The 72,089-nt window shown below is 36.3% G+C and overlaps 4 protein-coding genes across 4 annotated transcripts; 1 reads left to right on the forward strand and 3 right to left on the reverse strand.

Annotated features, from left to right (window-relative positions):
- The first annotated feature begins 10,908 nt into the window (after positions 1–10,908).
- LOC142542092 (DNA-directed RNA polymerases II, IV and V subunit 3-like) lies at positions 10,909–14,522 on the forward strand. Its single transcript, XM_075648532.1, has 3 exons — positions 10,909–11,446; positions 13,091–13,328; positions 13,978–14,522. The coding sequence occupies exons 1-3, from the start codon at positions 10,998–11,000 to the stop codon at positions 14,248–14,250; spliced, it is 960 nt and encodes a 319-aa protein (XP_075504647.1). The 5' UTR covers positions 10,909–10,997; the 3' UTR covers positions 14,251–14,522.
- Positions 14,523–35,794: 21,272 nt separating this feature from the next.
- Positions 35,795–36,121, reverse strand: LOC142505417 (uncharacterized). The gene has a single exon (XM_075618398.1). The coding sequence runs from the start codon at positions 36,119–36,121 to the stop codon at positions 35,795–35,797; it is 327 nt and encodes a 108-aa protein (XP_075474513.1).
- An 18-nt stretch (positions 36,122–36,139) lies between these two features.
- Positions 36,140–38,568, reverse strand: LOC142505423 (uncharacterized). The gene is made up of 7 exons (XM_075618411.1): positions 38,455–38,568; positions 38,013–38,184; positions 37,650–37,852; positions 37,443–37,538; positions 37,194–37,304; positions 36,760–37,126; positions 36,140–36,633 (listed from the first exon to the last, which is right to left on the reverse strand). The coding sequence occupies exons 1-7, from the start codon at positions 38,566–38,568 to the stop codon at positions 36,140–36,142; spliced, it is 1,557 nt and encodes a 518-aa protein (XP_075474526.1).
- A 72-nt stretch (positions 38,569–38,640) lies between these two features.
- LOC142505433 (uncharacterized) lies at positions 38,641–41,742 on the reverse strand. Its single transcript, XM_075618419.1, has 4 exons — positions 41,692–41,742; positions 40,445–40,780; positions 39,472–40,344; positions 38,641–39,405 (listed from the first exon to the last, which is right to left on the reverse strand). Exons 1-4 carry the CDS (start codon positions 41,740–41,742, stop codon positions 38,641–38,643), a joined length of 2,025 nt encoding a protein of 674 aa, XP_075474534.1.
- Positions 41,743–72,089: the final 30,347 nt, after the last annotated feature.

Raw genomic sequence — 72,089 nt, forward strand, 5'->3', positions numbered from 1 at the left:
ATCAGAGCTTAAGATGGTGATAAATGACGATGAAGTTACTGGTTCTGCACAAACTGAAATCAGCTAGGCTGATTTCAGCACACCATCTGAAACTGAACCAACTGCTGATCAGCTGACCAACCAACTGAACTGAACCAGCTGCTGACCAACTGAAACTGAACCAAACCAGCTGAAGACCAGTTGAACCAGACCAGCTGAACTGAACCAGCTGAAACTGAACCAGACCAGCTGAAGACAAGTTGAACCAGTCCAACTGAACCAGTTGAACTGATTGACCAGTTGAGTTGACCAGTTGACCAGATTTGACCAGTCGAGAAAATGTCCAGCAAGACGAATTTGACCGTTGCAATTCCAGAAACAGTACAGAAACTTTCCAACGGTCATATTCTTGTGTCTAACGTATATATCAGTGTTGGAGCCTATAAATACAACATATTGAATATCAAACAATAGCTTTTGAAGATGATTCAAAGCATGGGCAGTTAGCATGAAGATATCAGCTAGTTGAGAGCACAAGCCCTTGTGTGAGGATACATTTAAGATATACACTGTAAATGATAAATTCCTCACACACAATCACTCACACATATACAAGAGAGTTGAACTTCAAAGATTAGTTGAGTGAGTCTTGCACAAAGACAATAACCTTGTGTATGTAGTCTTTGCATATGAGACATTAAACAATATGCCGATTGTGAGGTGCTGCCTACAATCTTGAGTGCTAGGAGTGCTAGTTGGGTGCTGCCCTTTCGGAAAGAGTTTGTACAAGTAGTTGTATAAATCAAAGTTTTCTAGTGGATCATTCCCAAGGGGAAGAAGGGATGACGTAGGAGTGTTTGAAATCTCCGAACATCCATAAACAAATTCGTGTCTATTTGTTTATTGCATTTGCTTATCATTTTCACTGTTTTTAAAGATGCATTGTTGAAGCATTTTATGTGTTCTTCAAATATCAAAATATTGTATACCAAGTGTTTGATAAAATGCTTCAACTGAATATTTTTACTCATTCAACTTGCATATATTTTAAATGGTTTACAAAATATTTAATCGGTTTCTACGAAGGATTATTTCGAGTATCTTCCGCTTGGTTTTTAATCAAACTCGATTTAATTCATCGGTGTTCAATATTTTAAGAACCGAGCTATTGTAGCTCAACGATTACCCCCCTAATCGATCCTATCAATTGGTATCAGAGCGGGTGTTCTTGAAAGAACATTGAAACTGATTTTGATGTTTAAAATTCGAAAATTTCAGATTTTTTACACATATATATGCAAAACTGAATTTTCGCGCAGCTTGTAGTGACCGTAGGAAAAATGGCATATCTCCTTGCTCGAGTGTCCAAATGACAAACCGTTTTTTTGCGTTGCAAACTAGACTCGAAGAGGTTTACAATGGTATAAAATTTGCAGCCTAAGTATGCTCGAGAAAATACAGTTTATTCGTTGAAGGCAAAACATATGTGCTGCAGCAGAAAATGAGCCATGGAGAAAATTGGTTAGTTATCCTTCTTCTTTTATAATTTTCAAAATTTCAAAAATATAGGAGGAGAACTCATTGTAATTTTAATGAAGTTATTATTTTTAAATATTGAGGGGGAGAAAATTTTGTTTAAAATGTTTTGAAAATATGACTTTTTGATTCACACAAAAGGGGGAGAAATATGTTAGTTGAGTTGATTGTTTATCTAAGTTTTGTGATCATCAAAAAGGGGGAGATTGTTGGAACTTTTCAAGTTCGCAATCTTGATTTTGATGTTAACAAAACTTGCTATTGTGTTTCTAACATATTTACTCAAGTGTGAAGTTGCAAACACAAGAAGCAAGCTGAAACTGAATTTTGCACAAACTGAATTTCTGGCGAGCTTTGGTATTTTGATGATATCTCTCAACTGGATTATCCAAATGAAAATCCGCCAACTCGACTAACTAGAAAACTCAATTTGGAACAAATCGTATTTCACGTCAGTTGGGCAAAATCGGATGTTATCATGGTCTAACTGATCGCTCAATTACCGAACTGATCACACGAAAACAACAATCAGTTGAGTTTGAGCAGCTGCGGTATTTTGGTCATATCTCTCAGCTCGTTTATCGAAATGAAGCAATTCAGTATGCGTTGGAAAGATAAGACGATTATCTACAAATCATCTTCAGAAGTCAAAGTCTGAATCAGAGCTTAAGATGCTGATAAATGACGATGAAGTTACTGGTTTTGCACAAACTGAAATCAGCTAGGCTGATTTCAGCACACCAGCTGAAACTGAACCAACTGCTTACCAGCTGACCAACCAACTGAACTGAACCAGCTGCTGACCAACTGAAACTGAACCAAACCAGCTGAAGACCAGTTGAACCAGACCAGCTGAACTGAACCAGCTGAAACTGAACCAGACTAGGTGAAGACAAGTTTAACCAGTCCAACTGAACCAGTTAAACTGAACCAGACCAACTGAACCAGTTGAACTGATTGACCAGTTGACCAGAGTTGACCAGTCGATAAAATGTCCAGCAAGACGAAGTTGACCGTTGCAATTCCAGAAACAGTACAGAAACTTTCCAACGGTCATATTCTTGTGTCTAACGTATATATCAGTGTTGGAACCTATAAATACAACATATTGAAGATCAAACAATAGCTTTTGAAGATGATTCAAAGCATGGGCAGTTAGCATGAAGATATCAGCTAGTTGAGAGCACAAGCCCTTGTGTGAGGATACATTTGAAATATACACTGTAAATGATAAATTCCTCACACACAATCACTCACACATATACAAGAGAGTTGAACTTCAAAGATTAGTTGAGTGAGTCTTGCACAAAGACAATAAACTTGTGTATGTAGTCTTTGCATATGAGACATTAAACAATATGCTGATTGTGAGGTGCTGCCTACAATCTTGAGTGCTAGGAGTTCTAGTTGGGTGCTGCCCTTTCGGAATGGGTTTGTACAAGTAGTTGTATAAATCAAAGTTTTCTAGTGGATCATTCCCAAGGGGAAGAAGGGGTGACGTAGGAGTGTTTGAAATCTCCGAACATCCATAAACAAATTCGTGTCTATTTGTTTATTGCATTTGCTTATCATTTTCACTGTTTTTAAAGATGCATTGTTGAAGCATTTTATGTGTTCTTCAAATATCAAAATATTGTATACCAAGTGTTTGATAAAATGCTTCAACTGAATATTTTTACTCATTCAACTTGCATATATTTTAAATGGTTTACAAAATATTTAATCGGTTTCTACGAAGGATTATTTCGAGTATCTTCCGCTTGGTTTTTAACCAAAATCGATTTAATTCATCGGTGTTCAATATTTCAAGAACCGAGCTATTGTAGCTCAACGATTACCCCCCTAATCGATCCTATCAAAGAGCCATGAGGAGCACTTTCAACATTTGAGTACAGCGTTGCAGATTTTATAGAGACACAAGTTGTTTGCAAAATTTAGTAATTGAGAATTCTAGTTGGAGAAAGTAGCGTTTTTGGGTCACGTAATATCTAGTAGGGGTATCGAGGTAGATCCAGCTAAGGTAGAAGCAGTTAAGGAATGAGTTGAACCGAAGAACGCTTCAGAGATCCGCAGTTTTCTGAGTTTAACAAGTTACTACCGTAAGTTTATTCAGGGGTTTTCGTCGATAGCAGTGCCACTCACTTCACTGACCAAGAAGAATGCTAAATTTGTGTGGAGTGATGAATGTCAGAAGAGCTTTGATACCTTGGAGCAAGCTCTTATTTCAGCGTCAGTGTTAGCCATGTCCTCAGGGCAAGGAGATTTTGTGTTATACACCGATGCATCTAAGCTCGGGTTAGGCGCAGTGTTGATGCAGCATGGTCGGGTTATAGCTTATGCTTCCAGGCAGTTAAAGGTGCATGAGAAGAACTACCCGACTCATGATCTTGAGTTAGCCGCCGTTGTCTTTGCCTCGAAGATTTGGAGACACTACTTGTACGGCGAGAAATGCCAGATATTCACCGATCACAAGAGTCTCAAGTATTTCTTCACGCAGAAAGAATTGAATATGAGACAGAGACGGTGGTTAGAATGGGTGAAAGACTATGATTGTGAAATTAGCTACCATCCCGGGGAAAGCTAATGTTGTGGCAGATGCCTTGAGCCGAAAGGTTGCAGTCAACGCACAGTTGTCAGTACAGATATCTCTTCAGTCAGAGATTCAGAGATTTGGGCTAGAGGTCTATCCCAAGGGCAGAGCTCCCAGACTATCTAATCTAACGGTCAAATCCGATTTACAAGACCGAATCCGTAGAGGACAGCCTTCAGATGAGCAGATGCAGCAATGGAGGCTAAAAGACGAAGCCAAGGGCAATGTACTCTACACAGTGTCTGATGGTATTGTGAGGTACAGCGGAAGGATGTGGGTGTCCAGTGTTGATTTGGTCAGAGAATATATCTTGTTAGAGGCACACGCATCTCCGTATTCTATTCACCCGGGTGGTACCAAGATGTACAAGGATCTGCAGATTTTGTATTGGTAGCCAGGTATGAAGAGAGACATCCGTCGGTTTGTGTCTAAATGTCTCACTTGTCAGTAGGTGAAGACAGAGCATCAGAGGCCAGCAGGGATGCTTAAGCCACTCCCTATCCCCAAGTGGAAATGGGAGAATATCACCATGGACTTCGTTGTTGGGTTGCCGAGGTCAGTCAGGAGATCCAATGCTAATTGGGTTATAGTGGATCACTTACCAAGTCAGCACACTTTTTGCCAGTGAAGGCGACTTTCTCCATGACGCAGTATGCAGAGCTCTATATCAGGGAGATAGTCCGTTTACACGGAATCCCAGTTTCTATTGTGTCCGACAGGGACCCGAGGTTTATGTAGTCCTTCTGGAAGAGCTTACATGCAGCCATGGGGACGAAGTTGCTTTTCAGTACAGCTTTTCACCCGCAGATTGATGGTCAGTCTGAGCGAGTGATTCAGGTTTTGGAAGATTTATTGCGAGCCTGTATAATCGATTTCCAAGGGAGTTGGGAATCAAAACTACCTCTAGTGGAGTTTACCTACAACAATAGTTTCCAAGCATCTATTGGTATGGCTCCCTACGAGGCATTGTATGGGAGGAAATGCAGATCGTCGATTCATTGAGATGAAGTCGGAGAGAGAGCAGAACTTGGTCCAGAAATAGTTTAGCAGACTGCAGATGTGGTGGTCAAGATTCGAGACAGGATGAAGATCGCCCAGAGTCGTCAAAAGAGTTATGCTGACAAGAGGAGGAGAGATTTCGAGTTTGCCGCAGGTGATCACGTTTTGTAAAGATAGCACCTATGAAGGGTTTTATGAGATTTGGGAAGAGAGACAAGCTGAGTCCGAGGTTTATTGGACCTTTCGAGATTCTGGACAGAGTTGGGACACTAGACTATCCTGTTGCCCTTCCGCCGAATCTGGCCTGGGTACACAATGTGTTCCATGTCTCGATGCTGAGGAAGTACCTAGCAAATCATTCGCATGTGTTGAGTTATGAACCGTTACAGCTTGCTCCAGACCTGTCTTATGAGAAAAGACCTGTCCAAATCCTAGACAGACAGGAGCGGAGACTTCGGAACAAGGTGACCAAGTTGGTCAAAGTCAGGTGGCTAAATCAATCTGTGGAGGAGGCCACTTAGGAGACCGAAGCAGATATGAGGAACCACTACCCAGAACTGTTTAGTAAGATTTGATTTCGAGGACAAAATTTATATAAGTGGGGGAGGAACTGTAGAGCCCAAAATCAGTACACGTAAAACAAATGCATTTATTTAATTGTTAAATCATTTATTTAAATTTAAAATGATTTTTCGTGATGCATGATTTATTAAATTGCATTATTTTAAATTATGTATGTTTATGTGATGCACGTTAAAATATTTTCTCGAGTTTCATGATTCAGGAGATTACTCGACGCGGGACCGAGAAATAGAGACCGGTGACGATTTTGGCAATTTTAAAATGTGGTATTTTTTGTTAAGTTGAGTTTGGGACATTTTAAATAAATTATTATGTTTTTAGCATTTTTCGAGTCTAATTGATTTATTTAGAGAGTTTAGAATTTTAAAACTTTTAAAGTTGGCTTTGTGCAATTTATTTTGTTAGAAAGGGGAATTTCACAAAATTAGTGTGTAGTTATTTTAATTGGGGAGTTTGGTTACATTAGTGTGGGTTAAACTTTTTATTAGTATTTTTATTGGTTAAATTAGCACTAATTTCTCCTAATTAAAACACTCACACACACTTACACATTTTTACACACACCAAAACACACAACACACCTACACATTTTATTTTCAGATTTTTGAGAGACAAAAACCTAGAGTTCTTGAGAGAAAAAGAGCCGCCCCTTCTCTTCATCTTCTCTAGCAATTTTCATGAGTTTTCTTCCAAGGAAAACGAGCCACTAATCGTTCGGGATCAAGCCTCGCACCGTCTCCGCTTCGGTATCGCCGTATCGTGAGTTTTAAATATCAAAATGCATGTACATTCTTTCGTTTCTGCATCGATCTTGTCATAGTATTTATGTTGATGTTTATTATGCGTAAAATTCATGTATAAGGTTCATAGTTTGAGCAGAAAATTGGTTGGATCAGTTTTGAAATAAATCTTAGATCTAGAATTTCGTTTTTCACAGTATTTTTAAAACTGCGATTTTTCGGTCGAGAATTTGGGAAAATTTTCAACATATGAAACGTAGAACTTTTTGATACCTTCTATTTAATATAAAATTCAAAATATTTGGATGAAAATGGAGTGAGTTATGACTGTTTTTGTGGGACTGCTCAAGCTGCGTTTTCTGAAAATTTTGTTATTGATGTATCTTTGAAGTTTATTTGTTGCAGGTTTCGTTGGGAAAGTTAGGTGACTGCTACTGCATTTAAGCATGGTGAGTATGATGTGGGGTTGATGTTTGGTGCTTTGTCTCGGGTCGATAGACACTTGGTTACATTAGAAGTCGTAGAGTATTTTGGTGCCAAAATTCATGTTTACGGATTATGTTGCGTAGTTGTTGTGCGTCATTGTTTTGGGGACATTTGTTTGAGTTGAATCCTTGTCATAGCGTCCTAAGATGATTCTCGTTGCATCGGTTCGAGTCGTTTAAGAGTGACTTATAAAATTGCATCAAAATGTGTTATTTTGGGTTGGTTGTGCGCAGGATTAGCGCCGCCGCGCTCGCCAGGGAGCGCCGCAGCGCCCGTTCTGCGCAAGCCAGGCGCTGCAGCGCTGCCCTTGTGGCGCCGCAGCGCTTGGCCTGCGGCATTGCTAGCACCGCGGTGCTAGTGCCTAGCGCCTAGCACTGTCCAGCGCCTAGGCGCTCGTCTATGACTTTTTAAAACACTATTTTAGGCTCATGTCTTCTGTGTTTTGGGAAATGTTCACACATCATGATAGAATTTGTTCCGGGAGTTGATGTCATGGCTTAGTACAATGATTAAAGGAGGTCAAGTCCCGAGCGATTTAGAACGTCATAAGAAAATTGCCATTTTGGGTGGTGAGCACGATCATTATGTCTAAGTATGGAAATTAAGTGCTTGAACTCTTGTTAGTATGTTGCAACAGCGGCCCCAAGCGAGACCCAACGAACCCCTCAATGCCAAATAAGTATGTTTGACGTGCAAAGAAAATAATTTCAAGTTTTTGAGGTATGCTAAATGTCTTGTGACCAATTATGTATGGGATTGGAAAGCGGTAAAGCATGACCAGGGACCAATCCACCCCGTTAAATCATGAACGGGTTTAGATCGGGATTGGAAAGCGTTAAAGCATGAACGTGGACCAATCCACCCGTTAAAGCATGAACGAGAATCTCATGTATGTAGCAGAGGATCTTCCCTGTCAGCCCAGTACTATGGTTTAGTCTGATCAGGAGATTTATGTATGAGTCACTTGCTTTGAAACATGCCTCTACGCAAAATGATGAAGTTTATGTATGTTCATGTATGTACAATTACGCAAGCACGTTTAAGAAAGTTTTATATTTATGGCACGTCTATGTATGTACGTATGCAAGTTCAAGTTTAAGTGCAAGTTTAAGTTTATGTATGTACGCTCTATTTTAAAGTTGCATGTGGTTTTATTACGTATTACTCGTTACTTCCAGTTTATACGTGTTGAGTCTTTAGACTCACTAGACTTGATCGATCCAGGTGAGGATGACTTGGAGGAGACTAGAGGTGGGGATCAAGGAGCTGGCTTGGACTGAGCGGGAGGCTAAACCCGAGAACCGCCATGTTTTAAGTTTTTTGAAATGATCCAAATACTCTGATTTATGTTACTGGTTATGAGATTTTAATCAGATGCTTTTGGTAAACTTTATTTTTAGATCTTTTGTTGCAACCACTTTTGGAGACGTACAGTTTATTTTAAATGGAAATTGAGAGTTATTTTATAATTAAGAAATTTTTATTTTTTCGCAAATTTTAAGTAGTAAAAAGTACGGTACATTACAGAATAGTATATGGGGATTGTGTGTTGAGATATGAAATCCAATTGTTTTCTTTAATTGATATCTGAGCAATCTATTTCAAATTCTTAAGAAACTATTCATCCTTTAATTAATTCTCAGGAAAGGTTTCGTTTTGGTAATTTTGTTTAGGGATGTTTATAAAATTTATCGTAGTTTATCGCTGGATTCTTAAAAAAAGGTTCGAATTTTTCGAATGCAATTATTCTGTTGAATTCTACCGAAGTGGCGATCTGTGATAAACTATTATTATTATTATTTTTGCTTTCCTCCAACATGTAAATTGATTCGGTGCCGTCAGTCAAATTACATGTCCGATGGAAATTTTTTCAAACATTTTGCATATATTCATTATTATCGGTCAATGGTATGATCAGTGATAACAAAATTTGCTTTTGTTTTCCTTCCAAATGTTATGGTTGAATCGATGTCAGGTCTGTGTTTTTTTGATTTAATTCGCCTCTTTATTTAAAATGCACCACTTTAAATAATTCTTACTATATCTTAGATTTCGAAGCAATTATAAATACTATGAATGGTAAGATGAGATGGGCCGCGGGAGGAAATACTTCATCAGGGAGAGTTAAAAAAAGATATATATAAATTTGTTTTTTTTAGATCATAATATTTTTGGTTATTTAATTTCCATACAAGAGAACTTCATCATATGAAAATATTTTGAGTTGGTCTCTTGTGAGACGGTCTCGCGAATCTTTATATATGAGACGGATCAATCATACCGATATTCACAATAAAAAGTAATATTCTTAGCATAAAAAATAATATTTTTTCATGGATTATCCAAATAAGAGATCCGTATCACAAAATACAAACCGTGAGACCGTCTCACACAGGTTTTTGCCTATAATTTGAGATCGTCTCCAAAAAAGAATATGTGAACAAACAAACACATAAAATGAAGATCAGTAAAACTAATTGATATGAACAAAGAGAACCCTTATTACAAATTATTAGATTAATCATCAAAAAAATGGACACACCAAAAAAACTCAACAAACAGATATTAATCATCATTCATTCATCCAAATAGTTCAATCGGGGAAATGAGGAATTAAGTTCAGCAAAAGAAAGTACACCCTCTCTACTTCTAATAAATTTTACGGTTTGGTGGGTGGTGATACCTCCATAAGGGTCCGGATCATCATCAACCCGGATTATTACTTTATAGCCCAGGTTAGAGCCAATCTACTGGGCACTTTCCTCAAAGTCCCGGGCACTTCTTCTCTGCCCGGTTGATCACCAGGTAGCCCGGGCCCTTAGATGTATGCCCTGGTACCAATGCCCGGGTATCTTATCACCCGCCCACCTCAAGAATTGCACCACACTCGAGTATGATTGATACAAGATGTCTAATCTGTCAGAGCAACTTGGACTTGGAGTATTTAAGAAGTCATTAAAAGCTATAGTATGGGCAACCGACTTGTCATACTTAGTAGGTGACACTGGAATTGAGGTACCTACCTCATTTTTTACTATAAATAGCATGTATACTTCTCATTTAATGATTCTGAATCCTTGAACTCTGAAGCATTTACATATATTCTCTCACATATTCGCTATTGTTCATCCTCAACCTGCTAACTTAAGCATCGGAGTGGCTACGCCGGACACTCCTCATGCGCCCATTCACGAGTTCTTTTATTGTTTGCAGGTGTTTTTGCAGCCCCTATCTTCACTCAAACTCCCAAACACTAAAAATTACTAGTTTGATCCGTTGGAGTTCCTTACCCGGCTCATCCATTTCTGCGAGATCACATCAGTGGGTGTCCCCTCTCTCTCCCTTACTGCAGCCGGAAAAGGCAGAGTGATGTGATGAGATGAGGTGAGGTGAGAATTAAAGAGGTGCCGAGGTGGGCAGGGCTGAAAAGGTTAGCTTTGAGAGTGAAAAGGGAATTTTTTTTTTTTATCATTATCATCGACAAAATTTTGATTTATTAAAACTACGTTTCGACAAGTACTTTAAAAACAATTTTAATATTTTGAGTAGGTATCTTGTGAGACGGTCTCACGAACTTTTATCTGTGAGACGGTCTCACGAACTTTTATCTGTGAGACGAGTCAACCATTCCGATATTCACAATAAAAAATAATACTCTTAGCATAAAAAGTAATACTTTTCATGGATGACCCAAATAAGAGATCCGTCTCATAATATACGACCCGTAAGACCGTCTCACACAAGTTTTTGTCTAATATTTTATAAGTGATTGGAAAATATTTCTGTTAAAAGTTTCTGATTTTTTTTTTAAAAAATTGTTCTCAAAATATATATTTTTTAATAATTTTAAAAATAAAGACATTTATTTTTAAAACAATTTTTATAAAAAAACATTCTTCAAAAATGTTTTATCGTATTTTTTGAAACGAAGTCATAATTTATTATAGGGTCCACTAAGCTAATAAAATTATATGTCCGGCCCAATAAGAAGGTAGAACACCAGTGCACATATCCTCCGTTCTTGTGGTTCTCGGACAAGGGTTTAATTAAGCCCTAGAATTCAATTCAGAGAAGAGGGATCGAAAATGGATGGCGTATCGTACCAGAGATTCCCAAAGATAAAGATTCGTACCGTGAGAGATGACTTCATGAAGTTCGAGCTCCGCGAAACTGACGCCAGCATTGCCAACGCGCTGCGGCGCGTGATGATCGCGGAGGTGCCGACCATCGCCATCGACCTGGTAGAGATCGAGGTTAATTCTTCGGTGCTGAACGATGAGTTCATTTCACACCGCCTAGGCCTGATTCCGCTCACCAGCGAGCGGGCAATGGCGATGCGCTTTTCCCGAGACTGCGATGCTTGCGACGGTGATGGGCAGTGCGAGTACTGTTCCGTTGAATTTCATCTGCGTGCCAAGTGCATTAATGACCAGACGCTTGATGTGACTTCGAAGGATCTTATTAGCTCTGACCACACCGTTGTTCCTGTTGATTTCTCCGATTCCTCCGCGGGATTTGACAGCTCAGAAAATAGGTATTTGTTTTTCTTACTTTGAGAGTGGTCCTGCATGTTGGGTATGCAGTCCGATTTGATTTGTGGTGTTTTAGTTCTATGATTGGTGGAATTGGAATACGAGCTGTCTTGAATTCGATTTTGAGAGCCTAAGAGTACAATTGTGGCGATTCCATTTTTTCTGCCGAAAGAGATTTTGTTATGTGTTGTGAGTTCATTAAAGTTACAAGCTTTGTTGTATTGGGGTCTGGGGATAGTTGAGAAAGAGTGGTGGAAAACAGTACATTCTTGCTGTAAGAGCTGATATTTTACTCTCTCTGGTGCATGATGAATTATAATGAGGCTTTCTGGTTTAATGGAAGTTGATTTTGAGAATGATTGGAGGTTATGTGATTCTGTTACCTAACAATTATTGTGGAAGGATATTGGGGCTGAAGTTATTAACTTGACTTTGCTGATTACTTTTAATATTTTGATACTTGACGTACAGATAAGGATAGGGGAAATATGATTTGGGACATCTAGGGATGTAAACGAACCAAACCGTTTGTGAGCTATTCGAAGCTCGATTCGATAAAAGCTCGTTTGAGCTCGTTTAACGAGGCTTGTTAAGATAAACAAACAAACTCAAGCTTTACAGTATTCGGCTCGTTAGCTCGTGAACATGTTCGTTGGTAAGTTCATGAGTAATCTTTTAGATGAAAAAATAATAGTTTTGATATTTGATTTATTGATTTTGCATATTATTTATGAAATATATAGAAAAATCTGTTAAATTTATTTATTATAACAAATTTACAAATTTTAATAAGAATAATATATTTTTCTTTAAATATATAATTTACTTTTTAATTAATTTAATGAAAATTTAAATGTATAATTCATATTTATTAAGCTTGTTTAGGCTCGATAAAAGCTTGAATAAGCTCATGAGCCATGCATATATTCAGTAAATAAAGCTCGAGCTCGGCTCGATTATAAACGAACCAAGCTCAAACATTCAAGAGTTCGGCTCGGCTCGACTCGATTACATCCCTAGGGACGTCCAGTTTACCTTATCACCGCAAACGGGCTGTGGTAGTATAATGTTGGAGGTGGTTTGAGAGTTGAGATAGTTGTGCGGTGGTTATTAAGAAATCTGTAAATTCGTATTTTTGGTGTGGAAGAAGAATCCTGAGGAAAACAAATTGTAAAAACCTAAGTGTCAGGGGTACTGCTGCTAGAGCTGCTGAGAGAGAAATTGAAAAAAGATTGGCAAAGGGTTTCTTCAGGAATCTTATTTAGAGCTTCTAATTTAAACGTGACACTCAATTGCGAATTTTGTCCAGCTAGTCTTCATTTATTAGTTTTTGGGATCATTCTTTATGTTTCAGCTAAGCTTTAAAAATTTGTGTAGGAGTTTATTTAATTTTGAAACGAGTGGAGGATGAAGCTGACGTGGCTAGACATTTGCCTTTGAGTTTTTGGTGTATCTTAAAGTATATTTTGTTTTGTAGCATTCAAATAAGATAATAATCTAGGTCTATACTTGATTTGAGTTGGTTTAAGTTATCATTTGTTTATAGAAGGAAAACAATCACATTTTTTGCCTGTTATTGAGTTTTTAAATACTATCAGCCACATAAAAATATCCAGAATGAATTATGTGATTATGTCTTTGTATAGGGGAATCATTATTGTGAAGCTTCGTCGCGGTCAGGAGTTGATTTTAAGAGCCATTGCTCGTAAAGGAATTGGTAAAGATCATGCTAAATGGTCACCTGCGGCAACTGTGACTTTCATGTATGAACCTGACATTTATATCAATGAAGAGTTGATGGAGACCTTAACCCTCGAGGAGAAAAGGGATTTCATTGAAAGCAGCCCTACAAAAGTGTTTGAGATTAATCCTCAGACTCAACAGGTAGCTCATAGATCATAATAGCTTGTTAGGATTGGAACCCGGTCATTGTCACCATGAGTGTTTTTTAACCATTTCATTTTTTATTTGTGGTGATTAAAATAGCATAAATTGGTGGTTTTAGCTAATAGCATCATCATGCTACTTAACTATGATATCTACTGGTGGGGAATGACCTTTAATGTTCTAAAAGTTGTATGATAAATATTTTTATTGCGGATGGTGTGAGCAAAAAGTGTATTTTATTCAAGATAGGTCCTGATTTATGTGTCGCCTCTTGATTACCCAATGGATTTTCATTTTTCTTTTCGGTGAGAAACAAAGTCAACGGATGTTTACTATTACAACTTAAATCAGTTGATGGTATTCCTGCTCAAGAAGTTTGCTCAAAGACAAACATTTAGGTGGATTTATGTTTGGGAATTGACCTTGAACTCGTAAAATTTTGTGGTTCTTGAAAGATTACAATTTGTTGTGAAGGGTTGGGATCAATTACAGTTAAAATTTGTAACCGCCTCTGGAAATATTAGTGGGTAAATTTTTATTGTGGGGATGGATTACGAGTAGTACATGTAGGATGTACTCGTTTTTAATGGCTTAAAGTGATGATTTCCTTGTAACCACTTTTTAAGTTGTTTTTTTGACATTTCAGGTTTATGTTCATGATGCTGAGGCATATACATATGATGATGAGGTGATCAAGAAAGCGGAAGCCATGGGGAAACCAGGGCTAGTGGAGATCCATGCCAAGGAAGATAGTTTTATTTTCACCGTAGAGTCTACTGGCGCAATAAAAGCTTCTCAATTAGTTTTTAATGCTATTGAGGTTCTGAAACAGAAGTTAGATGCAGTTCGCTTGTCTGCAGACACCGTGGAAGCTGATGAGCAGTTTGGGGAGTTGGGTGCACATATGCGTGGAGGGTGATTTGTGTGCTTGGATTACAAATCTAGCTTATCACTCATAGGTATCAGTTCAAGTCTAACTTGTATAATGATTTCACTTTTGGAATCTCTCTCCCTCCTCCCTGTAGCGGTGCATCATTGTAATATGCCTGGCCTATATTAGCACCTTCCTTAAAGTAGTGGAATGTATGGATTAATACATAGTTGCCAGAATGAATTAAACATGATTATCCCTTGTCCATCTTGTTTCTGGTCGATTGACACAATTAAGACTTTGGGTCCTTGTTTCTTTCATCACACGTTCTTTCGGGCTGAGTGCTGAATATGGTTGATTTTAGTTTGTATCATGTTCAATCGGTAGACTGGAGCTAGAATGCAGAGTAGTTAATTAATAAGGCACAATCAATGTTCGGATTGTTTTGGACAAATCCATTTAATTTCAATGTCAGTTTACCATACGTAAATATATAAAATGATCATATTCTAGTCTCTCTTTCTCTCAAGGAATCGATTTATACAAATCCGAATGGGTGATTCCGCTTAATGCTATGGGAGCAGCGGGAACATCAAATCTCAACCCGAGCCCGATTCAAATCCTAAGAATTGATCAAGGCTTGAAAATCTAAAAAATTCATGATTTGGATTATTTGCACTCATACGAAACACTATCTCGATTGTCTTAGCTCTTATAGGCAAAAAGGTTCAACCATGCACTCATTTGACGAACTTACAAATCCTTACCCAATATGATAAATTAAAATATATGAATAATACGATGATTTTATAACTCTATTTGGTAGAAGAGTATGTCTTTTGTGAGACGATCTCACGAATCTTATCTGTGAGATGGGTCAAGTCTACCGATATTCACAATAAAAGTAATACTCTTAGCATAAAAAATGATACTTTTTCATGGATGACTCAAATAAGAGATTTGTCTCACAAAAAACAACTCGTGAGATCGTTTCACACAAATTTTTGCCTTGGTATAATTTGAGTGAAATATTATAAAATTGGAAATAATTCAATCTATCAAGTACAATTTATTCTGACTCATTACAACACCAAAAAATGGTAGGTTAGAAGTGATGGAGAAACTGGGTTCATTCCATCCTACATGTAGGGGCACTACTCCTGATAGAATCAAGGGTCTAAATTTAGCCACACATACATGTGATCCACTAATTTTTTTAAAATCACATTGTGTGAATCTTGTCCATCCAAACCATGTGGGGCTATGTAGCATCGACCTAACGGATACTCAGATCTTTGTCTGAAGCCCTGACCCGGCCCACACCAGACACGTTTCAACCAACTTTCACAGCTTATATTTATTATCTGGGCCGCAGTCCATGTGGTCCCATATGCAAACATGCAAGATTCTGAATTAGTAATTTCCAACTACAATCTTTTTTAGAAAAATCGGTATAAAAATTTTGTAGATCACAAAAGATATATATACAAAGTATTCTTGCTGTATACACACTAGATGTTCACATGAGCTGACTCGAGCTCGAGTATCATGTTATTTGAGCTTGATGTTATTTAAATTTTGTAGAATCGATCTCAAATTTAATCGAGTATTCGATTCGTCAAATAATCGGGATACTTGAGCTAATGCTTGAAAATGTTTATTTTAAGGTTTAAATTTTATAATATATGAAGAAAGATATCCTTAAATTATATATCTTCTAAAAAAAATTAATATATAGTCACTCGGGTAGTTTAAAACTCGAACTTAAGTGAAACTACTTTAACTCGAGTCGAATATTGATCGAATCATTCACGAACCACTCACAAGTAGCCCGCTAATACACAAATACAATGAAAGCTGACTAAAATATCATGAAATTTTTTGAAAATGTATCAATCAAATGTATTAATTTTTTATCCCTCAATTGCATAATACCAATTTTAAATTTAAACTCGAAATCAAGTAAATATGGAAGTTACCTCATTTATTGAAATCTTAATTGATTTTTTGAAAGAATTTGGACCACATCCACCCCAAACACTGGACTCCCATTATTACACATTCTATGCTTCTCGTCTTAATCTTCGTCTTCTAATTTTACACGAACTTCGACAAAATATTTGTCGATAATTCATAATGTTTCATCCAATTGTGGGCAAAGTGAATATTTCTAAGGTCCCATTGGATCTATGGATTTTTTTTTTAAAAAAATCCTCATGCGTATCCTAGATTGTGTTCTTCAAATTTTTTAATTTTTAGAAAGTTAAATAAATTTAGGTATAATTTTATTTTTCAAAAATATAATATAGATTATTATTTTTTGTTAATAAAGTTCACATTATTTATGTTTTTGGGAAACAAAAATATAATTGAAGCTTAAATGGCATAGATAAGTATTATCTATAAATTCAACCATTTTTTTTAGGACGGGGTGTGTGTAGGTTACCGTACAAATCCGGAATTTACTCAGTGCACATAATATTACAATCAACCACGAAATATTCGTCCAAAATCAAAAAAATTACATAATTTTAAATGTAATTTCTAAATTATTTTTTATAATGAGAACTTATATAAAAAAAATTGATTGATCGCAGGAAAAAAAAAAAAAAAAACTAGTATCTATATAGAATTCAAATGCAGGGCTTTTAAGCAATTATTCCACGAACCTTCTATCACGGAGAATATGGGAAATAATTAAATGGTCTCTGAAAGTAATTTCTATTGAAATGCTTTTTTATTTTCTTTTTTCACGAATTTATTGAATTACGTTTTTGGAATCAATTTATTGAAGTTTTGACGAAACGTTGTGTACCACCAAGCCGCAATTTGGTTTATTATTTTTTTCAATTTTTTCTGAAATTTTATTTATTTAATAATGTTAATTATTAAATTTATAAATAATATTAATTATCTTATAAATATACAAAAAATTATTACTATAAGTTTATTTTAGTAGTTAATAATTTTGTGTATGATAAGCGTGTAAATAATTAAAAAAATTTTGTTATTAATATACATAAAGTAAGTCAATTAATTTAAGTATTTATTTAAATTAAATTGATTAGGTAATTATATTGATAAATACATTTAATAGTTAAATTTTTATCAAAAATAGATAATTAATAGAATGAAAGAGTTGCTATGAATAAAATAATAAATACTATGGGAATAAATTTTCTAAAGTAAAATTTAAGAATATATACTCGATTTTTTTTTAAAAAAAAGTTCATAGCTGAATACGGATTTTGTGATTGACACATAATTGCACTAATCGTGTCAAAATTTTCATCAAATGTTGAAGTGTTTGACTCGTAAAAAGAGATGATAAATTTAAAGATAAAAATAACATAGTTTTTTTTTTTTTAAAAATAATACTAAAGATACAATAAATATATTCATACATCGAAATTTACAATAATTCTATTGTGACATTTTGTTATTATATCATGATATTTTATATTGAATTTATCATGAGATTTTGATTAATATAATTTTTTATTTTATAAGAATTATTTTAAAAATATCGTCGTATCTTTAACATCAAAACGACACGATAACACACATACAAATATATGTGTATGTATATGTGTGTGTATATATATATAATAAATGTAAATTAAATAGAAGAATAGAGACAATTATTTGAATCACAAGGGGTGTGTGGGTGGGCATATGAGAATGTAAATGAGGTCAGTTTCAGATCCGTGTAGGCCCACTCAGTCAGATGTTGCTCACCAGCCCACCTGGATTGATCCTGGGCCCATTTAGATTTCTAAATTCAACACATTTTTTTATTATTAGTATATATTTTCTTTTAATAAATAACACATGTAAATTCATTTTCGAATTTTAATAAACTTCTTCTATAATCATCCGACCATGAATTATTAATAATCAAACCGAAACTCGTACTTTCGATTTGATTTAGTTTGTATGATCTACTTTAAAATTTATATTTTATTTAAAATTTAATATTTTGTCCATTATAAACATAATCAAAATTAACTAATCTAGATATAATGTAAAAAAATGTCAATATATGCATACGAAAGACAAAAGCATCAAATAATATGTCTGTACGTAATCAAGAGATTTTTTTAAAAAAATTGTATATTATAATTATATCAACAATTTTTGTGGTTCAATTTGATTTTGATAAAAAAAAATAAAAAATACCGAACTAATTTCCTCAATTGATTTATTTTAAAACCAATCCAAATGGTGACTAACCATGAGTTTGATTTGTTTTTGTTTTGTTTGGTTTAGTGTGTGTATGCCTCTTGTTGGGTTAAGGATACATAAGTGAAACTAGTACTGAAATAAGTGACCTTCTAGAAAGTTTTCATATGTTAAGCTGCTGACGTTGTCTCGCTTGATCTGGTTGACTAGGTGGACCGTAAAAGAGTGACGTCAAACTTTAACGGTAATATTATCTCTGCTGGGGACATAGCTGAAGGTAGGGAAATAGTAAGACTGATCTCTAAGAGATATGAAACAGTACCAACAGGTAGACTCGAACCTCCCCGGACTCATGAGCCTAACAACCCGACCCATTAGCACTCAAGTAGGTCAGTAGGTGTACTCTTTGCTGCCACAAGTATAAGGAAATAATGTCGCGTCTTGACTGACAGCTATAAATTTTGCCTAACAACTATAACTTTTTCATAATGGTAAGCGCTTGATCCTAACACCCTTATTTAAAAATTGATCTATATAAAAAATTTAATCAGCAAGATAAGTAAATATTTAATCTGGTACACTTATGAATGTGTGTCCGAATTGGTGTTGTTGTTGAGAGCTTGACCAAGAGTCAAGTGTTCGATTCTCCTTACCAACACCATTTTGGACGGGTCTTCATATATGACTTTTTCATTATAGTTTATCTGGTTAACCTGATTTACAGATAAATTCGTCAGCTTAAGTTTTGAAATTGAACGAGGATACAAAGAGAATAATAACATATACAATAAGGATTGAATGATTATTAATTCAAAATTGATAGTAGGAAAGGAATTATTTTGTAATAACCACATCGTGCTTCAGTAAATAATGAGAAAATGGCCAACTATTCAAGAAGTTTATTAACATAATCTTAATTTTATTTATTGTATTTTCAAAAATTGGAGAGGGAAAGAATGACTAAATATATATCATGAATTTTGGAGTAAACCATTCCATAAGAATAAGCATTTCAACTCTTACTATATATCAATTACGTGAATCCATATTAGTACGAGTGAGTTAAACTTTCAGATTTCATATTTAACTCTCTCGAAAACAATATTTAGAAAAACAAAAATATATTGAAAATTTAACTTCTTTCATAACATGTGATAGATCTAAAATATTTTTTTTAAAAAAAAATTCTTCATGATAGTAAAAGCAAAAGGGTTGTTAATTCTTTCATTGTTAATTCTGTCCCATGCAGCTTTACAGCTGTGGGCATAGCCCAAAAAATTTTAAAATTAAAATAAATAAGAAGTTGGAAAGAAAAGGGAAAAATTCCATGCAAGGGGTTTTACAGCTTTTACTTTTCGTCATAAAATAAATTATTGTGCTTTATTAATTAAAATTATAATCAAAAGGGGAAGAATATTGTAACGCTTGAAAATCAGTCCACGTAAACCATATGAATAAAAATTATTAAATTGCGAAAATATTTTAATTAAATGATTTTGGATGCATGAATGATATATTTTGAGTGAATAAATGATTAATTGTGTAATTTTGTTTGATTTCATGATTTAAAGGTTTTCAGACGAATATCGGTGGTTAACGGAACGGAGGACTGGAGACGATTAAGGTGTTAAAGTTTTAAAAGCTAAATTTTTATTTTTACTTAAGAAAATATTTATTTTATATTTTAAGAATTATTGCATTTTTAAGATCAAGTTTAAATTAATTAGTGGGAGCAAGGGATTTTATGTATTTTATAAATGATTTTTTTGTAGATAGATATTTTAAAATCTTTTAATTTGATGCCTAATGATTTTATTAATCCAAATGGACCTAATTAATTATTTAAAAAGCAAAGATTAATTAAGCCCATTAATTAAGTGTTTAGGAAATTTTTTTAAACTCTTTTTAAAAAAGTTATACACACACCTAAACACCTAAACACACACACACACACACCCATACACACATTGAAACACACACACAATTCACGTAAATTGAAGGAGAGAAGAGAGGAATCGGCCAAATCTAGGGAAGCTTGCAAGGAAGTTTTTGATTTTTTCCTTCTTCGTTCTTTGATCTTCTTTCTCGTTCTTCCTTCCAACAGCGATCAGCCGACTCCCTTGCATCCTAAGGTGGATTTTCGGTGCGGTTTTGACAAGAAAAGGGGTAGAAAAAAATTAAAAATCGTCCTCTGTTCGTCACCGACGTTCCACCACTATGGTATTCGTATTTCGAGCGTTCTACACTTAAAGGTACGTTTATAAACCTTCTTTTTGCATCATTCAAATCATATTACGTGTGTTTAATCATGTTTGCATGAAAAATATGAAATCCTCTTTTTATTTTCGTTTTTATGGCTTGTACTTCTTAAAACTTTGATTTTCATGTATTGAAACACATGCTTATGATGCACAAAGGGCCTGCCATGATAGGGCTATGGGAAGGGACGATTTTCAACATGTTTAAGGGTTCATATATGCATGTTTAAGGGTTGGACAATATGGATGCAAGATCTGAACAAAAATTTGGTTTTTAGGAACTAGGGTTTGCGTTTTTGGTCCTAGGAAGAAGCAGGCTATTAGCTGCTGTAGAGACATGTTCATGGGTCCTAATAGGGTCTAGTCATGGTCCTAGATGGGCTGTGCAAGGGCCGGAAAGGGAGGATAAATGTTGCACGTCGCTTTGGGTCGCTTAAGGCTTGTAGGGGCGCGGGTTTAAGGTTGCAAGTGATCTAGTACGGAAAACTAGCTCTGGTCCTCGGGTTATGTGCACCTTCAGTCCAGTCAGATCAACCATCAAGACCTCCATTATCATTATTATCATATTCACCTACATCATTCATACTTAGTGAGTTTAAAGACTCAACAAATCATATTCTTTATAAGAAGTAATACATATAAGATCACATGCAACAGTGAAAACACTTGTACGTAAAATAACATTTTCATAATGATACATAAACATAACCATTTTCATATCAACATATTCACATATTCATCATATTCATATACGTATTCCATTTTCCTTTCGTTGAATTCAGATCGTTAATTGTGACTTTCGTATTCGTATTGGAGTGATGGATCCATCTACATGTAACCATAGTACTGGGCGGAGGGGACATCAGCGACATTCTCACCCGTCAAATGAGCCTTGGCCTACGTATTAACATATCATCGTATCATCGTATTAGTCACAATTACTTCACTTCCTTCAACATTTCGTATTTTCATCACTTTTAAAAATTAAACATGCATATAACGTTTTTCTTTTAAACCAAGCATTCAACATGTCTTTTAACGTAATCATTCATCATAAAAGTCCATAAACATGAAAAACAATCATATTAACATTTAAAACAGCATTCAGGACACTGCCATGACGTTTACTAATTTTCGGGTGAAAAATTATCGTTTTATCCCTAGACGTAAAATTTCATGATTTTAACTTATCCCACATAATTATTTAAGATTACATTAATTTTCTCGTATTTTTATTTAGCTTAAATCGATGACTTTTAATTTATTCTTTAATTACCACTTATTAATGCGTTTTAATCACAAATTAAATCAAACTTTAATATAAAATTCTCAAACTTAAAACTTAGACTTTTTATATTTAATTAACCCTCGTGAACTACGACTCGTCCCCCGTTGAGCCACATTTCATACTTTAAACTGTGGAGAAACCCTAAGTTTCGAACCAAGCCCTACCCTCGAGCCATCTTCAATTTTTACCGAGCCACGCTCGAACCACCCTGAGCCATCTTCGAACCAGACCCCCTATGGACCCTATTGGACCCTTAGAACCCCTAGGACTCGAACCACAGCTCAAGCCAAAACCACCCAAATCAGAAGAAGCCACGGCCGAGACACCAAGTAGCACTAGGACTCTACGTTTTCTTGTCTAGGACTCTAGCCACTGAGCCAGCCATGAGCCCAGACCATTTTGCACCCTCTTAGGACCCTAAGGACCTAGCCTATCCTAGCCCGAAGCCCCCTGGCCGAGCCCTGTCTTCCTGCGAGGCTGCAGCTCATGCGCGCCTCTATGCGATGGCTCGGGTAGGGTCCTAGCTTGCTAGGACTCCTTCCCAGCCACTTGTCTCGAGTCCTAGCCTTGCTAGGACTCCTTCTCTGACTCAGAAAATGACCCAGCCATGACCCAAGCCGAGCCATGCAAGGCCTATCCCCTTAAACCCGAACCTTGCCAAGAAAACGTACGGTTGGTTCCAGCTTCTATCCATTCTTGGGTGCAGCTTGTCTCGTGTAATATAGGGCCTTTTAACTCGTGCAAAAACAACCCTTAAATCTACCCTAATCATGGCAGCCCCTTCTTGCACATATACATCAAGTTTTTGGATCAAAACATGCTTCAAAAATTCATGTGTTGTGCAAAAACGAAAATAAATAAAAAGTGTCACTTGTTTTTCATACAATTCATAAATAAATACATATTATGGTGTGATAATGAGTAAAAGAAAGAGTATGGCGTCTCTTCGCATATTTAACGCACGAAATTTCGTTGACGATGCGAAGAACGACGACGAACGAGGACTCTTGCATGAAAACTAGAGATGGCCGATGCCTTGCTCTTGAAATCTTGTGTGTGCCGTGATTTTGGTGGAAGAAGGAGTCTTGTGTAAGGGTAATAGGGTAGGGGCGTGTATTACATATAATATGGTAGGGTTTATGGGCTTTGATTTTTGATAAGTAAAACTTGTGCAAGATTGAGCTCATTAGCATGTTATACTAGGCCCAATAAGCCCAATTTTGCATTTAAAAATTATTTAATTTAGTAAAGTTTGTGAAATTAATAGCCGAGTTGTCAAAAGCTTCGTATTTTTTTTAAAATCATATGCCAATAAAAGTTATGTTTCGGCGTATAAAATCACCTCAAAACCCCTCATTTTCAAAAATAATAAAAAGCATCAACCTTATTGTAAATAATTAAAAACAATTATTTAGTAAAATTATTTTTCATTTGTCAGCCCTCGGTCTTCGTTCCTCAATCGCAATTCGAATAACCTTTTAAAAATACATGTTAATACGTTTAAGTAAACAACTACTGTAAAATCATATAAAGATATCAATATAATCAATTTAAGCAATTAAAACAATTTAATTTGCTATTTATTCATTTTCTCTAGATTTGCATGCAGTTGGATTACGTCGTCTTAATTTTGCACCTTACAAATAGAGTTATAAGTGTTCACTCTAGGTCCTAGGATGGGTACATAGGGTCTGGACATGATGGTTAAGCGCTAGGCTCGATGGATTGAAAGTTGGCTTGGGCTAGGGTTTGATCAATTGTGCAGAAAATTCAGTAGGCATTCCAAGCTATTCTGAGGGTCTTAAATGGTTTGATTTGGGTTGCACAAGGTATGGTTAGCTTTTAATTGGCTATGGTTCAAGTTTGATTAAGTTTTGAGTCGATTCGGGTTAAAATAGAGGCGTACGGTTAAGTTTTAAAACGAATTGGAAAATTAATCGAGGAGCTTAATTTTACGTCTAAAAAATATTTATGGGTGTATTTTAAGGTGTCATGTTAACTTTAGGGATGGAAATTTTATGTTTAAAATTTAGGAAGAAAATATTAAGTTTTGAATTTATTCGGGTTAAAAACGCTTTATGGTTTAGTCATTAAGTTATTAAATCGAAAGGCTTGGGTTTACGTCAAAGAAAAATATTAGAGGAAAAATTTAAGCTTATACGATGATTTGAGATAGGCTCGATTCAATAAAAGTAAGAAAAAGCCAAAATAAAGAATTTTTGAGTCCGAGGGTAAAATGGTCATTTTGCATCCAGGGTAGTACGAAATGATATTTTAATATGTTTATGATGAAAATATGAGATTTTATGATGTTTTAATATGTTTATGATGAAAATATGAGATTTTATGATTTATGATAAAGCTATGCAATTTTTTCTGTTAAAATGTTATTTTACGAATTTGGAAAGGGCGCGATATTTTATGATTAAAAAGAAAATAAAAATATTTTGAAGGATATGAATTGATTGTGACAAAAAAGACATGATATATGATTATTGGGAATATCGTGAGAGAAAAACCCCAAAGGAAGCCCCCGTTCACGGGAGAAGGCCCTATAGGGAGCCCAACGATCGTATTTCAAATTGCGCCGGTGATTAGTGCCCGTCCCCATGCGCAATGATGAGCTAAGACTGAGCAGTCGACCAAATGATACAATAGTCACTTTCAAATATCAAACTTCACCTAAAATGATATATAATGATGGAAAGCTTTACGATTATATGATTTATGATTTATTTATGATTACAAGCTTATTTTAAATAAAAGTATGATTTTAATGCATGTGTTTGTATATGTATTATTTGTTACATATGTTTATAACGTGTTGAGTCATTAGATTTACTATATTTGAATGCTGCAGGTGAGGATGAGATTGAGGGAATCACTGACGCTTGAGTAGGATTTTCTATTTAAAGATTTATGCTTTATTTTGAAGTTCAATTTTGGATTATTTTAAAATGGTACAAAATATTTATATTTTAAATCTTTAGTGTTTCAGCCGAATGAATTAGGAAAAAAATTATTTTTTAAGAAAAACAAGTAGTGAACGTTTCAAGTATAAAAAGAAATAAAGAAAGCTCGGTAAGAAAAAAAGTATTGTGGCGAGTTTTTCAATGCTTAGACTTTTTAGGAAGGCATTGATAGTGAATATTTCAGCTACAAGATTTGGTCTGATATTTGTGCTGATATCGGGTAAGAGTCTATAGAGGGATGGATAAACTCTTTTAAAAAAATAAAGAAATTTTATTTAAAAGCTTGAGCTACAATAGCTCAATTTTTTAAATGTTAAAAAAATAAACTGAGCATTGAAAAATTAAATCGAATTTGATTTTCAAACCAAGTGGAATAAACTCAAAATAATATATCTAAAAACGACTAAACATTTTGTAGAACATTTAAAGATATGCAAATTGAATGTGTAAAAATGATTTGGTTGAAGTATTTTTTCAAATATTTTTGTATTTGAAAAATACATAAAATGATTCAGTCATGCCTACCAAAAATAGTAGCAAAAGTAAGTAAATGTGATGAATAAATATACACAAATTTTTTTATGTATGTTTGGAGATTAATGACTCCTGCGTCACATATTCTTCCCATGTGAAGGATTCACTAGAAAACTTTGATTTATAAAACCTTTTGTACAAACCCGTTTCGATTTAAGATTTGTTCCTTGCCTAATCGAAACTCCTAAACTTTATCGATTGTATGTCATGACCTCACAATCCGCATAATATTTAACGTCTTTTATGCCAAGACTATGAAAATAATTTTTAATGTCTTTGCATGAAGACTATCACTTACCTAAACTTTGAAGCTCATCTCTGTTGTATATGTGAGTGATTGTGTATGTGAGAAAACTAATCATTTACAATATATATACTCTCAAATGTATCCTCAAACCCAATGAAAAATGCTCTCACTAAGCTAATATATCTATTTTGACTCCCCTTTTGGGCTTACTATCATTTTAGTCAATTTTTTTTCATGTAAGCTGCTCATGCTTTGAATCACATTCAAAAGATTATATTTGATCTGCAAGATGTTGTATATATAGCCTCCAAGATTCATATATACGTTAGACACTAAAATATGACATTTGAAAAAGGTTATATACTGTTTATGATATTCCAACGATCATATTAGACTTTCTGGCAAGTTGGAGGTGCAGTCCTGTTCCAGGAGCAAAAAGGTTAAATGAATGGACCGATCAAATGAGAAAAACGGTCGAATGAAATGGTCACATGAGAAAAACAGTTGAATGAAACATTCGGATGATCAAAACGGTTTGATGGATCGGTTTGGGCACCTTTAAAGGTGCTTCAAACACAATATTCTCCATGAGATTCAATAGCTCGTGTTCTAAAAATGTAAACACCGATGAATTAGATCGAGTTTGGTTTTAAACCAAGTGGAAAATACTCGAAATAATCCTTCGTTAAGTAAGCTAATCAGTTTAAAGCTTTTAACTTGTGTAAACTGAATAACTGAAATAAGGGGGATCAGTTTTTGTATATATCAGTTCAGTTATAGTAAGAACTGAACTGATAATAGGTTGAACTGATCAAATCAATTTTAAAATGAAAGTTAAGCAGTTAAATACACAAGATATGTTTATGGATGTTCGGAGACTTCAACTGCTCCTACGTTACCCTTTCTACCACCTCGGGTAGGTTACACTAGAAGACTTTGATTTATACAACAACTTGTATAAACCCACCCAGCTTTGGAGTTACCCTACTTTCTAACTGAACTCGTAGCCTAGATTGAATGCAGCACCTTCCTGCCAAAACTTGTTTAACGTCTATGTGTCAAAGACTATAAACACAAGTTTTACGTCTTTGACTCTCTGTATATGTGAGTGATTGTGTGTGTGCGTGTGTGGCAAATAGACTACGAATACAACACAAAGGTATTCTCACACACTGTGAATTTTGCTTCTATACTAAGCAGTTGGAATTCCCTATTTCTCTTTAGAACTTCACACACTTCTTGTTCTAGTCTTCACTGATCTTCATCTTTTATTTATAGGCGCAAAGATTGATCGTACAGTGAGACTCAATTATTGTATCTGTTGCATTTTGAATCCCTTCCTCGATTTGTATCGTACTTTACGACCGCCATTCTGGAATTTTGGCTTTAAGCACTGCTGCAATGTCTATTATTGTCCTTTGATTGAACAAAAGTTTTTCTTCAGTGCGCACAGCTGGATTCTATTGAATAAGCTTGTTGTGTTATGCAAACTGATTGATTCCTACTGATGTTCTGAACTTGTCACTTGATTTGATCTTGAATTGGTTCAGTGAAATCAGTTGGCTCATCAACTGAACTGATTTTGCTGCTTCAGTTGAACTGGTCAGCTGGAATCTTCATCAGTTGAGCTCTACCTATCAGCTGGACAATCAGTTAAACTGGACTTTTGATATTTCAGCTGAATTGGTTCAGTTTGGGCGATCAGTTGACGCTTTCAGTTTGCGTCTTGATAGCTTCAGTTTTGGCTCGATAACTTATCAGTTCGAATCCTGGTCAGTTCCAGTTTATGCTCACTTAGGTAAAATCATTAGAAAGAAAATAACAAGCTTTGTGAAAATTAAAATCAAGATTACGAACATGAAATGTTCCAACAATCTCTCTTTTTTTGATGAACACAAAATTTGAGCAATTAAAACAATTTAAAATTTTAAAATTTTTAAAATTTAACTGATTATCCTCCTTTGTGAGAATAAAAAACATTTAAAATGATTAAAATAAAGTTTTCAGTTTGAGGAATAAGAAAGCTCCCCTCCAAAAACTAAAATTAAAAAGGAGTTTAAAACGAATTTAAAACATTTTTCAGTTCAAGGGATAATTTTAAAGAAAAATCCGCCTCAAGAACTGAATTAAAACTCTCCCTCAAAAATATAATCATTTACGCGATTTTACCAATGAGTTTTAGCATCTTTTAACATTCAAGCAGTTTAGGCAACACATATGAAAATAGCAGTTTAGTTACATATAAACTAACGGGAAAAGTGATGTTTATTTAATCAAATAAACGTCTCTTTTATACATTTAAGCACACCAAATTTTGTAAAGGAAAGTGCTACTATAATAGAAAATTTTAAATAATATCAAATATCAGTCAGTTTATACATGCTAGAACTGGATATAGCAACAACGAGGCGCCTTGAATGCTTTGAATACTGCATCGATCTTGAGTCTCTTTTTTCCAGAAGAGCAGCTAATTTGCCTTGAACTTGATCTCTGTGCTGGCTAACTGGTCGAGCTGCTCAAACTGGACTCAACTGATGCTCAACTGCGTTGATTATCTATTCTGATCTGATATGGTAGTTAAGCAGCGGTATAATGCTGATGATTAAGCTCTACTTTAATCATTCAGAATTTCAGCTTAGCTAGGTTTCGTCTGTTGATCAGCTTGAAGAGGTAGACTGGAAACTGAAATCTTGTCCACCGATCAGTTTAGTATTTCTGGTGTCAGTTGAACTTAGAACCCTGCAAGCTGCTAAAACAGCAAAATTACGGAGTCAAGAGAAGTTGCTACAATGTTAGTTGCAGAGCCAAAAACCTTCTCTCTTCCCACAGCAAACTCACATAAATTTTTTAAGAGGATTTTGAAATCCATTTTAAATAATATTTTGAAACATATTTTAAAATATTAGCTTTCAAATGTCCTTAGAACAGCTACCTCTGATACCAATTGATGGATCGGTTCAGGCACCTTTGAAGGTGCCTCAAACACAATATTCTCCATGAGCTAGACTGGAGGCAGCACCTTTCAGTCAACACTTGTTTAATGTCTGTGTGTCAAAGACTACATACACAAGTTTATTGTCTTTGTACAAGACTGTATTTGAGTGGTGGTGTGTGTGCGTGTGTGAGAACTGAACAAGGAATTCACCACGAAGGTGTTCTCACTCACTGGGGGAAGTAAGCTTCTAAACTAAGCTGATATGACTTGAGTATTCCCTCCGGGAAAATTGTTTCTAGAAAACTGATATGCATTATGGGTGCCCCTTTTCTTTGTATCTTCACACACTCTTGTATATTCGTCTACTGGCGGATGGTCTTGAGCTTGTATTTATATAAACATTGAGACCGTATTTCAAGACTCATCACATGTGATCGTTGCAGCTTTAATGTGTTCCTTGATATATGTGTCTTGACTTTTCTAACATGCCTCCAGGAATCTCTCGGCTTTAATCTTTGCTTGCATCGTCCATTATTGTACATTTGATTGTACATATGCTTTTTATCTTTGTGCGTAGCTGGAATCCATTTAGATAAACTTGTCTTGATCTGCAACTGATTGATTCCTAACGGTTGTTCCTAACTGGTCATCTGAACTGATCTTTAGTTGGGCTGGTGAAATCAGTTGACTCATCAGTTGAACTGATTTCACTCTTTCAGTTGAACTGGTCAGCTGGGTTCTTCATCAGTTGAATTCTTTATCAGCTGGCCGGGCTTCTGAAGGTCTTCTGCTGAACCACCTATCAGCTAGATAATCAGTTGAACTGTTCTTTGATATGTCAGATGAACTGATTCAGTTTGGTCGATCAGTTGATGTTTTCAGTTTACGTCTCGATAGCTTCAGTTTTGGCTCGTTTAACTAATCGGTTCGAAGCATGATCAGTTCCAACTTACTGAGCACTTAGGTAAATCATTAGAAACAAAATAGCAAGTTTTGTTAACATCAAAATCAAGATTGCTTACATGAAATGTTCCAACAAACACCTTGTATAAAACCAATCAACTTAGGACTTACCCTACTGCCAACTGAACTCTTATCCTAGACTGAAGGCAGCACCTTCCAGTCAATACTTTTTTAAGATCTATGTGTCAAAGACTACAAACACAAGTTTTACGTCTTTGTGCAAGACTCACTTAGCTAGTCATTAAGCTCAACTCTTTATATATGTGAGTGATTGTGTGTGTGTGCGTGTGTGAGAACTGAACTATGAATACAACACGAAGGTGTTCTCACAAACTGATAATTTTGTTTCTATACTAAGCAGTTGGCATGCCCTATTTCACTTTAGAACTTCACACACTTCTTGTTCTAGTCTTCACGGAGCTTAATCTTCTATTCATAGGCGCAAAGCTTGATCGTAAAGTGAGACTCAATTATTGTATCTGTTGCATTTTGAATCCCTTCCTCGATATTTGTCTTGTACTTTCCGACAGCCATTCTGGAAAATTTTGGATTTAAGCACTGGTGCAACGTCTATTATTGTCTTTTGACTGAACAAAAGCTTTTCCTCAGTGCGCACAGCTGGATTCTATTGAATAAGATTTTCATGTTCTGCAAACTGATTGATTCCTAACTGATGTTCTGAACTGGTCAGTTGAACTGATCTTGAACTGGTTCGGTGAAATCAGTTCAGCTAGTTGGCTCGTCAGCTGAACTGATTTCGCTGCTTCAGTTGTACTGGTTAGTTGGACTCTTCATCAGTTGAGCTCTTCATCAGCTGGCCGGGCTTCTGAAGGTCTTCAGCTGGACAATCAGTTAAACTGGTCTTTTGATATTTCAGTTGAACTGGTTCAGTTTGGGCGACCAGTTGGCGCTTTCAGTTTGCGTCTCGATTGCTTCGATTTTGGCTCGATAACTGATTAGTTCAAATCCTGATCAGATCCAGTTTCTACGCACTTAGGTAAAATCATTAGAAACAAACTAAAAAGTTTTGTGAACATCAAAATCAAGACTGTGAACATGAAATGTTCGAATACGGTTGCATGAGCTAAATGGTTGAATGAATCTAACTGATTGGATGAGCAAAATGGTCGAATGTATGTGGTCTGACCCAGTGATTATAACTCTTGATTAGTTGATATCTGGACAAAGTGATAAACATTAAAGTTGTAGCATTTTTTTCTTAACTTTCCTCATAATCAAGAACCGCTCAATTTCGAGTTTAAAAGACAGAGATATTCTCAAAATATCAGCATTACTCATGTCCAGCAGCTTCCGTGTTTCTGGACATGAAAATTCATCGTGATTTATCAGCTTTTTAGATTTTGATTCAGATTTCAACATTTGAAGATGATTTGTAGATCATTGTCGTATATTTAGAACTCATGCTGAATTGTTTCATTATGATAATTGAGCTGAGAGATAAAACAAAAATACTCGATGATGTTTGGGTGGTCGGATTTGAGACCACCATTTCGCCTTGATAACGTCCGAATTCGACCGGCCTGACATGTGATTTCTTGAGAATGGATTTGGCTTTGTAATTGTTGTTGCGTATTTTCACTACCGCAAGTGTACGGTGTAAAGTTTTAGTACTAGTATGAGTACAGATATCGATCACATGATGAGTAATTATTTAAAACTGTATATTAAGTACCATAATTGACATAGTTCAACTTTATTTAGAAAATTCAAAGAGATAGTTTATAATCATGTCGGCGGTCTTTTTCTTATTTTCTTTTCTTCCCTTTTTGAAGCCCACGACGAAACCTAAGGAATTTTGAAATTGCGTCGCGCGCATATGCGCGCACTAAACTCATGCATATGCGTGGGTCCTTCTGTGTTGGGCTTCTTCTCGCGCGCATATGTGCACCCAAGCTCCGCGCATATGCGTGGGGTCCTCTGTTTTGTTGTCTTCGGTGTATCTCGCGCGCATATGCGCACCTCTGACTCGCGCATGTGCGCGGGTCTCGCTGCTTCCGAGCTGGGGCATGCGCACAAATTTCTTCTAAGCGTTATTTTCACTCCTTTTCACGCCCATGTAGTAGCCTTACCTAGATTCCCGCAATCACACCAAATTACAAAAATGCATAATTCCGCCCAAGAAAACTAACAATCTATATGGATTATAAAGATAATTTAAATGCACAATTTGCACTTATCAAATCCCCCCAAACTTGAACTTTTTCTAGTCCCGAGCAAAAATAACAATAAAAATAAGCTTCACGGAAGAATTAACGCTCAACTAAAATCATGGATATGCAAAAAGTGATATTGGCCTCCGACTCATCTATTTCATGTAATTCACGATTACTCAAGAGTCACGTGCGTGTGTGCTATGTCAATGCTCATTTACTCAATCAACTGCTCAAATAGATTCACAACACTTACTAGCTTTATAAACTCAAGAGATCTTGAGTTCAGTTTAACCCACATTTCATTAACATACAGATTTACTTGCACAGATCCCAAAGGACTTTAGTGGTGATTATTTGGCTCATTAAGTATTCAACATACGTGTACCAAAAGTTGATGTCACACAAAGAGATGCTTACGGGAAAATGATTAAAGTCCATACTTACTAACAATGTCTTTCAGGTATCCATAGGCTTGACTTGAACAACTTTTCTCCAATAGTATATTGGATAAATGTGACAAGGTTAATATGTCTTGTAAGCTTGTAATGTTAGGCTATGGTTCTTGGCTACAATAGAAGGTATGAAAATCAAAATTTGAGAGAACTAATCGAATTTTCATCATCTCCAATTTCATTTTATTCACCATTACTTTATTGTTTTCTTCCCAATCATATCCTCTATTTCCCATATTTTTCCTTTTCATCACTTTTTTATTCCTTTCTTTGATTGTTTTTCTTCTTTTTGTCTATTTTTGAACTCCTTTTTGCACATCCAATTTTTCTTTTTCTTTTCAAGGAGTATTTGAATCATTACAACACCAATGAACTTATTTCTCTCAAAATTTAGGTAGGACACTAAGCGTATAAGCTTCATTAGGTAGTTGTTGTGGGATGTAGAATAGATACAAGTGGGAGCTAATTGTATGTCATCGACACACACCACTTGATTTTTAGCAGGCTCAAAATGGGACACTAGGGATATTTTATGTTGATTTGGTAGGCCCAAAGGCTCAAACGATTCCAAAGATTGCCTAAATCATTCCTATGTCATATATTATCCGTATTTCGCCTCAAAAAGTGTTTAAGCAAGTTCTAGATTTCCGTCAATCCATTAGTCAACTCGTACAAACCAATCACATGTATTCAATAAAACAGATATATGAGATAGGTGCACAAAGAAAAAAATCAAGCATCTCAATCTACTCAAGGCTCAAAGGGCTAACAACGATAATAACAATGAAAACAGGTCCAAAGACATTGAGAAAGATTGCCTAGGTCATTTCTGTGTTTGCAAAGATGTCAGGTAATGTCATGTGAGAAATACTAAAATTCATATCTCTATTGTCTATTTAGCATCACATATATGTAAATCGTCTCTAAGTATTGACAGTATCAACAAACATGACCGTGCAAAGATATTTTTGACTCCCAAGTTATCATGAATACATATATGGATTAAAACCACGATTTCATTTTCATCATTGGCCACACAATCTCAATCTACTCACGGCTCAATGGGCTAACGAACGATAATAACAATGAAAACAGGTTCAAAGACATAGAAAGATTGCCTAGGTCATTTCTGTGTTTGCAAAGATGTCAGGTAATGTCATGTGAGTAATACTAAAATTCAGATATCTATTGTCTATTTAGCATCACAAGTATTTAAATTGTCTCTAAGTATTGACAGTATCAACAAACATGACCGTGCAAAGATATTTGTGACTCCCAAGTTATCATGAATACATATATGCATTAAAACCACGATTTCATTTTCATCATTGGCCACACAATGACGTATCCATGACTCTGCCGAACAATTCTAGCATGAAATAAATAAATAAACGATTTTTTTTGTTTTTTGTTTTTTTACGAAAATTTTAGCTGCTGTGCAGAAAATAACTAACAAAGAATTTAACTAACAATGAATTAATAACTCAAACACTCAATATGCAAGAAAATTGACCCTCCCAAACTTACAGTATGCATTGTCCTCAATGTATAAACAGGAAAGAATGGAACAACCATACCTCTCGTGACGAGCGTCAGTGCTCGCCGTCACCATCATCGTCATCCTCATCCATGTGCTAGGGTGGGGCCTGTGAAGAAGGTCCCGGGTACTGGGGTGGCCATATAGGTGGCTGGGGAAACATTGGATCATCTGGACCTATAGGTGGAAACCGCTGAGCAAGCACGGAAGTGAAGTCCATCATATATCCCATGAAATTGTCGGTGCGGAACTGAAGCGAATCTAGCACCTGGCGCTGCTCAACCAGTAACCTCATCTGGTCCTGCATCTTGGTCTCTAGTCGCCGAAATCTGTCTCCCCTGTTTTGTCTGGCTGCTGCAGGTGGTGGTGGTGGCGGAAGCTGTGGAATCTCCTCTTCGGCCAGACACTCATGGGGAATATAGGAGGCGGATCCAAAGAAGGCAACAATGGGGGCCTTCGTCTTTAGCACTGGTTCATCAGGGGCCCATGATACGTCGGCCTGTCGGCATAGCTCGGTAACAATATGAGGACATGGAAGAGCAACCATGGCTAACCCTGCGCCGGCTCTCATAATCGATCCATAGATGATTTTCCCCAAATCAACAGATTTTCCCATCAGAATAGCAAAGACCAGTGCAGCTTTGTCACTGGTCACATCATAATAGTGCGAGGACGGGAGAATCCGAGCTAATACAAAGGATGTCCAAGCACTTGCATTAGGGCCCATCAAAGATTTCTTTAAAGAAATAGAACCGCTCGAGCTCATTTTCCAGGCAGCGCCGGCTTGACATATGGTCCGGATGACATCTGTATAATCAACCCCCTCTTCGATAAATTCACTGTACTCATCATGGTCGAGGCTGGGCATATGATATATCATATTGATCATTCGAGATTCAAACAACACCAATTTACCTCGCACCAAGACTTTAGACTCGTCATGACGAATCCCGAGGTCTGCATAGAATTCTCGCACAACCGAGATAACGGAATCCAAAGGGTGTTGAGCAAATTCAACCCATCCTCGGCGTTCTTGTTCCTCCACAATAACACCACGTGGAATTGACATATTAAATCCACGTTTCGGGATTATGGATCTCGTCATAGAGCTCTCATATACTTGTTGGGCCTCTTCATTCCAAAACCTATGAGAATCAAAACTTGAGGAGGAAGAGGCACCCTTTTTCGATTTCTTTTTGGCGCCATGTAATACAATAATGCAATGCCCACACCCACACATTATATTCAACCAACCGAGGAGATAATCAGATCCCAAACTTGCTTCAGAGCAAATATAATCTCACCACACCAACTAATCCGATTAGCAACACAACGTACAAACCTAGTCACAAATTACTTTAAAACAATTTGAAGTACCCAATTCACAATATCATAAGTTCCCCAAATAGATCGAACACAAATTCTAACTATTAGGAAGGATTGAAAAAAATTTGGAGAAAACCCCTTACTTGCACCAGAGAGCGAATGAAAATCGGAGTGTGGTCGGAATCTTGGCTATGGTCGGAGCTTTGGCGTTCAGGTTTCGAAGAAGGCGGCGGTCACTGGTTTTCTGAGGAGTGGAGGCTGCTGTGTGAATTTCTGAACAATGGTTTGCATTTTTTTTAAATCAGGTCGCGCGCATATGCGCAGAAGTCTCGGGTACAAGTTTTATCCGCAATAACATAGCGCGCATATGCGCGCCTCTGTTTGGCTCATATGCGCGGGTCCTTCTGCCTTCCAAGTGTATCCATCTTGTCATATATGCATGCCCCAAGTGGCGCATATGCGCCAAGGTCTCTGCCTTCCGAGCTGGGCTTCGCGCATGTGCGCGAAAATAAATCGCGCATATGCGCGAAGCACACTATCCATCAAATTTTTTTTAAAATACGTGTAAAAATTAAACACTTCAAATCAATACTTGAATAGAGGAAATTAAAATTAACAAATAAGGGATTAAAATAAAATAAAATAAAAACGAATGTTAAAGATAATTGTGGGTTGCCTCTCACACAATGCTTGGTTTATAGTCATCAGCCTGACTTTTTTCTTTCTACTTTGGTTCACCAAGGGGGATGTTGTCCATGTGTCTCACTTCACTTCCAAAGTAATGCTTGACCCTTTGACCATTTACTTTAAATGTCTGACCGTTGTTGCATTTCAGCTCAATTGCCCCATGTGGATACACTGTTTTCACTGTGAATGGTCCAGACCATTGTGATTTTAACTTACCAGGAAACAACCTCGGTCGAGAATTGAACAATAACACTTGTTGTCCTGGTTCGAAGTCTCGTCGAAGAATCTGTTTGTCGTGCCATCTCTTGGTCTTCTCTTTGTATATCTTTGCATTCTCGTATGCATCGTTCCTGAATTCCTCCATCTCGTTCAACTGCAACAGTCATTGCTCGCCAGCTGCCCCCATATCAAAATTCAGCTTTTTCACAGCCCAAAAGGCCCTGTGCTCCAGTTCCAAAGGTAGATGACAAGCTTTCCCAAAGACCAACCTATAAGGCGACATTCCGATAGGTGTCTTGTATACAGTCATGTACGCCCATAAAGCATCATCTAGCTTAATCGCCCAATCCTTCCGGTTTGTCTTCACTGTTTTTCCTAAGATCTGCTTGATCTCCCGGTTGGATATTTCTGCTTGCCCATTAGCTTGAGGGTGATATTCCAGTGTCACCCTGTGCTTCACATCATACTTAACCAACAGTGAGTTAAAAATTTTGTTACAGAAATGTGTACCTTCATCGCTGATTATGGCTCTAAGGGTTCCATATCTTGTGAAGATGTTCCTGTGGACAAACTTAGCTGCTGTTCTAGATGCTCCAAAGTGTCCACCGTAAGGTGAGGAATGACATTGCTCTAGAATCGTACCTGCTTCTTCCTCTGCTACACATTGTCTAATTATCTGGTCAGCGCATCTCTTGAACATGAAGGGATCGTCCCACAGATAAAACTTGGCATCATGAAGGAATTTCTTCTTTTGTTCATGAGTTAAATCTGGTGGTAATTAACCTGCAGCAAGAAAGTTAGCTATATTTGCAAACCATGGATGTGTAACATTTACCTTGAAAAGTTGTTCGTCTGGGAACGACTTATTGATAGCTCCGCATTCAACTCTTTCTTCCAGCTCTAGGCGTGACAAGTGATCTGCAACTTGCTTCTCACAGCCTTTCTTGTCTTTGACTTCAAAGTCAAATTCTTGAAGTAGGAGTATCCATCGTGTCAACCCGGGCTTTGCATCCTTTTTGGCAAACAAGTAACGAAGAGCTGCATGGTCAGTGAAAACAGTTACCTTGGTGCCAATGAGATATGTTCCGAATTTGTCGAATGCAAACACCACTGCTAGTATTTCTTTCTCAGTGAGTGTAATTCTGTTGGGCTGCATTAAATGTGCGACTGACATAGTAGATAGCCTTGAACATCTTATCTCGCCTTTGTCCCAATACTGCTCCCACAGCATAGTTGCTAGCATCGCACATGAGCTCGAAGGGCTCCTTCCATTCAGGCACTATCATGATGGGTGCAAAAATCAGTGCTGTCTTGATCCTGTTAAATGCCTGCAAACAATCATCGTCAAAAATAAATATAGAATATTTCTCTAACAAATTACACAAAGGTCTATTGATTTTAGAGAAATTTTTAATATAGCGACGATAAAACCCGGCATGTCCAAAGAAACTTCTGATCTCTTTCACATTCTTCGACGGTGGGAGATTTTCAATCGCCACAACTTTGGCTCTATCCACTCCCATTCCTCTAGCCGAAATCTTGTGCCCAAGCACAATACCTTCCTGAACCATGAAGTGACATTTTTCCCAAATCAAAACTAAATTTTTCGCTTGAAATCTCTACAAAACAAGTGTCAGATTTTGCAAACAATGATCAAATGATGAACCAAAGACAGATATATCATCCATGAAAAATTCCATGATCTCTTCCACCATGTCAGAAAATATGGCCATCATACACCTCTGAAACGTAGCAGGTGCTTTGCAAAGTCCAAATGGCATTCTCCTGAAATCGAATGTACCGTAGGGGCAAGTGAAGGTAGTCTTCTCTTGATCCTCCGGTGCTATGTCAATTTGATTGTAACCTGAATAACTATCTAGAAAGCAATAATAATGATAACCACCTACCCTATCAAGCATCTGGTCAATAAAGGGGAGGGGCAAGTGATCTTTCCTAGTTGCATCATTCAATTTCCTGTAATCTATGCTCACTCATCAACCAGTCACTGGACGATTTGAAATTAATTCATTCCTCACCACAGTCATACCCCCCCTTCTTAAGCACTACTTGCACTGGTGAAACCCAAGAACTGTCAGATATAGCATAAATAACACCAGCATTTAACAATTTTAATACCTCAGCTCTCACCACTTCTTTCATGGCTGGATTAAGCCTCATCCGATGATCAACATACGGGGAATAGGATTCCTGCATCAAGATTTTATGCATACAAACAGTAGGGCTAATCCCCTTTATATCAGAAATTGTTCATCCCAAAGCAGATTTAAATTCTCGCAACACTCTCAACAACCTATCTTTCTCATCAATAGTAAGAGTAGAAGATATAATTACCGGATAGGACGAACTCTCGTCTAAGAATGCATAGCACAAGTGACTCGGTAATTCCTTCAATTCAGGAGATGCTTTTGGTACTTCTTTACTCGCATCTTTAAGTATCTCTTCATGCTAGGCATCAACCTTTTCTTTAGGCAGCATACTGAGAGCAAGCAACTCCTCTCTCACGTCCCAGTCCTCTTCATCCACTGTAGATGCTGATTCCAATAAGCATCTCTCCAAGGAGTCTTTCGTCATCCTACCTGCACTAACATGAGATACACATGAATCAGTGATATCAATACTATTACAAGTACCTACCTCATTTGGTCATCTGATGATGTTGTAGATGTTGAACACAACTTCCTCTCCACCTACTCTCAGTGTGATCTCGCCTTTGTGAACATCAATCAAGGCTTTTCCGGTGGCCAAGAATGGCCTTCCAAAGATAAGTGGCGTCTCATGTTCTTCCTCCATATCTAAAATGACAAAATCAGCAGGAAATATTAATTTGTCTACCTTTACCAGCACATCCTCTACTATCCCTCGTGGATATGTAAGTGATCTGTCTGCCAGTTGCAAAGTAATATTGCTAGGCTTTACCTCGCCAAGCTCCAAGGTCCTGTAAATAGAAAAAGACATTAAATTAATACTGGCACCTAAATCACATAAAGCCCTATTTACTCTAGAACCACAAATAACACAAGGAATAGTAAAACTCCCTGGATCTTTGAGCTTTTGTGGTAGTTTCCTTTGGAGTATGGCACTGCGCTCTTCGGTTAGCTTCATGGTTTCAAATTCTTGAAATTTCCTCTTCTTGGACATCACATCCTTGATGAACTTAGCGTAATTGGGCATTTGCTCCAATGCATCGGCAAATGGGATGTTAATGTGTATTTTCTTGAAGATTTCTAGGAACTTCGCAAACTGAACATCTAACCCTTTCTTCTTGAACCTCTGTGGATATGGAAGTTTCACCTTCGGTAAAGGCTGCTGTTCAAGCACTGTCTTGGGTTCCTCTACTTTCTCTTGACCAACACTTACGCCCTTCCCATCATCTTTCTCAACAAGGATTTCTACATTTTCTTCAGTAGGCTCTGAGATTCCAATTTCTTTGCCACTCCTCAGTGTGACAGCTTTGCATTACTCCCTAGGATTCACCTCCGTATTGCTTGGGAACTGTCCTCTATTCTGATCTTTCAAAGCATTGGCTAATTGCCCAATCGGTGTTTCCAAGGACTTCATCGTGGCACCCATATTCCCCATGTGTGTCTCCATGCTATCAAGACGAGACTCAGTTCTTGCCATTCTTTTCCCAGACTCAGCCACAAACGTCCCAATGAGATCCTCAAAAGACAGCTTTCCTTCACCATTCTGTTTATTGAATCCCGGTGGAGGATTCAACATGTTCTTGTTGTTTTCATAAGAGAAATTCTCATGATTCCTTAAACTTGGATGATAAGTATTAGGGGTAGGGTTACCTCGATATCCTCCATAGCCACGATTGTTGTTGATGTACTGAGTTTCCTCCACAATAGGCTCTTCTTCAGCAGTCACCAGTGCTACATCAGACGTAGATTGGCCTGCCTTGTTCATCGCTGCAATCTGTGTGGTCAATGCCAAGACCTGTGCAGTAAGTGATGTGATCGGGTCTACGGCATACACTCCAGCAGGTTTCCTTGATCCAGATCTCTCACTTGGCCACTGGTAACTGTTAATGGTCATATGTTCAAGCAATTCATAAGCCTCATCAGGTGTTTTGGAGAAAATAGTACCTCCGGCGGCAGCATCCACGTTCCCTCTAGTTGGCCCATCTGAACCATTGTAAAATAACTCAATCTGCACCCAATCTGCATATCCATGATTCAGACACTTCCTGAGTAATTCTTTGTATTGCTCCCAAGCCTCATATAACACCTCGAGTTCCCTCTGCTTGAAATTGCTGATATCTATTTTCAGCTGAGCAGACTTGGCGGGAGGAAAATACTTTGATAGAAACTTCGTAACCAAATCTGCCCACGTAGTAATACTCCCCTAGAGGTAGAGATTGGAGCCAACTCCTTGCTTGATCCCTGAGAGAAAACGGAAACAGACGCAACCGAACAATTTCGTCGGAAACACCGTTAATTTTTACCGTGTCCATGATCTCCAGAAAAGTTCTGAGGTGAAGATGGGGATCTGCAGTGGCTGCTCCTCCAAACTGGTTCTGTTGAACCATGTTGATGAGTGCGGGCTTTAGCTCGAAGTTATTAGCAGCAATGGTTCCGCGAGCTATTCCAGAATAGTGAGCGTTGATGACTGGGCGGAAATGTTCTCGGATTGGCACCTCTCTCGAGAGTTCACTCTGATTATCTCTTTTCTCATCCATTGCTTTAATTTCCTCTCTTCTTGCTTTCCTTAATCTCCTGGCAGTTCTTTCGATTTCTGGATAAAAAATTAGCAAGTCGGGATTTTTATATTTTCGCATGCACTGCAAAACAGAAAAGATTATAAATTAACACAATAAATAAATAAAATAAAGTCTAATTAAAGTCAAGACTACTTAGTGACAATATTAATATGAAATTAAATAATAAACTCCCCGGTAACGGCGCAAAAAATTTGTTGCGTATTTTCACTACCGCAAGTGTACGGTGTCAAGTTATAGTACTGGTATGAGTACAGATATCGATCCCACGAGGAGTAATTATTTAAAACTGTATATTATGTACCATAATTGACATAGTTCAACTTTATTTAGAAAAATCAAAGAGATAGTTTATAATCAATTCGAAGCAAATAACGAATCCTAGTAATTCTTAGTACGCAGTTGAAATTCAGTGAGTATATCAATCTAGAGATATGATTTCGTCTGGTCTCCCCTATGCCAAATTAAAATTGACTAACATATTATTAAATTGCATCATGTTTACTGACCAAGAACTCGCAATTTTCCTATTCCATTTTTCAAGTGATAAATAGAACTGTATTATCTATTACTGCTTTTAATATATCTATTCAAAATCACGTAACACATAATATATACAAACAAGGTTCTTTTTATGGATTCACCAGAGTTATACGTCTTTTGCACGTTATAAACATCTGACGATGTGATTTCTCCTGTCCTAATTTCAATCCCCTCTCTCGAGTGTTAGATCTTAATTATTTGATCAAACGAATTATGGCCAGTAATCCAAAAGCATTAAAGACAAGAAATTACAAATAAACACGATGAATTAATTCAATGAAAATCCAAAACGTCAATAACATAGGTTTGACCACTACTACGTCAATCTCTAGAAAATAAAATTATTTCATACTCAAATCTAAATCAATACAAAACCTGTTTGTAATCATTAAAAACGTAAAAGTAAGGAATCGAATTAGAAACGTGTTGACGAGAGATGAAAGTGCGTCTCCGTATCCGGACTCAGCGTCTTCTGTCTCCATTCTTCGCGTTCCGTCCTCCCTTTGCTCTCACTTTTTCTCTCTTCTCTCTTGTTACGTCAGCTGTCTTTTTTTTATTTTCTTTTCTTCCCTTTTTAAAGCCCACGATGAAACCGAAGGAATATGAAAATCGCGTCGTGCACATATGCGCGCCCTAAACTCGCCCATATGCGCGGGTCCTTCTGTGTTGGGCTTCTTCTCGCGCGCATATGCGCGCCCAAGCTCCGCGCATATGTGCGGGGTCCTCTGTTTTGTTGTCTTCGGTGTATCTCACGCGCATATGCACGCCTCTGACTCGCGTATATGCGCGGGTCTCGCTGCCTCGAGCTGGGGCATGCGCACAAATTTCTTCTAAGCGCCATTTTCACTCCTTTTCACGCCCATGTAGTAGCTTTACCTAGATTCTTGCAATCACATCAAAAATAACAAAAACACATAATTCCGCCCAAGAAAACTAACAATCTATATGCATTATAAGGATAATTTAAGTGCACAATTTGCACTTATCAACTGTTTTGGCCACTAGTCATTTGGATAAGTGGTTGGTGAGTTATCATCGAAATGTTTCACCTTGCCATATTTTCAGCTTGGCTTCATTAAGTTCCAGTTTGTCAAATCTTTTGCATACTTGAGTAAATATGTTATAAATACAACAAGATTTTTTTCTATCTACAAAATCAAGATTGCTAGAGTTTTCGCGAACCAATAATTTTTCTTTCATCAAATATTTTGTTGGTATTTGAAATTTTTTTGGTTTTTCTTTTTCATGATCTTTTCATTCATGACGAGTCCACAATATTAATTAAGCGACTGAAATTGTATGCAAATTGTTTTTTTTTTCCTTTTATTTAATCTTTTATTGGAGTAGGAACATTGGTTCCAGAATCAAAATCACCGCTTTAGAACGGTTTTCAGACTTGTTATATATCTTATGTATACGAGCGGTCGAAGCTAGGCATGCTTAATGGTTCCTAGGTTTCGGTCCGGTTCTGATCGATTCCTACCTGTACTGGTTCCAAGGTTAACCAATCTGAACTGCGAACCAGTGCTATAATTTGTAGACCGGTTCAGGTCTAGGTCGAACCGGTTCTGGATTTCGGGTATGATTTTTATTATTATTTATATAAAATTACTTTAATTAATGGATATTTTTTATTTAGTATTTTGAGTGAAAACAATACTTCTAAGTATAAAAATAAAAATAAAATTTCTTAAACATTGATTTTTATAGTTGAACATGTAAAATTCATCAAGATTTATTAAAATATATTTTGAATATTCTGAATCTTTGTAATAGCTTGAGCTTTGAAATTTCTCGATCGCTCCAGCGGTCCAGTTCTTTTTTCAACTGCAAACCAATCTTGTATGCATGTTAGCATGATAAGTATTTCTGGCTTTAAATTAGTTCTTTGTTCAACAATGATTCTTCCACATGCTAAAACTGCTGATTCGGAAGCAAAACTAGAACTTTGAATGGCTAGGACATCTCTTACAATTTCCGAGCTAAACTGGATAAAGTTGAGATTTTACTTTCCTCCAATCAAAAACATATAAATTCTATGCAGTACCATATATTGAATTAAATAAATTTTGATCTCATTGTAATTTGTTGTTGTCACCAATTTTCCTTTGAATTTTTGTCGTTTCAAAATTTGAAAGAAGTTGTGTAAAGGCCCGTATTTCATTTTCATAATTTTGCGGAATAATTAAAATTTTTCTAAATAAATAATTATCTTGTCTCATTTAATTAAAATAAACATGTAAATAATTTTTAACTTTAAAATAACAGCGGAAGCGAATAATGTTTTCAACCAACAATTTAAAAATAATCCAGCGTAAACATCAATTTAAAATAGTCCAACGTATTAAAACTGAGTTTGAATAATAAAAAGTGCATAAATTAAATCATGAGGTCCTCGGGTTTACTACTGCTGTCCCAAGATCGCTCACTAGTCTCCGCCCGCGGTCCCGACCTCGTCAATACCTACAACAATCAAGTCTAGTGAGTCTAAAGACTCAACATGTATATATCGTGAATAACAAGTAAATATATCATAAAATCGCATGCAACGTAAAAATAAAGTATCGTAAATCGTACGGTGAAAAGCGTATCATGAATAATTATAACCACGTGCATATCTGAAAATCATACGTAAAAGCTTTGCTCAACAGAGCTCTGTCATAACATATCATAATTTTTTGGTAGAGATAATGTTTCTAAGCAAGTGGCCCATAACATAGCGTAAGCGCCCGATCAGACTAAAGCACAGTATACCGGGCGGTAGAGATCAATCACAGCCCTTGGACTGGACAGTACCTCAATGAGTTAGGAAAGTCATGTTTTTGGCAGTTCGTGATTCGGTCGAGTTTAGAGGTCGTACGAGAATTTACGGTGAAAGGTGCCAAAATGACTCTCGAAAGAGTGTTTTATGTTTTTGGATTCCTTTCACCCATTTTCGTGTTTTACAGTTATTATGCATATTTTTCAGTATGTTTGGGGTATTTTTAATCATGGTTAAACGTCGGTTTAATGTTGGTTTGGGTTGGTACGAAGCCATGGTTAAAAATCAAGTTGTTGGTCCGCATCGTCTCGTTTTTGGTTCTATTGTTAAGATTTTGTCAAGTTAAGATTTATTTCAGGTGTCACATATTAGTAGTAAGTCGCAGCAAGCCTGGGAACGATCCAACTCATCCGGTAAAAATAAAGTTATAATTATATTACGTGCATAAAAATATAAAATGTTTATTTTTGAGATATATGCGATATGTCTTGTGGCCACCTTATGCTTATGGGTTTGGAAGTCGGTAGGAACAACCGAGGACCACTTCGCCCGATGACTTACGACCGGTTTATGATTATGTATGGGTACGGACATCCAGTCCAAGGGCTGTGATTGATCTCTACCGCCCAGTATACTGTGGTTTAGTCTGATCAGGCGCTTACGCTATGTTATGGGCCACTTGCTTAGAAACATTATCTCTACCAGAAAATTATGATATGTTATGACAGAGCTCTATTGAGCAAAGCTTTTACATATGATTTTTAGATATGCACGTAGTTATAATTATTCACGATACGATTTTCACCATGCGCGTTACGATACGTTATTTTTACGTTGCATGCGATGTTATGATATATTTACTTGTTATTCACGATATATACATGTTGAGTCTTTAGACTCACTGGACTTGATTGTTGTAGGTATTGACGAGGTCGAGACCGCGGGCGGAGACCAGTGAGTGATCTTGGGACAGCAGTAGTAAACCCGAGGACCTCATGATTTAATTTATGCACCTTCTATTATCCAAACTCAGTTTTAATACGTTGGACTATTTTTAAGTTGATGTTTACGTTGGATTATTTTTAAATTGTTGGTTGAAAACGTTATTTGCTTCCGCTGTTAATTTCAAGTTAAAAATTAGTTACATGTTTATTTTAATTAAATGAGATACGATAATTATTTATTTAGAAAAATTTTAATAACTCCGCAAAATTATGATTACGAAATACGGGCCTTTACAGTTGGTATCAGAGCCTATGTTCTTGTAAAGGGTTGTACTACTACTGACCTTGAGAAGCTCACGAAGTCACGCCTTCGGTCTGTAAGTTTTACGTTTACGCACTTTGTTTAAAGCATGAAATATTTTAACAGCATGTTTTCATGAAATATTTTACGTTCAGATTTTGATTATGCAGTATTTATTTAAATTTAAAGAAATAATGTAATTATGCATGTTGGTTACGTTTGGAATTGGAAATGTCTAAGAATTCGAATATTGGGCTTTAGGAGAAGTTGAAAATGATTTGACTATATTAATTTTTTAGGTCAGTAGTACTGATGTCCTCCTTATGAGTCATAAGTTAATCTTGAAAATTATGAATGCTTTTGGGACTTGTAGAATTTCTAAGAAATTATTGATGGTTCTTGGTTGCTAGTCGAGTAAATTTTTGAGGATTTCATATAAGCAATAGCGATTCGAAGACTACGACAATCTTTAGGATTATAAATGTACAATTTGAGGATTTTAAGTATCTATGAAAATGTAAGATTAATTATGAGAATTTATTTAGGATGCATGCTCTACATAGTTGGATTTAAGGATTGAATTGCAGGAATTGAGAATTTTAAAGACCTAATTGTAATTACTAATAATTTGAGGACCTAAGTGCGAAACAAAATTCTAAGGGACTATTTTCGAATTTACCAAATTTTGGGGATTAAATTTTGAGTTCGAGAATTTAAAAGTTTAATGAGGTAAAGATGAAAAATTTTATGGGGACAATAATGCAAATTTCGAAGAGTTATAGGACTAAAATGTAAATTTGGAGAACTGTAAGGGCCAGATTGCAATTTTCAAAATTTTTAAGGATTAAATGCGAACTTTTGAGGAACACTTGGGATTTTGAGTATTTATAGAAATGTAAGACGTTTTATGGGAATTAATTTTGGGTTTAATAAACTTAAGGCTATTGAACCTTATGATACGGGAAATCTATAAATGAAATTGGGAATACTGAGAACTCATGGGTAATTGTGAAATTTTCGAGATTTAAAAAAAAAAATTCTTGAGATGAGAATTAAAAGGTTTAAATGATAAGAATTTTTGGTAATTTAAGCTTGGAAAGATGATTAGAACCTCGAAATAGCTGGATTATAATGTTATAAGGAATGTCAATCAAGGACACTGTAGGATGAATAAATCTTGGGCTTGAAAATTTAAGCGTTGGTGATATAACGTCGGGACAAATTAAGAATTTAAAGTGACGACAAGTTAAAGTAAAAATTTATCGGTTAGCTAAGTTATAAGAGTAAACATTGAGTTAGCGAATTTTTTTGGGAATTTAAGTTTGATGTGTCGTAAGTTTTAATCAGGATCTTAACAGTTAGAATTATACCTTTGGGGGAATTTGATTTTTCTAGAAAGTTGAGTATGATGGATGGTTAGGTTACTCGATAGACGCATGTAAGAATTGAATTAGACACCTTATCTTGAGGAATTTTGAAAGTCATTAAGAAATTTGGGACTAAGCGGATATGTGGGCTGGAGTTATACTATCTAATATTATTTGGGTTGCATAAGCTTGAATTTCAAGATTTATAAGATAGGTGTTCATACATAAGTTTTGGGTGAAATAAAAACAAAAAGAGAATTAGAGGCGTTCAACATAGAGTACCAATGAATTAACATTAAGATTTTAATTGAGTAAGAAATCCGAAATCTTGATATGGGAATTTTAGAACTCTATGGGTGATATGAGCGAAGTTGAATTATTAGAGTAAGTTTATCGCTAACATGAGATAACTTGTTAAGTTTTATACACTAGACTTAATTAAGCATTGAGGATACTTAAGAATGCGACATTTGTTTCAATGAGGAAAGTCCAGAGTCTTAGGCCTCAACTATATTGTAATTGGAAAGAAAATTGTTTAAGCATATAATTGAGACTTGAAGGGTTTTAAAATATTGGTAGAAGGTCGATGTTGTATAATTGGGTTTTATGGATTAACGTTATTTGAGGTTTAAGATTTGCAACAATTTTATATTTGGGGTATACTCGTAAGTTAAGTTATATAAGTTTGGGCTGTAAGATAAAGATTCGATTCAAGGATCTTAGACTAATTTTGTTATGGAGCTGAGATAAGATTTAACTTTTAAGTGTATCACCGAGGATAGAAGTTGATCAGTAACCTTTGGTGCTAAGAGTCTTTAAGTTGAACCGCGTAAATGCTAATGTAATAGGTCGTTGAACATTACGGGTATAGTATAAGGAAGTTAATACATGATAAGTTTGAACCACCAATTCTAATATTGGGAACGATGAGAAAAGTCAGAATTCGAGGTCATAGTAAAGTAAAGCTAAGTTACCATAAGTCATTTTAAGTTGCGATTCGCAAATGAGATTTTTGGTAGGCAATCTAATTAGGATTGAAGAAACGTAAAGACAGCCTAGGACTTAATTTTTATCAGAGTAGCGCAACGGTAGCGTGGATTGCTGGGATAATAGAATTAAGAATATAAACTTTTTGATTATCAAGGATAAGCGAATTTCGAGGACGAAATTGAATTTAAGAGGGGTAGATTGTAACGTCCCGAAAATCAGACTACGTATAAGCCATGCATAATTACTGTTATTTAAATTAAAATGATATTTATGCATGAGAGTTTAAATACATTCTTTTAAATTTATTGAGTCATGATTATTTATTTAAAAAAAATAGATGTTTAGTTTTATCTTTTCAGGATAAATACGCGAGGCCGGACCGGAGTTTGGAGATTAAATATAAGATTAATAATAAGAAAAATATTCCTAAATTTAAATTAAGTCAAGGAATAATTTAATTTAAAGAAAAAGAATGTTTTAGGATTTATTAATTAATTAGAGCTAAGTTATTAAATAAGTACTTTAGGTTAATATTTAATTAAAGCTTAAATTAAAATATGTAAACAAGTGGGGATAAATTAATCTAGGTATAATATAGTCAAGAAATTAATCATAGCATTTGAATATTTAAATTTGAGGTAATGAATGCCATGCAATAATCTAACCCAAATTTAATGTGTAAATTCACTAAAATATATAATGAGAGTGCTAAACTTTAAGCAATTAAAATACAAGATTTAAACAATAAAATACCATGCAAATTAGCAATAATAATTTTGAGTCCAACATTTAAAATAATTCAAAGGTTAGTAACACCCCATTTAAACCACTCCTAATTACACTTCATGGTGTATTCATTTACCCTCTTAATTCACCAAGTAATGGTAATTAAAATATTATAGCACACCACATTCATCCTCATCTTACTACCTAGCATACCAACGTGTATATGCAACAAAAATGAGGGAAAAGAATAGGCTAGCAAGGAATAAGAAAACATTTCAAATCATTCCACTTCTTGAGTTGTAACCTCCCACCTTAATGCATGTTATGACCCATTTAACACTACTTATAACATTCATCTTCATCACCTACATATCCTACACCTATATGCTTGAAAATATCAAGAGAAACCAGCTGCCATAGTCGTGTAAGAATAGCAGCAATAATAAGGAAAATAATGAAGAATCCTTCGGCAGCAAGGGGTGAAGGGAAATCAATTCAATCCCATCCAACTTCTTGCACTTGTAACTCTCCACTAAATGAACTTCAAGACCCCTTTAACACCTCCTATATCATACACCTTCATCCCTAACATCAACTACACCCCTAAATTCGAAATATCAGAAAGAACAAGCTGCTGAATTCGAGAGAACAACAGCAGAAACAAGAAGGAAAAGCCAACTCCGATTCCGTCGCATCGTATTGTCGTTTTGATTTGTTTTATTCAAAACAACTTCCAGGCATGTATATGTTGTTTCTTTGCTCTTCAATCAAGTCCTATAAATATTTTTAAATATTATATGTTAAATATTCATGAGGCAAAACGAAATTATGGCAGCAACATTTTCGAAAAATCTGCACAGGTCCTCGGAATTGGCTTATGTTTTTGTTTGAGATGTTTCTTGTGATTTCAGGAGTTGTTTCGGTTCCAGGCTCCCAAGGCTGACTATAGGCATGATTTAGAGTATGTTATGGGGTTTTTGGTTCATGTGTTTCAGTCCATACACTCAAGAACGAAAGAATGACAGCAACTTTCCCTTAGGTGCAATAATGAGCCACGGTTTTGGTCATTTGGGTGGTTAAGGTGTGTGTTCTAATCTTGGATGTCCTAGGGACTGTAGCCATGGTTATAACCCTCACTTACCATGTCTAGGACGTGACCAAGGTGTCTTTTCAAGGTTTGGTTCATGGTTCCCTCAAAATTTTTAAACAACAACACAAGTGGCATATTTCGGTCTTTCCATTTCCTGTGTGAGTGTGTTTCGGTTTTGGGGTGTGGTTTGGTTTGTGGTTGGCTTCTAGCCCTTAGCCATGGTCCAAGCCATGCCTTAGGATGTTGGTAAGAGTCTTTGGGTGGTGGTTCAAGCCCTTGGTCATTAAATTTCAGAATTTCCCCTCAAATACACAAGCTGCTCCTGCTGTAATTTGACAGCAACTTTCTGTTCGGTTCATGAGGTTGGTTTGAGTTCTTGGCTGGCTTTTAGCCCATGGACTTGGACTGGACAGTACCTCAATGAGTTAGGAAAGTCATGTTTTTGGCCGTTCGTGATTCGGTCGAGTTTAGAGGTCGTACGAGAATTTACGGTGAAAGGTGCCAAAATGACTCTCGAAAAGTGTTTTATGTTTTTGGATTCCTTTCACCCATTTTCGTGTTTTACAGTTATTATACATATTTTTCAGTATGTTTGGGGTATTTTTAATCATGGTTAAACGTTGGTTTAATGTTGGTTTGGGTTGGTACGAAGCCATGGTTAAAAATCAAGTTGTTGGTCCGAATCGTCTCGTTTTTGGTTCAATTGTTAAGATTTTGTCAAGTTAAGATTTATTTCAGGTGTCACATATTAGTAGTAAGTCGCAGCAAGCCTGGGAACGATCCAACTCATCCGGTAAAAATAAAGTTATAATTATATTACGTGCATAAAAATATAAAATGTTTATTTTTGAGATATATGCGATATGTCTTGTGGCCACCTTATGCTTATGGGTTTGGAAGTCGGTAGGAACAACCGAGGACCACTTCGCCCGATGACTTACGACCGGTTTATGATTATGTATGGGTACGGACATCCAGTCCAAGGGCTGTGATTGATCTCTACCGCCCAGTATACTGTGGTTTAGTCTGATCAGGCGCTTACGCTATGTTATGGGCCACTTGCTTAGAAACATTATCTCTACCAGAAAATTATGATATGTTATGACAGAGCTCTATTGAGCAAAGCTTTTACATATGATTTTTAGATATGCACGTAGTTATAATTATTCACGATACGATTTTCACCATGCGCGTTACGATACGTTATTTTTACGTTGCATGCGATGTTATGATATATTTACTTGTTATTCACGATATATACATGTTGAGTCTTTAGACTCACTGGACTTGATTGTTGTAGGTATTGACGAGGTCGAGACCGCGGGCGGAGACCAGTGAGTGATCTTGGGACAGCAGTAGTAAACCCGAGGACCTCATGATTTAATTTATGCACCTTCTATTATCCAAACTCAGTTTTAATACGTTGGACTATTTTTAAGTTGATGTTTACGTTGGATTATTTTTAAATTGTTGGTTGAAAACGTTATTTGCTTCCGCTGTTAATTTCAAGTTAAAAATTAGTTACATGTTTATTTTAATTAAATGAGATACGATAATTATTTATTTAGAAAAATTTTAATAACTCCGCAAAATTATGATTACGAAATACGGGCCTTTACAAGTTGAGTGCTCTAATTTTCTTTTCTCCGTCGACTTCTCGTCCGGCTATGCATCAGTTCACATTGTTCACTAGCATAAAAATCAAACAATTCTTGGAGAGAATGCATGATTGAGTTCTTTTGATCGTCAACATTATTTCAAAGAAATTTAACATAATATTAAAAAAAAAATGTATAAACCTCCTTGACTTTGACTAGGATCAAGTAATGTTACTAAGCCATACACAATTGGGATATTCTCTCAGTATTTTAAAATTTTGTTTTCTAAATTTGAAATAAAATAATGTATAACAACATCATAACGATATTCAATAAATTTATAAAATACATTGAAAAGCAAATATAGAAACATGGTTGAAGTAAGGTAGTTAATGCAAAAAAAAATCTATTTCTTCTTCAAAATTTTCTAACAAAGAAACACAGTTACTCAAAATATCCCAATAATCGTCAGTCAACTTTAAAGACTCTATCGCAATAATATTGTAATATGAAGTAAATAAATATTAAAAACATAACAAAGTATGAAACAAATTATATAAAGAATTACATCTAGTTTCAACTGAAAGATGAAATTTTTTAAATTTAATCTTGTTTGATTTGATTATTGTTTTTAATCACGTCCATGTCTTTTTTCACGTAATAATTTCCCAGACACTTTGAATTTTGCTATTATAATAGACATATGCTCATCGTATTAACATTTAACACATATGTTGATAATATGACATGCACATTGATAAGAACAAATCATATAACTTCTTTAGGAATTTATTTTGTGATAATTCATGGTTATCTGCTATTTTTATGTCGGGTTTTACGCTTAAATCATCATATTTTTATTATTTGTAGGTTTATCCAAAAGGTGTAAAAAGTTTAATTTTGGAAATAAGGTCAAAGAATTTAATGTCAAGTAGGAATGATTATCGATAATGAAAGAAATAATTGATAAAAAAGTTTTTCCTATCATTCAAGAATATTTATGATAAGATTGAGGAAGTTTTATGATCTTGGAAAAAATTTGTGCTAGAAAAGGTGATTTTTATAATATTTGAAGTTGCCAAGATGAAGTTTTTGAATAAGGAAAAAATAGAAGAGGTCCTGGAATAAGGTGTGATCACGCCTTACGTCTGCTACACTTCTACCTTGTAATTGCATGAAAGATCTTGAAATATGATCAAAATATCATATTTTAAAAATCATAATTGTGGCATTTGATTTATTGAATATTTTGGAAAGAGAAAAAATTTTAGGATGAGATCACGAAAGATTTGATAGAGTTTTTATGGACCATAAAACTCAATCTTCTTTATTGATAGACTTCATCATATCATAGTAGGAAGAGATTTTATTTTTGTATTTTATTTTTCTATATCTAATGTCTCTCCTATATACATATAAAATACTACAATCTCAAGAGACTTTTCATCTTCGAGACGCAAAGAACCAGTTGGAGACATCATATAGATGTGAAGAACAAGGAGGATGAGACGCACTGGATGAGTAACATTCACGAGCCATCACTGAGATTTCTTCTCTTTATTTTTATTGCTTTAATTTCATGAATTCAAATATTAGATTTTTGTCTATTTTTTATTTTATGTAGCAATCGGCTTATGAATGGGACTACGATAGTGAAAAACTTGTTATTGTTGTTTGCATATTGGACTGATTAGAGTTTTGATTTATTTTATTTAATTTATTGATATTTGCATAGATCTACTGTATATAATCTGACCAATTATTTGCATGTTTGTTGTTTGATATTGAAACGAAATAAAATTGATTGAAAATAGCTTCAAAAATTTTGATCAAGTCATGGTTAAACTAACTAGAAATAGTCTTTAGTTCAGTGTGCGATGTTAGACAAATATCTGGAATTCCATAGTTTTTGAATGCATTTTTATTTAATTATATTCAATTAGAAATAATTGGATTGTTAAATAAAAATATATTTATTAATTCTAGAAATAGATTAATAATTAAGATATATAATTTCATCGTGACTTTAGAATAATTATTGTTTGATCGAATCCAATACGTGACAGTAATTGATTTTTGGTACAGTTGCGTATTTTTGATAATTTTATTTGAATTTAAATTTCCTCTAAGCTTAATCCACTATTTAATTGAATTATGTTATTAGCTCTAGAATAATTTATTTTTTTAATTAGTCTAACTATTCATAAAAATCACTTATTTTATATAGCATAGATTAAATTAAATAATTTATATACTAGTAATTCGATAATAGCCTATGTGGGAACGACTTGGTTTTTATCCAACTATATTATTACTTGACCTAGTGCACTTCCTAGTTTTCTCGACCGAAATCCTCGGTCAAGTTTTTGACGTCGCTGTTGGGGAATATTTTTTTTAATATTAGGCTTGATTATTTGTTTGTGACTAGATTTTTATTTTTGATATTTTTAGTTTCGTCTATTTTAAGATTTAATTCTTTCTTTCATTCGTTGGCTGAATTGTGCACTTTGTTTTTATTTCAAGAGTTTAGCTCATGTTATATGAGTCATGCTCGAGAGAATAAAACCTTGTGCCACTTTATTTGGAGATTGAAAGCACTCTTCAACGTATACGTAGAGCCCAGAGGCAGAATAACGTAGCTCTTGAGTTTAAATCTGAAGAGGAATTTGACACAGACTATAAGAAAGATTATACAGAGAGTTCTGAAGATATAGCTGGAGAAGAGGATAATCGTACTCTGATAGAGCTTCATGGACCAATGGTTGGATATTATGGGTCCAGCATGTTCTCCCAACGATGCAAGCAAATACATTTGAGCTTAAGTCATCCATCATCCAGATGATTCAACTCAAGTCAGATTTTGGGGGATTACCTTCCGAGGATTCGAATGCACATATAGAACAATTTTTGTCGATATTCGATGCTATTAAATCCAATGGTTTAAGAAATGATGCTATTTGATTGAGGCTATTTCCGTTTTCACTGCAAGGAGAGGCGATGGAGTGGCTCCATGATTTACCAGTGGATTTTATAACCACATGGGATGGTTTGGTTGAGGTCTTCCTGAACAGGTATTTCCCACCAACTAAGATTATATAACTGCGAAATGATATCACATCTTTTAGGCAAAAGGATCGGGAATCACTGAATTCAGCATGGGAGAGATTCAAAAAGATGTTGAGAATGTGTCATAGACATGGGTTCTCACTAGGACAAGTTGAGATTTTCTTATACAGGTTGGATCCATCAGTGCGATCTATGCTTGATGCAGCTTTTATGGCAGCCTATACAGAAAGACGCCAGCAGCAGTGCTTGAAATTATATCAAATCTGGCTGAAAGTAATGTGGGTTTTCAAGAAAATAGTAGAGAGAAAAAAGTCGGATTTCTTGAGATGGATGTTCTATCAACGATCACAACAAAACTTGATGGATTAACACAACACATGGCTCAATTGCAAGCTAACCAAATATTGGCATTCAAACAAGTGAATCAAGTCCAAGGAAGCATTGAGATAGCTGGGGGATCATCAAGTGGCACACAATTCATGCAAGTCACAACTTATGAAGGGCCGTCAGTTTTTGAAGGAGAATCGCTAAATTACGTGGGGAAATAAGGGCTACAACATTACAATCTATTTATTTTCTTATATAATCCGGGTTGAAAAATTCATACGGAAGTTAAACCTTCACGAAATTCTGAACATTCTATGTCACAGGGTTTCAAACAATCTGAGAGCACATCGAATCTTGAGGACATGCTCGCAAAGTACATAGCTGGAAATGAGATGAGATGGCGAAACCATGATGCTATGATGCAAAAGATGGAAACGCAATTGGGGCAGTTGGCAAACCAATTTGCTACACGAGTTCCAGGCTCATTACCTAGTGACACAGAGAAGAATCCAAAGGGTTTCAATACAGTCATAGTGGCTACACAATTGAAGGATGATATTGATTTTGATTTTGAAGGAGCTGACAAATAGAAAGTATCATCTAAAAAGATAAGCGAGAATGCAAGAGAGAAAGATAAGTCTCTAGAATCTAAGGTTAATACTGATTGATATCAATTCTCTACCCTTTCCCCAAAGAGAAAAGAAATTGCAACTGAATGATCGATTTTCAAAATTTCTTGAGATCTTTAGGAAGTTACACATAAATATCTCGTTTGCAGAAGCTTTAGCTCAAATGCACTCTTATGCAAAATCTTTGAAGGAGATTTTATCAAACAAGAGGAAACTGGTAGACTTTGAGACGGTTTAGCTTTCGGAGGAATGTTATGCAATTTTACAAAATAATTTACCTCCTAATCTTAAGTATCCTGGTAGCTTCTCTGTTCCTTGTACCATTGGAAGTTTATTCTTTAACAAAACCTTGTGTGCTTTTGGTGCAAGTATAAACTTAATGCCTTATTCATGTTTTGAGAAGTTAGGAATTGGTAAACTTAAATCAACTACAATTTCCCTAAATTAGCTGATAAATCTATTCAATACCCTTGTAGAGTTGTAAAGGATGTCTTAGTAAAAGTTGAAAAGTTTATTTACCAGTAGACTTTGTTTCGTTGGATATGGAAGAGGGTTGTTATATTCTTCTTATTTTAGGTAGGCGATTTTTAGCCACTGGAAAAGCTCTTATAGATGTGCAAAAGGTGGGTTGGTGTTGAGATTGAATGATGAGAGTGTGGTGTTTAATGTTTTTCATTCTATTAAATATCCCAATGATGTTCCAAACTGTTCTAGAATTGATGCTACTGATGAGTTTGTTGAGTACGATATGCATGAATTAATTTGTGAGGACCCTTTGGAGATTTGTTTGACTCATTCTTGTCCAAAAGAGTTGGAGAATGAAGAGATTGAGGGATACATGCATTATTTGGAAGCAAACAAACAACATTCAAGGACAGTAAATTCTAGGATTGGGGAGCTTGTGCATGTCCCAAGAGCAATGAAGCCATCGATTGAAGAAACCTCAGTCCTTAAAATGAAACATCTCCCTTCGCATTTGAAGTATTTATTTTTGTATGACAATGACAAACTGCTTGTAATTATTTCCTCTACTTCTACTTTAACAGGGGACGGGGAAGAAAAACTTACACGAGTATTGAGAGATAATGTCAAAGCCATACATGAAGAGCGGTTGCTGAAATTGAATGAATTGGATGAGTTTAGACTAGACGCTTATGAAAATTCCAAGCTTTACAAGGAGAAAACTAAACGATGGCATGGTCAGAACATCGTGAATCAAAAATTTGAGGTGAGACAACAGGTATTATTGTACAATTCTCGATTGAATTTGATGTCAGGTAAGTTGCATTCACGCTGGTCAGGACCTTATAGCATCATTCAAGTTTTCCCTATGGGACTGTGAAAATCACCGGCGAAGAAACTGGAAAGTTTCAGGTAAATGGGCATAGATTTAAAATTTATCATGGTGGTGTTGTGATGGATGAACAAACCACCATGGATTTGCAAAATCCCAATTGGTAAGGAAAGTACAGTCAGGTTATAGACTATAAATTTAGTGCTTGCTGGGAAGCAACCCAGTGTTATTTTATTCATTTTATGTTATTTTCTTATTTAATTTTAGATTTTTGTTTTTGTTATTTTACTTGAATTAATTTTTAGAAATTTACGGTGCGTGTAGGGAAAATATTGAAGTGTGTTGAAAACTAAATTTCGGTCGTTTGACAAACCAAGTGCTTAAATCAATTGGACTAACTGATCAAGAAGGTTGAAAGTAACTGAACAAATACTCAAACTGACAGTTGCTTATAACTGAAGATTAATGCGCATATTTATAAAGGAAACTGAACAAGCTGAATTGAACCTACGCAGACAACTGACTGATCAGTTGGAAACTGATCAGTTACTACATTCAGTTGTGAGCTTATCAGCTATTGCTTATCAGCTGATCCTTCAGCTGTACACGTCATCAGTTAACGAAAAAGACATTCAACCGACAACAGTACAAAGCAGACTGCAACAAATAGTGGGAACGCCGCAAAGCTGCAGTGTACGAATGTCAGAAAGATATTGACGTGGCAAACCACGGATATAAAGATTCAAATTACATTGATTATTACCATTGAAGAGAAACTCACCACTGTGAATTGATTGGAGTTCATGAGCTGTGGTCCAAACGGACATAACTTCTGGAAAGACGTAATTTTCAACAGCCTTCTTAAATCTTTGAAAGCGATAAGGCGTACATGAAGGATGAGGGACGTGGGAACTGCTTTCACAATCCATCGAAGTTTAAAATGTTATTTTCAAATAACAAACGGTCTTATTTATAGACACTTATTGAAGAGACAGAAGGAAGACGAAGAGTCTTTAGTCACCAATATGGACTTAAATGATCCAGACTAAGTTTCTCTTACCCTTACTTTAATTTTATGCATTTATTGAGGAGGGATATTGGATTTATAAAGTTAACTGAGAAGAAAATAGTCAGTTGGTCTTCAACTGAACTGATTCAGTTTCCAATTGGTCATTCAGTTGTTGACCTAACTGATCTTCTCCAATAAGTTAATTGATTAATCGATTATTATTCTAAATCAAGTAATGTGACTGATTGATTACGCATTTAATTGATGTCTTTCAATGAATAGAATTTTGAAACGTGGACCCACGTGATTTATTTATGTTCTACACATGTTTTCATCATACGTACACATGCTTTTATTCAAATTTTCTTGGACTGATACGTGTCCAAAATTTGAACCGTCACATACATATGTACTATACCCCGCTCCTATTCAGTTTTACTTTACGCTTATTTTGATTAACAGAGCAAATCCAAATGCAAAGCATTCTTTCTCGCGGAAAATCACTTCATCAAATGGCAAATCAAGTCCCAGCTCACTTTCTGAATGCTATGGCAATCAACTTTGCCTCAGTTATGACTGTTCCTGATGAAGTTGTGTAGAACATCTTTAACAAACTGGAAGCAGCTGGACTCAAACTGTTTTTGGGATTAACTTCCCCGGAGATCTATCCTCAAGAGATTCAAGATCTCTACGCTAATGGCTACGTCACTACAACTGGCACCATCGCAACTACTGTCAATGGTCATCTACTGATCATTGATGAGGACTCCTTCAGCAATCTATTTCAGCTGCCTACTGATGGGCTAGCTAATATTTCTGAGATCAAAGCTGCTGATGTTGAGGAGATGCAAACTGCACTTTCTGCTGATGGATGGAAAATCAAAGTTTCCGATCCAAAGAAGGAACTAAAGCCAGAAGTTCAATTGTTGGTTGATATTGTAGCCAAGGGGCTATTAGCGAAGGCAGGATCCTTTGCTGCACTCACACTGGAAAAATTCAAGCTATGACTGCTATCATGGCTGACAGGAGACTGAACTGGAAGAATATCATATTCAACATCTTGAATAACATGTTTCAGTCATCCAAGCAATCAAAGGGTTATGCAGTGCAGCTCAGCTACTTGCTGAAAGTCAAAGGGTTGGTGGGTGATGATTCTGAAAGATCATCCAAGCTCAAAATCTTCAATGTAAAGAATGTCCAGCCGCCTAAGTCCAAACTGGACATGTCTCCCGAGCAATTCTTGAAGGTGAAGAAGGAAATCGGGACACAGGATGACCCCAAATCTACTCAGAAAGCCAAGAAGATAGTTCAGAAGAAGACAATCAAGCATAAACTGATTGTCAGCGAGTTTGATTCTGAGAAGACTCCTTCACCCAAAATAACCAAGAAACCCAGGACTCTAAAGACCTAGCCTGCTGTAGTAGTTGGAACCACCCCAACTGAAAGGCTGATTCAGTCAGGAGCTCAACAGCCTATTCAGACTATACCTCTAAGAGCTATACCATCAGAACCATCAACTGAGGTTCAGTTATCTCTTTCTGATGACCAGTCGAAGAAGATCACTGAATCTGGTGATAAGAAGAAATTGACTGGAGTCAAGGCTCCATTAATCGCTGTTTCTGGCTTCACCACTCTACCTTATGCCAAACCCAAAGGGGTGGTGATTACAGAAAGAATTGATGCAACCATATCAGGACTGAGTCTCCCTCATGTCCTAACTGATCCTAAAGGAAAGGGTAAGTTGCAAGAATAACCCCCGACCGACCAAAACAGTACAGACTCACAGTGATCTTATCTGGAAAGAGATCAATGAATTTTCCATGGACAAGCTCAAAGTTTACAAGGAATGGGTCAGATTCAGAACTGAAGTTTTTGCCAAGCAACTTCAGAAGAAATCAGTTATGAAGAGGGTGGTCAAAGCAGATTCGGTTGAACAGGCTTTGCAAAGAGAGAAGTATTTCTTCGATCAAATTCGAGCCAAGCAGTTGTCAAAAATGGTTGCTCAGTTACGCTTGAATTATGATCCTACCAGTCCTACTGCCTACAATGACATAGATGTCTTTAACCAACTGGAAATGGATCTTATCAGGCTTCAGACGGAGATTAAACACTGGGAACTAGACCAAGAACTGATTCTTCCGGTAGGCTCCCAAGATACTTCATCAGAAGAGCAAGCTGACCAATCAGCTCAAGAGCCAACCAAGGACCCAGTTGCTGAATCTTCTCAGCAAGCAACTACTCCTTCTACAACTAATGCACAACCATCATCATCTCCACCTCCATCCTCAACTGCTGAACTTAAATGTTATTCTGATACTGAGTTATCACTGGAAAATCTTGATGAAGTTATCAAATCAGTAACCACTGATATTCAGCTGGATACAACTAGAGCAGTTGAAGAAACTTGTGCACATGAAGAACCAATCATTCAGACTGAAGCACCATCCGAACAGGCTATTCTTGAAGAAACTGAAGAACCAGTTCAGTCGGATGTCATGACTGAACAGGCAGTTTTTGAAGAGACTGAAGAGCCAGTTCAGTCAGCTGCCATGACTGAACAGGCAGTTCTTGAAGAAACTGAAGAGGCTCAGCTGCACTCAGTTGAAACTGAAGAAGTGCCATCTGAACAGCTAGTCGAAGCTTCAGTAGCTCAACCTACTGAAGAACCAGTTTGTGAATCAGCTGCGCAACAAACTGAACAACCATCTACTGTTTCAGCTGATCAACGAACTGAAGAAACGGCAAATACTTTTGTTGATCCGAATCCTTCTCCTCTTCCACAACCTCAACAGGAAGTCCTACATGGAGATGTTTCAGAAATGGTGACGCTTGAAACTGATACAACTGACAGATCTCTCATAATCTTTAATCAAGAAGAAAGGGAGCAGATACCAGTAACCTCTAGAGCCATGTCTCCTGGTATGTCAATGGATACTGAATCCTTGTTCGACGAAATCCAATCTATTCAGAACAATCTCGTCAGTATGATAAATGCCATTTCAAGCATCCAGTCAACCTAGCTTGCGCATACCTTGAAGCTCAACTCTTCTAATGAGTTCACTAGGGGAAGACTACAGCACATCCAAAAAAATGTGACTTCTCTATTTCTTCAGATGGAAAAAATAAAAAACGACAGAGTATCGACTGAGGTTCACTTCAAAACTCAAGCCTTAGTCGGAAGATGCTTTGATTTTCTGGAAACGACTGTCACTAAAATGATAGATTTATTACAAGATATTGTGATGAATTCTGTGTCAGACATCGCCTCAGATGTTCGTATATTATCCAGAAAGGTTGCTGCGTTTGACAAAAAAGGGGGAAAAAAGAGAAGAAAAATCTCAAAAAGAAGAAGACAAAGGAAAAAGGAAAATATGAAGATCAACAGAAGTAATCAACTGATTTCAGTTAGAGGTTGAAGATTATGGCAGCTTTTTTATTCTTGAAGATTATTTCATTATTTTATTTCTTTGTACGAATCTGTACACTGGAAGAACTATTTTATATACAAAGAGTTCGGATTTTTTTTTGTTTAGTTGCAGTTGATCAGTTCATATATTCCAAATTTTGTCAAACACCAAAAAGGGGAAAATATTTTGAAACTAAATTTCGGTCGTTTGACAAACCAAGTGCTTAAATCAATTGGACTAACTGATCAAGAAGGTTGAAAGTAACTGAACAAATACTCAAACTAACAGTTGCTTATAACTGAAGATTAATGCGCAGATTTATAAAGGCAACTGAACCAGCTGAACTGAACTTACGCAGACAATTGACTGACCAGTTTCTACATTCAGTTGTGAGCTTATCAGCTATTGCTTATCAACTGATCATTCAGCTGTACACGTCATCAGTTAACGAAAAGGACATTCAACCGACAACAGTACAAAGCAGACTGCAACAAATAGTGGGAACGCCGCAAAGCTACAGTGTACCAATGTCAGAAAGATATTGACGTGGCAAAAAACAGATATAAAGATTCAAATTACATTGATTATTTTCGTTGAAGAGAAGTCTATAAATAATCAAAAAAAAGGGCAATTTAAAAACAACCTAACAATCAACAATTCACTATTCTATCAAACTTGCTGTTACTCTATTGAAATTCTCACTCATATTCAAAAGAATTAGAAGCTCACACTTATCAGATATATTTGTAGCATTCTAGGCTACTTTTCGAGCTCATTAGTACATAAAAGAGATCAGTTGTACTAAGTCCAGTTGAGTACTGTGAAACATATTGTAAACTAAGAGTTTCAGTTTTGGCATTGTTAAATCCAAACTGAAGTGGGTCTGCACAAGTGTTTGTATCGATCAAAGTCTTTTTGTGGATATCCTATCCTTGTGATAGAAGTGGTGACGTAGGAGTGATTGAAATATCCGAACATCCATAAAATCTCGAGTGTTCTTATTCAGTTTTTATTCTATCTATCAGTCAGTTTATTTCCGCACTTTATTGTTAACTGATTGATATCGACTGACAAGATTCCGAGTTTCAGTTTGTCACTAAACTGACTCAACTTTCGAAAATATTGTGAAAATCGTGAGTGTTTATTCAACCCCCTCCCTTCTAAACACTCTTTCACCGGTTAATTGATCCTATCAAAGTGCATCAACATGATTTTGGGAGATCTTGCATTGTTGGACAAAGGAGCGATGATCGATATTGTTAGGGAAGTTTATTGCTATTCATTTTTTTATTTTTTATTTTCTTTTGGCACTACACTGAGGACAGTACATGACACGCCCCAGGGATGTGGTTGGTCGACACCGGCGTTACTCTCAAATTTACACTCGGAAACAACAAGCCTCAGAAATACAAAATTCAGAAACCAGTCTTTTATTCATAATACTGAATATCCATTGTCTGATACAAAGTCAAATGACTAATGTTTTACAGCGGAAATGTAAAACCAAATATAACAACGTCTTAACAGATGTAGCGAAACAACATAAACTAGAACTGAGAAATGACAGTCTTCTTCACCAGCCCCAGAACTGGATATGCTCTTCTTCTTCTAATAACTCTTCCTCGTTCTTATCTGAGATGGGTTTGGTGGGTGAGTGATATGGTTGTCATTCAGTAAGCAGGGGCGGGAATAACTCCTAGTTTTCAAAGTCATTTTCAATAAAAACAGTAATACAAATAATACACAGAAACTCTAATTTTCAGAACAGGAATCGGTATTCAGGAATCAGTATTCAGAACAAAAATCAGAAATTTAAAAAGTAAGCAAGCACTGAGCACGTTCGTGAATTTCATGGCTAAACTGATATCAGTCCCCTATATGTTCTCTCCTCTAAGGGGTGAGGCCAGTAATCAGTAATCAAAATTCAGTAATGTTCAAAATATATATTCCTACCATTAGTTCACTAGGTTTCAGTGCTTCAAAAATCAGAGATCAGAAATACATAAAACAAAAATTATCAAACTGATTTAAAGATATTTATACATAAGCCCACTTACCGTAATTTGCTAGGAGTTTCGGTTGAAGTCTGAAATCTGTTGTTTTCGCTACTAGATTTTTATGCTTGAACAAAGGCACTCTCTTAACTCGAATTTTCAAGTGATACTCAAGATTTGTGTAACACTAATTCAGATATTTGAGGGGGTTATTTATAGACAAGTTTCTGACTGTTAGCCTCCCAAATAAATGGTCATAATCTGTAATTAGCAGTCTTTATTCCTTGTTAAATGTTTCAATTACAAGTCATAAGCTGAATCAGAAATTGTTTGCTGGAATCTCGCGCTACAGAACTCTTCTGCTGCTGGATTCTATCTGCTGGAATCCTGTCTGCTGGAAAACTACCAGCTTCTGGAATATTAGTTGCTACTGGAATTGTTAGCTTCTGAAATATGCTAGCTACCTGCTGGAAATTCAGGTTCTCACATCCCTCCCTCCTTATAAGAAGTTTCCTCCTCGAAACTTGGCTATACCTGATCCTCAAAGAGGTAAGGGTATTGTTTTCGTATCTTTTCTTCCAATTCCCAAGTGGCTTCTCTTTCGGTGTGATTGGACCATTGTACTTTGACATATGGAATATTCTGTCGCCTCAGTATTTGGTCTTTATTATCCACAATTCGAATCGAAATTTCTTCATACTTCAGTTCTTCATTCAGATTGCCCTCAACCAACAATGGTCCAGCTTCAAGAATATGACTTGGATCGGAAATATATCTTCTTAGCTGCGAAACATGGAAGACATTATGGATCCTTGACATATCGGGGGGGAGTGCTAATATGTAAACAAGTGTTCTCACTTTCTCAAAAATGTCAAAAGATCCAACATATCTGGGATTCAGTTTTCCAGCCTTATTGAATCGGATTACACCTTTCATAGGTGATACTTTCACATATGCTTTTTCTCCGACTTCAAATTCTACGGGTCTTCTTTTCATGTCAGCCCAGCTTTTCTGTCGATCTTGTGCCGTCTTTAGCCTCTCCTTGATCATAGCAACTTTATCCACTGTTTCTTGGATCAGTTCGGGTCAACGATGGCTTTTTCCCCTACTTCATCCAAATATAGTGGTAATCGACACTTTCTTCCATACAGAGCTTCGTTTGGTGTCATTCCAATACTGCTGTGATAACTATTATTGTATGCGAACTCGATTACGGGCAGATGTTCGCTCCAATTACCACTGAATTCTAGATCACATGCTCTCAGCATATCTTCTAGAGTTTGAATTGTCCTATCTGTTTGGCCATCGGTCTGAGGATGATAGGCCGTACTGAAAGTGACCTTAGTTCTCATGGCTTGTTGAAAACTCTTCAAAAAACGAGATGTAAACCTAGGATCTCTGTCTGATAGTATGCTGGCTGGAACTCCATGTAATCGTACAATCTCATTCATGTACAATGTGGCTAGCTTGTCTAAATTATAGTTTGTGCGGACAGGTAAGACATGCACAGATTTTGTGAGTCTATCTACGATTACCCAGATGCCATCATGACTTTATCTAGACTTTGGTAATCCGACAACAAAGTCCATGGAGATATGTTCCCATTTTCATTCTGGAATCTCTAGAGGTTGAAGAAGTCCTCCAGGTCTTTGGTGCTCTGCTTTGACTTGTTGGCACACAAGACACTTGGAAACAAATATTGCAACATCCTTTTTCATTCCGCTCCACCAGAAATTCTTCTTCAGGTCTCTGTACATCTTGGTACTGCCAGGATGGATTGAAAATTTTGACTTATGTGCTTCAGACATTACTTCTTGTCGAAGGTTGTTGATGTCTGGTACGCACAATCGTCCTTTTATCCACAAGATTCCCTTGTTATCCGTCTCGAAATCTGGTGTTTTCCCTTCTTTAGCTTGATATTTCAGTTTCACCAAAGCGGAATCTCTATCTTGACTCATTTTGATTGTCTCTCGAAGATATGGTTGTGCTGAAAGTGACGCCAGGATCACCTTACTTGTATTCTTTCGACTTAAAACATCTGCTACCTAGTTGGCTTTGCCCGGGTGGTAGCTTATCGTCAAGTCGTAATCCTTCATGAGTTCAATACACCGTCTTTGTCTCATATTTAGTTCTTTTTGAGTGAACAAATATTTGAGACTTTGGTGATCAGTGAAAATCTCACACTTGGCTCCATAAAGATAATGTCTCCAAATTTTTAGTGCGAACACCACTACAGCTAGTTCGAGATCATGCGTTGGGTAATTCTGTTCATACGGCTTCAACTGTCTCGACGTGTATGCAATCACCCTTCCCTCTTACATGAGTACACATCGTAAACCTTCTTTAGATGCATCACTGTAGATAGTGAAGTCTTTGCCTTCAGTTGGCAATACCAACACTGGCGTGGAGGTAAGATTCTTCTTCAAAGTCTCGAAGTTTTTCTCACAATCTTCACTCCATTGAAATTTAGAGTTCTTCTGTGTGAGTTTGGTGAGAGGTATTGCTATTGAAGAGAATCCTTCAACAAATTTTTGGTAATAGCCTGCTAATCCCAAGAAGCTTCGAATTTCTGTCACAGTCTTTGGTCTAGGCCAATCTGAGATTGCTTCTACCTTCCTAGGATTCACAGATACTCCATCTGCTGATATTATGTGTCCCAAGAATGTGACGCTCTCTAGCCAGAATTCACATTTCTTGAGCTTGGCGTACAGTTCCTTTTCTCTCAGCTTCTGGAGGGTGAGACGAAGATGTTATTTGTGGTCTTCCTCACTTGACGAATATACCAGAATATCGTCGATGAATACCACAACAAACCTATCGAGGTATGGTTTGAAGACTCTATTCATGAGGTCCATGAATGCTGTTGGAGCATTGGTCAGTCCAAACGGCATCACTGTAAACTCGTAATGGCTGTATCTTGTCTTGAAGGCTGTTTTAGGGATATCTCCCGCTTTGACCTTCAGTTGATGTATCCTGACGTCAGATCGAGTTTTGAAAAGACCTTGGCTCCTTTCAATTGATCGAAAAGGTCATCTATCCTCGGGAGAGGATATTTATTCTTAATTGTAATCTTGTTCAACTCTCTATAGTCGATACATAACCTCATACTCCTGTCTTTCTTTTTCACAAATAGTACAGGGGCTCCCCACGGAGATGCACTGGGTCGGATATGCTTCTTATCCAACAATTCTTGAAGTTGTTCTTTGAGTTCTTTCAACTCTGCCGGAGCCATTCGGTATGGTGCTTTTGAGATTGGTGTAGAATTGTGTACTAAATTAATCTCAAACTCCACTTCGCGGTCGGAAATTTTGCCAGGGAGTTCTTCAGGAAAGACATCCGGAAACTCTTGTACTACCGGAATCTCTTCTAGGGCAAGTGTGGTTTCTTTCTTTACCTCGCTTAACATATCTAGGTAAACTTCTTCTCCACTCTTCATGGCTTTCCAAGTTTGAGAAGCAGAAAGAAGAGTCTTTCGTTCTTTTGTCTTACCATGAAATAAAAGTTTCTCTTGGTGTGGAGCTTGGATGGTTACCGTTTTTCCATGACAGTATACTAAAGCATGATTCTTGGCTAACCAATCCATTCCAAGGATTACATCGAATTCCACCATGTTTAGTTGGATTACATTTGCCTTGAAACTCTGATTTTCTATGAGTACACTAATATCCCGATAGAGTGCGAGTTTCTAAAATTCGATTTGCAGGAGTTGCTACTCTATATGGTTTTTCTAAGTTATCAGGCTTAGTTCCTAACTTATTGGCAAATCTCTTAGACATGAATGAATGCGTAGCACCACAATCAAATAACACATAAGTAGTTATACTATTGATTAGAATGGTACCGGCTACGACATCAGTTGAATTGTCAGCCTCTTCTTGAGTGATAGCATAAACTCAAGCATTGGGCTTGTTCTCCTTAAGCTTGTTTGGAGTTGTTCCACCTGCTGGACCATTCCTTGGATCTGGAAAAGGGCATTGAGCAATGTGATGGCCCATCTTTCCACAACGGAAACAAGCTCCAGAATTCTTACGTCATTCACCCGTGTGAGTGAATCCACAATTTTGACACTTGACTCATTCTCCTTCTCTGCTTGATTGAGAAGAAGAGGTTCCTTTGGCTGGAGTACTGGTGAATTGATTGCTTGAGAACCTAGGATTCTTGAATTGTTGGCCCGGTTGGTACTGGCTTGACTGAGGACGTTTGAGTTTGTTCTCACCTTCACACCTCTTGATGTCGTTTTCAGCCCTGATGACGGCTCCCATCAATTCATCAAAGCTGTTGGGCTCGATAACAGCAAGGGCAGATTGAATGCGGTTGTTCAATCCTTTCTTGAAGCGATGTATCTTCAAGGCTTCGTCTCTCATGATGGTTGGGGAGTAAGTTCCCAATGAGTGTAACTTAGATGAATACTCCATCACTGTCATGTTTGGTTCTTCAACCAAACTTTCAAATTCTGACAGCTTCTGCACTCAAACTGTTGTCGGGAAGTCCTGCTTCAGAATTGCCTCTCGGAACCTTTGCCACGTGATAGGTCCCGTCCCTAACATAGCTGGTGAGACTCCTTCCCACCATTTGGCTGTTTTATCCACAAGAAAATGTGTAATCACATCTACCTTGATCCCTTGTGGAACCTCAAGTAGTCGAAGATGATTCTCCACCTCCTTCATCCAACTCTGTCCGACCTCAGGATCGGAGCTTCCATCGAAGTTTGTGACTCTGGCTCTTCGGAGGGACTCATAATGCTGCTTAGTCCCATTCTGAGCTGGCGGTGGTGGCGGTGGCTGATTAGCATTAGGTTTGACAAACCCTTGTAGCGTGGTTGCCACAATCGTGGCTATAGCCATCAGATCCGCTTGACTGAGGCCAACTGCTGGTGGTGGTTGTTGTGCAGCCTCATCGTTGCGGTTGTTGTTGCGGTTTCCATAACGAGGGTTGCGGTTGTTTCTCACAGGTCGTCTGTCCATTTCCTACAAATATGAAATTTCTAAGGTTGTTGGCAGGATAGAGACTAGACAAAGGGATCAAAATGATAGAGTAATTGCTCAAAATTAAATATGAAATCAATTGATAGAAATAAATTTTTATTGATTTCCACGAAAGTGCAATTACAACTAAACTTCGAAAATGCTAACAGAAATGTAAATGAAACAAGTGTTAATACAAAGAACTACTACTGAAGATCTAATATATCACTTCTCCTAATCTCAAATCCATAGGATCCTCTTCGACTTCTTCTTCGGGATCCTCCTCGGGTTCATCTTCATGGTTGGCTATTACTGTTTCCAGATGTTCATTATGACCATGCAGAACCGCATTCTGTTCGCTAAGAACTTCAACAGTGCTCTGCAACTCATGAATCTGAGCATCAGTCTGCTCACCATACTGATTATGCTGGTGCACGAGTTGGTGATTCTGATTCTTAAGCACTTGGATCTTCTCAACCAAGGTATCACGTAACTCGATTAACTCTGCAACAGTCTCTTGGGAGGTTTCGAACTCCTCTTGAGCTCTCCTATTTCTCTCTTCTGCCTCATGCAGATAGTGAGCATATCATTGAACCTCACCTCTTAAGTGTTTTGCTTGACGCTGTAAATCATCTTTGTCCAACTCTAAGCAGTAGTTATGTTCCTTTAGCTTCTCCAGCTTCTTCTCTAAGCTCTTAATGTAGCTACCTTGGTCAGCCATATCCTACATCAAAAACATGAGAGTGAAGGTTCAGAATGATCTCAAGAGTACAAGTCGAGTTATAGACAATTACTGGAATGAACAGAATCAGTACAGCCTATAACATTTAATAGAAGAAAATAGCTCAAAATTTTTCTGTCTCAGAATCCCGTGAAAATTTTACTAAAAATCTTTCACATCAAGAACATGAAGTTTATCAAATTTGGTGCAAAATTCCTGAGCCGTTTAGAAATGAAAATTCCTCAAAGTTTCAAAAATTTGAAAAATTTTACGGAAATGATGATATCACTATCTAAACGAAGGATTTTGGGGTTCGTCGGCGGTGTTAGAACAAAATTTAGGTTTTAGGTTAGGTTCTCCTCGTCGAGAGCTTTCCAACCGTATCTTTTAATAGTCAAAGTTCCTTCTGGATCAAAAGTTATGGCCGTTTGAAGTTTGCGCGAAAAACACCTCAACTTCCATACAATCTGCAAGGTCTACTGCATGCGCCTGCTGGAATTCACTTCCTACTGAAATTTTGATGCTACTGCAGTCAAGTCTGCTGCTTTCCAGCACTGTTAAAACCAGTCTGCTGCATTCCGATCTACTGATTTCTATCTGCTGGTTCTGGTTCCAAACTACTGGTTTTGATGCTACTGTTTTTCGGTCATCTGCTGGTTCTGGTCTACTGAAATTTTCTTTACTCATTTCAGTAGTCTATTACAGTAGTTTATTTTCAGTAGTCTATTACAGTAGTTTATCAGAACTTATTTTCAGAAATCTATCAGAACTTATTATTTCTAGTTTCTCCTCCCCAGAATATGAAACCTGGTTTGCTCTGATACCACTTCAATGTCACGCCCCAGGGATGGGGTTGGTCGACACCGACGTTACTCTCAAATTTACATTCGAAAACAACAAGCCTCAGAAGTACAAAATTCAGAAACCGGTCTTTTATTCATAATACTGAATTTCCATTGTCTGATACAAAGTCAAATGACTAATGTTTTACAGCGGAAATGTAAAACCAAATATAACAACGTCTTAACAGATGTAGCGGAACAACATAAATTAGAACTGAGAAATGACAGTCTTCTTCACCAGCCCCAGAACTGGATCTGCTCTTCTTCTTCTTGTAATAACTCTTCCTCGTTCTTATCTGAGATGGGTTTGGTGGGTGAGTGATATGGTTGTCACTCAATAAGCGGGGGCGGGAATAACTCCCAGTTTTTAAAGTCATTTTCAACAAAAACAGTAATACAAATAATATACAGAAACTCTTATTATCATAACAGGAATCAGTATTCAGAACAGAAATCAGAAATTTAACAAGTAAGCAAGCACTAAGCACGTTCGTGAATTTCATGGCTAAACTGATATCATTCCCCTATATGTTCTCTCCTCTAAGGGGTGAGGCCAGTAATTAGTAATCAGAATTCAGTAATGTTCAGAATATATATTTCTACCATTAGTTCACTAGGTTTCAGTGCTTCAAAAACCAGAGATCAGAAATACATAAAACAGGAATTATCAAACTGATTTCAAGATATTTATACATAAGCCCACTTACCGTAATTTGCTAGGATTTTCGGTTGAAGTCTGAAATCTGTTGTTCTCGCCACTGGATTTTTCTGCTTGAACAAAGGCACTCTCTTAACTCGAATTTTCAAGTGATACTCAAGATTTGTGTAACACTAATTCAGAGATTTGAGGGTGTTATTTATAGACAAGTTTCTGACTGTTAGCCTCCCAAATAAATGGCCATAATCTGTCATTAACAGTCATTATTCCATGTTAAATGCTTCAGTTACAAGTCATAAGCTGAATCAGTAACTGTCTGCTGGAATCTCGCGCTACAGAACTCTTCTGCTGCTGGATTCTATCTGCTGTAATTCTGTCTGCTGGAAAACTACCAGCTTCTAGAATATTATTTTTTACTTGAATTGTTAGCTTCTGAAATATGCTAGCTATCTGCTGGAAATTCAGGTTCTCACAGTTCAATTATTAAAAGTGTGGTAATGTCTTGTTTGTTTCACACTGTTTCACATCACAACACTTTTAATTGGGATGTTATTACTCTTTTGAGGCATCACACTTGTGTTTACATGATACACCAATTAGTTTGCTAGATTCTTGAGGGATGTGATTACTCTTTTGAGGCATCACACTTGTGTTTACATGATACACCGATTAGTTTGCTAGATTTTTAACCATTCATGAAATTGTATTTTGACATTTTGAGATATCATCTATGTACATTGGTCAAACTTATACAAATTGAATGTGAATTGGTGAGAGGCGATTCAAAAACAAAACAAAAAAAATTATAAAAAAACTTAGAACTTGTCTGATTAGCCCTCGAAGCGAGAACACGAATGATTGTGACTTAGGGATGATTTAGGCGATCTTTGGACCGTTTGACCCTTTCAAACCTACCTGATGCATCATTTTTATATCTAGTGACCATTTTTTAGCCTGATAAAAATTGAATGGTGTGCGTCAATGGCACACAATTAGACCTCATTCGTAATTGGTTCAAACACCGCATCGACTATCCTATTTTATCATATACACTATTTTCCTACCCGAACTTTGAGATAAATAAATGCTTTGAGAGCTTTGAAATGTTCAAAAATTCCAATGTGTTGAAAAAATATTTAGAGAGGTTGGTGAATTACCTATGAATGAAAATAAGTTTATTGATGAAAATAAAATAAATTTGTATGGTGTAAAGAATACCCAAAAGAAATTAAAATGTGATGAAAAAAGTTGAAGTAGAGGAATGAGAAGAAAAAAAATTGAAGATGATGAAATTCAATAATTAGTTGAGAATTAGAGCTGAGTGAGTGAGCCACATAAGAAATATGTTTATTTAATGTCTTTTTGATTTCATATCTTTTATTATAGCCTGAGTCGTAGCCTTACGTTATAAGCTTGAAAAGATTTATTGACTGAGTCATAATCGTAAAGTCGAGCATATGGGGCATTTAGGAAAAAATGATGAACACACATGAGGGACCTTTGAACCTAATAAACCTTTGAAGAGTGTAAGTTTTGACTTTCACACTACACACGTCTCATTTTGTTGATCTTTTTTGGATAGTTTTTGAGTCTTGAATTGCAACAAAAATAAATATTGTGATTTTCGAAGTATGTTCTTTTGACAGGGTGTGAGCTTCAAAATTTGGATGAGTGAGTTTTTAAACAAATACATTAAAGATTGTGTTTGTAGTCTCGACATAAAAGACATTAAATATTATGCAGATTGTGAGGTTGTGACCTACAATCAAGAGTGTATAAAAGTTTCAATTAGCCAAAAGAAGTCTTAAGTTGAAATAGGTTTGTTCAAGGAGTTTTATAAATTAAAGTCTTCTAATCAGAAAGAATAACTCTTAAGTGTTCTAAAAAATCTTGGAACTATGCAGACTCTTGTTTTTTTTAAATGTCAGGATTTGAAATAGTTTCGGTAGCCTTATTGTTTGAGATGTACTGCATATTTATATGGTGATTCAGTGGTCTATTTCTCGACAATATGGACATACTCCGTACTTATCATTGAATGCTCATAAATTCTCGTTTGAGTTTAAGTCCATGATTTTGATAAAGTTGACACATCATATCCAAATAGAGTGACTTCCTGTCATTTTGTAAGTTTGTTTGTG

The sequence above is a fragment of the Primulina tabacum genome, chromosome 1 (assembly GCF_025594145.1).
Source record: "Primulina tabacum isolate GXHZ01 chromosome 1, ASM2559414v2, whole genome shotgun sequence".
Classification (NCBI taxonomy): Eukaryota; Viridiplantae; Streptophyta; class Magnoliopsida; order Lamiales; family Gesneriaceae; genus Primulina; species Primulina tabacum.

Excerpts from the sequence above, each read along its gene's own strand:
- LOC142505417 (XM_075618398.1), bottom strand. The coding sequence starts at position 36,121 with ATGGAGGAATTCAGGAACGATGCATACGAGAATGCAAAGATATACAAA.
- LOC142505423 (XM_075618411.1), bottom strand. The coding sequence starts at position 38,568 with ATGACGAAAGACTCCTTGGAGAGATGCTTATTGGAATCAGCATCTACA. Across the intron at positions 37,853-38,012 it reads GAAGGGGGGGTATGACTGTG|ATAGTTATTCAGGTTACAAT; the intron begins GTGAGGAATGAA and ends ATTGCTTTCTAG. Across the intron at positions 36,634-36,759 it reads AGCTAACTTTCTTGCTGCAG|CAGAGGAAGAAGCAGGTACG; the intron begins GTTAATTACCAC and ends GACAATGTGTAG.
- LOC142542092 (XM_075648532.1), top strand. The coding sequence starts at position 10,998 with ATGGATGGCGTATCGTACCAGAGATTCCCAAAGATAAAGATTCGTACC. Across the intron at positions 11,447-13,090 it reads TTTGACAGCTCAGAAAATAG|GGGAATCATTATTGTGAAGC; the intron begins GTATTTGTTTTT and ends GTCTTTGTATAG. Across the intron at positions 13,329-13,977 it reads TTAATCCTCAGACTCAACAG|GTTTATGTTCATGATGCTGA; the intron begins GTAGCTCATAGA and ends TTGACATTTCAG.
- LOC142505433 (XM_075618419.1), bottom strand. The coding sequence starts at position 41,742 with ATGGAGACAGAAGACGCTGAGTCCGGATACGGAGACGCACTTTCATCT. Across the intron at positions 40,781-41,691 it reads GAGACGCACTTTCATCTCTC|TGCATGCGAAAATATAAAAA; the intron begins GTCAACACGTTT and ends TCTGTTTTGCAG. Across the intron at positions 40,345-40,444 it reads TTCTGGAGATCATGGACACG|GGGAGTATTACTACGTGGGC; the intron begins GTAAAAATTAAC and ends CTCTACCTCTAG.